General features: G+C 38.0%; 4 protein-coding genes across 9 annotated transcripts; 2 read left to right on the top strand and 2 right to left on the bottom strand.

Moving 5' to 3' along the window:
• Positions 1–2,623: 2,623 nt before the first annotated feature.
• On the top strand, positions 2,624–3,611 carry LOC138869650 (uncharacterized). Its single transcript, XM_070147282.1, has 2 exons — positions 2,624–2,816; positions 3,181–3,611. Exons 1-2 carry the CDS (start codon positions 2,624–2,626, stop codon positions 3,609–3,611), a joined length of 624 nt encoding a protein of 207 aa, XP_070003383.1.
• Positions 3,612–14,635: 11,024 nt separating this feature from the next.
• LOC104223782 (U11/U12 small nuclear ribonucleoprotein 25 kDa protein) lies at positions 14,636–27,399 on the top strand. 5 transcript variants are annotated; one of them, XM_070145647.1, is made up of 9 exons: positions 14,636–14,769; positions 15,988–16,281; positions 17,767–17,795; positions 22,309–22,375; positions 22,576–22,633; positions 23,952–24,164; positions 24,283–24,379; positions 25,249–25,348; positions 26,900–27,399. In XM_070145647.1, exons 2-9 carry the CDS (start codon positions 16,012–16,014, stop codon positions 27,005–27,007), a joined length of 942 nt encoding a protein of 313 aa, XP_070001748.1. In that variant the 5' UTR covers positions 14,636–14,769; positions 15,988–16,011; the 3' UTR covers positions 27,008–27,399. The 5 variants fall into 5 exon arrangements, with proteins under 5 accessions (XP_070001748.1, XP_070001747.1, XP_009773585.1 ...); XM_070145646.1 differs by having other exon boundaries at positions 14,639–14,769; positions 15,954–16,281; positions 24,274–24,379; XM_009775283.2 differs by having other exon boundaries at positions 14,639–14,769; positions 24,274–24,379.
• Positions 27,400–27,720: 321 nt separating this feature from the next.
• Positions 27,721–43,632, bottom strand: LOC104223783 (sister chromatid cohesion 1 protein 4). 2 transcript variants are annotated; one of them, XM_009775288.2, is made up of 16 exons: positions 43,414–43,632; positions 42,789–43,045; positions 39,824–40,085; positions 39,105–39,202; positions 38,981–39,024; positions 37,087–37,133; positions 36,203–36,290; positions 35,109–36,066; positions 34,570–34,995; positions 34,159–34,306; positions 32,001–32,137; positions 30,493–31,514; positions 29,757–29,790; positions 29,033–29,144; positions 28,230–28,359; positions 27,721–28,129 (listed from the first exon to the last, which is right to left on the bottom strand). In XM_009775288.2, exons 2-16 carry the CDS (start codon positions 42,910–42,912, stop codon positions 28,031–28,033), a joined length of 3,729 nt encoding a protein of 1,242 aa, XP_009773590.1. In that variant the 5' UTR covers positions 42,913–43,045; positions 43,414–43,632; the 3' UTR covers positions 27,721–28,030. The 2 variants fall into 2 exon arrangements, with proteins under 2 accessions (XP_009773590.1, XP_009773589.1); XM_009775287.2 differs by having other exon boundaries at positions 29,757–29,793.
• A 14,381-nt stretch (positions 43,633–58,013) lies between these two features.
• On the bottom strand, positions 58,014–62,937 carry LOC138869651 (uncharacterized). The gene is made up of 6 exons (XM_070147283.1): positions 62,437–62,937; positions 61,625–62,334; positions 60,439–60,823; positions 59,586–59,814; positions 59,273–59,434; positions 58,014–58,039 (listed from the first exon to the last, which is right to left on the bottom strand). Exons 1-6 carry the CDS (start codon positions 62,935–62,937, stop codon positions 58,014–58,016), a joined length of 2,013 nt encoding a protein of 670 aa, XP_070003384.1.
• Between the last annotated feature and the right edge of the window lie 9,152 nt (positions 62,938–72,089).

The raw sequence follows: 72,089 nt of genomic DNA on the forward strand, positions 1-72,089 counted from the left end.
TAAAAGCGGTTTAAAGTAAAAATGCACATAGGTTTAAAATATACTAAAATCAGATAATAGGTCATTTATAACAGTTGAGCGACCGTGCTAGAACCACGAAACTCGGGAATGCCTAACACCTTCTCCCGGGTTAACAGAGTTCCTTACCTGGATTTCTGTGTTCGGGGACTGTGAAATAGAGTCAATCTTTCCTCAATTCGGGATTTGAACCGGTGACTTGGGACACCATAAATTATCCCAAGTGGAGACTCTGAATTTTTAATAAAATAATCTCATTTCGATTGTCATTTTAAGTTGGAAAAAACTCCCATATATACTCTCTTATGGGGGTGTAGGTAAAAAGGAGGTGTGACACAACCCATTTTGTGCGGTCCGCAAAGATGGGGGTTTAGAGAGTTGGGAGTTTGGAGATTAAGGCCAATACGGTCCGCGGTCCTTTTTGTGCGGGCCGCATTTGAAGCCACTGCAGCCGCGGTGCATTTTATGCGGCCCGCGGTGGCCAGATTCAGAGAATGATCAATTAAACAAAGAAGCCTCATTGCGGTCCAAGGTGCATTTTATGCGGACCGCACTACCTTGTCAGGGGTATTTTTGTCCAGAAAACTCGGCCTAGTATAAATACTTTATTTTCACATTTTTAGGGTATCTTTTGTAATCTAACTTTCAGCTGAGCACGTGAACGGTGGTTATTGACTATTTTGAGTAATTTTATAGTGGGTTTATCATTGAATCTTCAATTATTAGCTTGTAATTAAATCTTATGGATTATTCTTCATCTATTTATCAGTTTTCTTTCATTATTATGAGTAGCTAGACTTATTAGATAGGGTTGTGACTCAACCCCAGTGTGGGTATTTCATGGGTCTTTTGATTTAAGGCTTAGATGTTTATGGGTAGTTGATATTTGGACTGATTTGTGTTTTCCATATTGAATTAGTGGTTGCAAACACTAATTTGTGCTTATTTGACTTGGGCTCTTCTTGAGAAAGAGAGCTTGAGTTTAGGAAAATCAGTCCAACAAGGAATTAGGGTGTAATCAAGAGATTGATAGCCCTAATTAAAGTATTAAACCTAGAGATAGTAATACCCGACTTGAGCCTATATTACTTGCACAACTTTGACACTCAATTGGTCTTGAGAAAATCAATTAGGGCAAAGTCACTCAAGCTACCGAGAGGTATAGAGTGAGTAATTTCGTGCATTGTCTATATCACAATCCCCAACATGACGTCTTTGCCTTAGGCTTTAGATATCGTCAAGTATTCACCTAGGAGAAAGTCACTTCCCTAGTGCCTCTTTAACTAATTAGAAAACCCTACAGGCAATCATTCGTAGTTTAATTTAGTTTATCATTAGCATAAATATTAGAAGTACTATCCAACCAAAAGATGATTGGAAGAGTAATTAAGAGCACTACGCATCTCTATTTTAGATAGGAATCCAATTCCCACTTCTAGCTCCCTGTGGATTTGATCCCGACCATATCAGGTAAAAGTTGTGGCCCATAATGGCTTTTTGTTGCTCCCTTAGGATCCTGATTGTATCAACGATGTGCTCTTCTTCGGCATCATTAGGAGTTGTCTCTCGAACATGTCGTGGATATCGCCCGCCATAGATCGGTATGGCCTCGTCACCCTTGTTGTGGGTATAACTGATGGATTCTTCATGCTGAGGCTGATTTCCTAGGGCCTCAACATTGTGTGCGATGTTAACATAGTTATCTGCCATTTTTATGATTTTTGCTAAGAACAGAGAATCAAACAAGTTAATAATAGATCCAAGGATTAACTCAACTACATAACTGTCTAAGCCCCTCGGTGGGCACCAAATTATTTACCCATAAAACAATATAGTTAAATCCATATATGGTTTATAGACAAGTGAATCGACTTGATCCCCAAAATGATAAATAAATTAAATAGGGATGTAAGACTTAACATTGAAATCAAGATAAGACAACAGAAATCCTAGTTTCAGGGGCAAAGCTTCCAGAGGCAGTAATCACAATATTAATAAGCAAGAAGGTATGGTATTATTGAACTTTGAACAGTATATAGTATAAGCTTCTCAGAAAATCCGTCCCCTCATAATGGTTGTTAAACTCACTATTTATAGTTATTCCTAGGGAACAAGGTCCTATGATCAAGCCCTCTTAAATATCAATTATGAGGGTCATTGAAGAAGGTGTAACAACAGGCTATGAATGTCATATTCTCTGCAATGGACTATGTATTTAATGCCATAGAATATTCTCCATTAAATGTTACCGGGCGGAAGGCATTTATTTTGTCTTTATGAGCAATATTCCCTTCGGGAACAAACGAGATTGTTGTCCTCAGACTTGACTGCTATTTGTCTCATTTTCCATCTACCTTTGGCTCCACGTGTTGCTTTATAATGGGAGTATTTAATACGAACATATTATACCCTATATATATTTGGTATTTTGAGATGATTGACATTCAGATATGCTTTCTACTGTGATAACTATGTGCAAACACTAATAATATGTTGGATTTATAGTGAAGCCCAAATAAAATATTCTTTACCTTGAGTTAACAGTGTAGAGTTGGATCCGAAGAAGGTGGAAACAGTGCAGAGTTGGCTCAGACCGTCCTCAGTTATGGAGATCCGGAGTTTTCTTGGGTTGGAGGCATATTACTGTCGATTTGTAGAGGGTTTCTCATCTATTGCAACACCTATGATCAGGCTGACCCAGAAGGGTGCTCCGTTTAGGTGGACAGAGGAGTGTGATGAGAGCTTTCAGAAGCTCAAGACAACTTTGACTATAGCCCTAGTATTGGTAGTACCTTCAGGTTTAGGGTTATACTGTATATTGTGGTACGTCACGGGTTGGTCTCGACGCAGTGTTGATGCAGGACTGTAGGGTGATTGCCTACGCATCCAGACAGTTGAAGGTGCATGAAAAGAACTATCCTATCCACAACCTTGAGTAAGCAGCTATTGTTCATGCCTTGAAGATTTGGCGGCACTATTTGTACGATATCCCTTGTGATATCTACACCGATTTTTAACTGGAGTTTACAGCATCTGTTCAATAGAAGGATCTTAACTTGCATCAGCGGAGGTAGTTGGAGCTGCTTAAGGATTATGATATCACTACCCTACACCATCCCGGGTAGGCTAATGTACTAGATGATGCCTTGAGTTGTTGGGTAGAGAGTTTGGGAAGCTTAGCATATTTACCAGTATCAGAGAGGCCATTGGCGTTGGATGTTCAGGCCTTGACCAACCAGTTTGTTAGATTGGATATTTCTGAGCCTAGTCGAATGTTAGCTTGTGTGGTCTCCCAATCTTCTCTTTATAATCGTATTAGGGAGCGCCAATATGATGACCCTCATTTGCTTGTCCTTAAGGACACTATTCATCATGGCCATGCTAAGGAGGTCACTATTGGAGATAATGGTGCATTGAGGATGCAGGGTAGGCTATGTGTGCCCAATGTAGATGGGTTGCATGAGTTAATTCTCCAAGAGGCTCACAATTTGACGTACTCCATTCATCCGGGTGTCGCAAAGATGTATCAGGACTTGAGGCAGCATTATTGGTGGAGGAGAATGAAGAAGGACATAGTAGAATATGTAGCTTAGTGCCTAAATTTCCAGCAGGTGAAGTATGAGCATCAACGGCCAAGTAGGTTGCTTCAGAAGTTAGAGATTCCGGAGTGGAAATGGTAGCAGATCACTATGGATTTTGTTGTTGGGCTTCCACAGGCTTAGCGAATGTCTAATACAGTTTGAGTGATTGTGGATAAGCTGACCAAGTCAGCTTATTTCATTCTTGTAGTGTACTTATTCTTCCGAGCAGCTGGCTCGAGTTTATATCCTCGAGATTGTCAGGCTTCATGGCGTGCCAGTATACATCATCTCTGACTGGGGTACGCAGTTCACATCACGGTTTTGGAGGGCCATACAACATGAGTTGGGTACTCAAGTGGAGCTGAGCACAACATTTCATCCTCATACAGACGGACAGTCTGAGTGCACTATTTAGATACTAGAGGATATGCTATGTGCGTGTGTGATAGAGCTTGGAAGTTCTTGTCATCAATTCTTTCCACTTGCGGAGTTTGCCTACAACAATAGTTATCAGTCGAGCATTCATATTGCACCATATAAGGCTCTGTATAGTAGGCGGTGTCGGTCTCCAGTGGGTTGGTTTGAGCCGAGCGAGGCTAGATTATTGGGTACATACTTGGTTTAGGATGACTTAGAAAAGGCTAAGGTGATTCAGGACCGACTTTACACAACCCAAACTAGATAGAAGAATTATACAGACCGGAAGGTTCACGATGTTTCATACATGGTTGGAGAGCGGGCCTTGCTCCGGATGTCACCCATGAAGGGTGTTATGAGGTTTGAGAAGAAGGGAAAGCTGAACCCAAGGTTTATTGGCCTGTTTGAGGTGTTGCGGCGTGTTGGGGAGGTTGCTTATGAGCTTTCCTCCCAGCCTCGCAGGAGTCCATCCGGTATTTCATGTTTTTATGCTCCGGAAGAATCATGGCAATCCGTCTTATGTGTTGGATTTCAGCTCGGTCCAGTTGGACAAGGATTTATCTTATGTTGAGGAGCCGGTGGCTATTTTGGATAGGTAGGTTCGAAAGTGAGGTCAAAGAACATTGCATCAATGGAGGTTTGGTGGAGGGGCAGCCAGTCGATTAGGCAACTTGGGAGACCGAGCATGATATGCACAACTATTATCCTCATTTTTTCACCACTTCAGCTATGCACAGAGGGGGAGAATATAACGATCCAACTGGTCATTTTGAGAGTATTAGCCCTGATCCTATATCTACTGTTTCCCCAATATCTTTGTCTACTTATGTGACTTGCCAGGAGGTTGTTGTTGTGGTTTGTGAGTGATTTGGGACATTTAGTCCCTAAAATGGAAGCTTAAGTTTTAGGATTTTGACAATAGTTGGAACTATGTGAAGACGACTCCAGAATGGAGTTTTGTCGGTTCTGTTAGCTCCGTTGGGTGATTTTGGACTTAAAAGCGTGTCTGGATTGTGAATTTGAGGTATGTAGCTGATTTAGGCTTGAAATGGCGAAAGTCGAATTTTTGGAGATTTTGACCAGAAGTTGACTTTTTGATCGGAGTCGGATTCCAATTTTGGAAGTTGGAATAGGTCCGTAATGTTGAATATGACTTGTGTGAAAAATTTAAGGTCAATCGGACGTGGTTTGATAGGCTCGGCATCGGTTGTAGAAATTTGAAGTTTCAAGTTCATTAAGTTTGAATTGAAGGGTGATTTGTTTAGTGTTGTTTGATGTGATTTGAGGGTCCGGATAAGTTTATATGGTGTTTTAGGACTAGTTGGTATGTTTGGTTGAGGTCCCGGGGGACTCGGGTGAGTTTTAGATGCTTAACGGATCGAAATTTGGACTTGGGTAACTGCTAAAGTTTTTCAATTTTTGGTGTCATCGCACCTGAGATGGGGTTGGCCGCAGGTGCGGACACGCATGTGCGAATCAAGAAGTGCAGAAGTGGAGTTGGGAAGTTTGGTGAGGGGTTGCAGGTGCAAGGAGAATGCCGCATCTGCGATTCCCGCAGATGCGCTAGAGGAACCGCATGCGCGAAGGAAGACCGCAGAAGCGGACCATTGTCTGTAAGTGCGCACATGAAGGTGCGGCCACTGGATCGCAGAAGTGGTCGCAGTTACCTTAAGTCATTTCCGCACCTGCAATGGAATTTCCACAGGTGTGACTGGAGGCTCGCAGATGCAAAATCGTTGGGCAGAAAAGGGCCAAGTTCGAGGGTTTCATCCCATTTTCAATTTTGGGACTTTGTGAGCTCGGTGTGAGGCCATTTTTCGAAGGTTCATCAAGGAAATTGTTGGGGTAAGTAAATCTAACCCAAATTGGACTATATTTCATGAATCAATTACTATTTTTTCATCATCTAATTAGGGATTTGAGTTGGAAATTTGGGGGAAAATGGTAAAAACTTCCTAGACTAAATTTTTGAGTTTTGAAAGGCGATTTGAGTTCGGATTCGAGTAATTCTTGTATTGTTGAACTCGTGAGTAAATGTGTGTTCATATTTTGTGACTTTTACCCGATTCCGAGATGGGGGCTCGGGGAGGATTTTAGGGCGATTTTCAAATTTCTTGTTAAAGTCTTGATTTCATTAGTTTGATTAGTTTATTATAGTTGTATTTATGATATGTAATTGTGTTTATCTAGATTTGGGCCATTCGGAGTTAGGTAATCGAGGAAAGGGCATTCTTACGGATTGCTTTGAGCTTGGTTCGAGGTAAGTGACTTGCCTAACCTTGTGTGGGGGAACTATTCTTAGGATTTGGTACGGTTGTGATATGTGAGTGCCATGTATGCAAGGTGACGAGTGCGTACACGAGCTATTCGTTGTAAAATTCGATTTTTACTGAAAAATAACATGTTTCACCTTAATTGAGTTATACTAGCATGTGTAGTTATCCTGTTTAGCCTAGAATAGCATGTCTATATGTCTTAAATGCTTATCTGAACTCTGTGCAACATGCTTAGTGGATTCATGTTTCTTCCTTAACTTGTACTTAGTCTAAATTGTAGGATTTCTTGTTGTAATTGTTGTTTCCATTGTTTTGAGCTTCATATTTACTTTGGGACTACGGGACGGTATCTCGGGAGATCCCCCTGCATATTTACTTTGGGGATACGGGATGGTATCCCGAGAGATCCCCCTGCACATTTACTTTTTAGACTATGAGGCGGTACCTCGGGAGCTCTCCCTGTACATTTACTTTTGGGACTACGAGACGGTATCTCGGGAGATCCTCCATTTTATCCTTGTGTGTTGTACTGTTACTTATCTGTGGATTTCCTTTTTGTTAAATTTCAGTCTTTATTTCGTTATAATATTTTCTTTGCCATAATTAATTTATATATATCAGTAGGCCCTGACTTGACCTCGTCATTACTCGGTCGAGGTTAGGTTTGGCACTTACTGGGTATCATTGTGGTGTACTCATGCTACTCTTCTGTACATGTTTTCGTGTGAAGATCCAGGTACCTCTTACCAGCCCCGCTATTAGTCGTGTACTTGCTGCTGCTCCGGAAACTTCAAGGTATATCTGCCCACATCCGCAGAGCTCGGAGTCCCCCTCTATCTCTTTTATGTTGTTTCTTCTTTGCTTCTTCTAGTTCTGATGTATAGAAACAATTAGTCAAATTCATAGAAGCTTGTGACTTATGATGTTCCAGGTCTTGAAAAAGTTCTTTGTATATTTCGAGAGTTGGTTATTGTATATGCCGAGTGGTATTTCCATTAGTTATTTAATTACTTGTTGCTATTAGCTGTTAAGATTTATGCTTTCATTTTTATTGTTTTCCGCAAATGTTAGGCTTACCTAATTGTAGAGACTAGGTGTCATCGCGACCTCTCGCAGTGGAAAGATTGGGTCGTGAATGTGCCAAATTCTGGTGCAATTTTGCATATGGTTTGACCAATGAATAGGACATAACATTGCTTTTCTTACCTTGGAATCGGAGATAATTGTTAAGCGTGACTTAAATAAACAACATGTCGTGAACATCACTGTCCCTACCAGATAATTTCATGATCAACTTCATTATCTCGTAATCTTCACAACAACAACAATAAACCCAATATAATCTACAAATGGTGTTGTGGTATTATCTCATAATCTTGAAACAATTGTATTGCATTGAAGCACATGAGCTATCAAAACAGACCTACCACATAAGGTTAATAAGTTACCTTGCCAAGCTTGAATCTTGTTTTGAACCTTAACCAAAAGATTATCACAAAAGCTAATTTTCCTTCAACTATAAAAGATTGGACACCTACATAAGCAAAAAGAAAATCGTTTTACTATGTTGATATGACCACTTACAACTTGATGATGCATATGAATTCACTACAAAAAAATGAAATTACATACAAAATTCGCTTCTAATCTTCCGCTAAATTGCTCGTAGCTAATAGAATTTTTGAATAATATGTCGCTAATATTAGTGATGAATTGTTTTTATATCCATCGCTAATTTACGTTTTTCTAGTAGTGATTGCACTTTTATCTCTATAATCATTTGACCCGAGGTCATTTCATACTCCTTCAAAAACCCCACGAGTAGATCCAAGTACCATCTATCCGATGAGATAAAGACGATTGTATTACTAACATAAGATTATGGAGCTTCAACTTCGCATAATAAAACCATAATAAGCTGAATTAAAAAAGCATTTACGCTACAGGACAAAGCTTCAGACGTTAAAATAAATAATGTCAGAGACAATCACCTTATTTAACCTCTCTAGAAGATTGAAAGAACCCAAATGCTTGGCCATTTAGTAACACTGAATACTTGCTACCAATCTCTGTCACACCTCCTTTTTACGCACCCGCTAGGGCGCAAGGGAGTTTTTTCCAATTAAAGGACAACCGAAACGGGATTTATTTATTTATTTCAGAGTCGCCACTTGGGAGGTTTAGGGTGTCCCAAGTCACCAATTTTGATCCCGAATCGAGGAAAAGAATGACTCCATGTTACAGTCTGCGTACCAGAAATCCGGGTAAGGAATTCTGTTAACCCGGGAGAAGGTGTTAGGCATTCCCGAGTTCCGTGGTTCTAGCACGGTCGCTCAACTGTTATATTCGGCTTGATTATCTGATTTTATACAAATATGAACTTATGTGCAAATTTTAACTTTTTACCGCTTTCATAATTATTATTATTAAGAATGTGAACATCGCTTAAAACATGTCTTTGGACTGCGTCACATGAAATGCACCCACAATCCGGTGACATATCTCGACTCGGTTGAGATTTGGATTTGGGTCACATAAATGTGCACCTGAGTTAAGGAAAATAAATTATTAAAGGCGCGCTTAAAGCAACTAGCGTATTGTTATTTTGGGAAAAGCCATGAAATTCGCTAAACGGCATGTCCCGAATTCTAAGTATTTTTATACATATACATTTAGAGGGCCCCGCACTTTGTACATCTTTGTTTGTCGAGGCTCGTCTCATTCCTTATGAAAAGAATTTGCAACGTTATGGAAATGCATCTCAGATCACGCCACAATCAATGTGCCCGTAGTTAGAGACACATTTCGATTCCGTTGAGATTTGGATTCGGGTCACATAAATGTGCACCCGAGTTTAAGGAGATAACATTATTAAGTACGCGCTTAAAGAGACTATCGCGTTATTATTCTGGGAGGGCCGTGAGATTTGCTAAACGACCCATCCTGGAAACTGAATGCTTCGATAATATACATTTAACGAGGGCCCCGCAGCCTGCGCGTTTTTGTTTATTTTTGTCGAGGCTCATCTCGTTCTTATTTTAAAAGGATATCCTATAGCAACTACGTTTCTTGTCGCGTTTGTCTCTACTAATTGAAAACAGTAGATAGTCCTAATTAATTACATGCTTGCAAGTTATCTATAACAGAATTCCGAGTGCTTGCGCAAAATCAGAAGCACGGCCACGTACACAGTCAGCCGAGCAAAAATTAAAGGCCCAAATCCAGCCCGTGCGTGATGGGCCAGACCTGGGCCATTGTTTGTCCGGTGCAGGCCTGCTTGGTCTGTTTTGACCTGGGCTCAACCTTCGTGGGGTTGAGATTGCAAGCCCTGTGTTCTTTGTCTTAAAACATGGTTTAACAGTTATATATGGCAATTTATCGGAAAGGAAAGAACTTAAATGGTAGTGTACGATTTTCATGCTTGGCATACATTACAGACTTATACTACACCATTGAACTAAATCTGAGATACAACCTACTGCCTTGGGCATACTCTTATCACCAACCTATATACACAGTCTAACATTCAACTACCATACATTGACATTTATTAGGCATGAAGACTATCTCCAGCATCCAAAACAAGAATGTAAACCATTATACATTACATGAATATTTAATGTAACAATCTATGTATAAAAGACATTCTTCAGGTCTTTTCATTTTGTATTCATGCTCAATTTTTCCAATTACATTTGACAGTGCATTGGTGGTGTACCTGGTATAGAGGACAAAGAAGAAAGGAATGATCAGCTGGGCAGTATGCAATAAACACAGTAACAGCAGATACACAGCAACCACACAGCAACAAACCAACAACCACAAGTGTTTTCCACAGTCCACAGACAACCAGCAACAATTTCCAGAACAAAGAAAACCAACAGATGGTCGAGCACCAAACAAGTGATCCCAGAAAAGAGTAATGAGATGCAGCCAAGAAAACCCAGAATGTTCAATGCAGTAACAGCAGAAAATCAATAACCACAAAAGCTGAGCCAACAGCCAACAACAATCAGCAAAGACAACTTGAACAACTTGAACTCTTACACAGTTTTCAAATGATACTCATTCACAGTATTCTGAAATCTCTTTCTATTTTTTTTCTGAAGACTAAAAGTCCAGCCCCTTTTAAGTTCTGAAATGGCCTATTTATAAGCCAAACGACCCAGTGCAGCTAAGCTGCCTGGATCCTCCCACTTGCAGACTGCCCATACTCTTTAAACCCATGCTTAAGCATCTTTTGGTGCCAGCCATTTGTTCCCCACGCCTGGCTTATTCTTTAATCAAGAGTTATGGGTTCATTTAAGTATTCATTTTAAACCCCATACTCTTGTGTCTTGTTCCCCATTGGTATTAGTTTAATCCCAAATTAGTACCCTACTTGTCAGCTCATTTAAACTAAGCCTTTTTGTTCTTTTCAAACCCCAGACTACCCCTGTTAAACCTTGATTATTACTGCCCTGCCCATTGCAGCATCAGGGCATTTTGAACTCATGAAAGTTCAAATTCAGGACTGCCCTGGACTGAACCTTTTCAGTCATTTTTGCAAAGCAAACAAACTCATTCTAGACGATGCCGGGCATTCAGTCAGTGACAAGGTTCAATTAGTCATGTGAAATTATTAGCTCATTTGATCCATTAGTTATAGAAAACTAATCGACGACGTTTATCGAGTCGACTATACTAAATATAACAGGTAATAATCAGTCGCTCATATAAACAACACGTACAGGGTCCCGAATGACTTAAAACATTTTTGTTCAATTACTGGGAACCTATATGAGTTAACTTATTTGACGATTAATCTAATTGACGAGCATGTATATCACAGAGTACATTCAGAACACACATAGAAAATCAACCGACCAAATAAAAGGTCTTTGCTAGAGATGGAAGAAATCAGGAAAAATAACAGATAATAACAAACAATCACAACAAATCATGCTGACAACTCAATCAAAACTAAAAGGAAAGAGAACACTTACTGGGGAAGTTTAAACCGAAATGACCCAAGTCCGACTTAGCTTTGACCATTTGAGGCCAAACAAACTTTAATCAGGGTGTTCTCACATGAGAACACCTTGATTAAGGTCTATTAGACCTCGAACCCTTGTTAAGGTCGGCTGGATTCCAAGGCTATCCGTGTTCTAGGTTTTGGATTTTCAGATCTGGTTTTTTAGGAGTTGTGGGTAGATTCGGACCAAACCAAGTTTGGTTTGGTCACGAGGAGGGTCAGGGGAGTGTCTGGTATGAAGATGGGGTGGTTTGGTATAGATCAGAGTTCGACTCAAATCTTCAAATGAAGATTCGAGACGAAGGAAGGTGATTCGAGGCAAATGGATAGCAGATCCATGTTTAGGACAGTGAGGTGGTCCTAGGGTGTTCAGGAGGTGGCCACCGGCGTCCATGCCGCTGGCTTTAATGGCGAGGGAGATGGGGCGGCTAGGGTTTCTAATGGGAGGTCTGGGTTTGAGCTTGGGGACGTCGGGATGGGGTGTTCGTATAGGGGGGCTGGGTAATGAATTACGTTTATATACGTAAAGTGTAATTAGATCCTGGTCGTTGGATGCATCGAGATTGATGGCCAGGATCTTTTACTTAGAACGGAACGACACTGTTTGGCCTCGGTTGGGGGGTTGGTTCGGATTGGTTCCTGGGTCGGGTTTTGAAACGGGTTACTGATAGTGATCCTGGACCGTTGGATTGGATTGGTTGGAACGGCTGAGATGAGCCGTCCTTGAAACGACGTAGTATTGGTATTGAACTACGTCGTTTTGATGACCGGTGAATGGGTCTTGGGCTGGCTGACTTGGGCTGCTTCTGGGCTTCCAAAATTTGAAATAAAATAGGCCCGATCCGATTTCTTAAATGATTTGCACTCTTTTATTTTGTTTTCTAATTTTAAAATACAACTAAATTAAAAAAATGAATTTGAAATACCCATTAATCAATACTTAACACAATTATTCACACACATATATAAAACAACTTTTTTAAAATGGTTAAATTACAACCTAGAAATGCATACATATTTTTTGTGAATTTTCTTTTAATGACACATACTTTTTGTATTTTGTTTTGATAAGATCAAATGCAAAATGGACAGACCCAGAGGTGATTAACAGCACATGTCGCGGAAAAACGACAAATTGTACAGCGAGGCCATTTGTCACTATTTTTTTTGTTTTCCTTTTGGAGTGATTGCTCGTAAAGCAAAAATCACGTGCTTACAATCTCCACACCATGTCAATGAGAATTTCACAAGATTTCATTTTCTTTAAAGATTAAGTGAAAAAGTTAAGAAAAGCGATCATATACTTTTGCCATGTCCAATTTTATCACCACTCATAATATATGGACCTCCAACTTTGCTTCAATGTTATCAAAACGATTTTAGAGTGAGACTCCAAATATGTAAGAAACTAAGGGTGTGTTTGATATAACGGAAAATGTTTTCCGTGGAAAATATTTTCCAAGAAAATATTTTTTTGGAAAATAAGTAGTAATCTTATTTATTTTCCGGTGTTTGGCGCGCAAATTAAGGAAAATGACTTCTCAAGAGTATTCATAAATAATTTAGATATAATAAACATGAAGCCATAAACTTTCAAACCAGCAACCTTCCGAACCCACAAATTTCATAAACTTTCGAATCACTAAACTTTCAAAACCGCGAAATTTCGAACACGTAAACTTTATAATTTCTAAACCCGTAAACTTCCAAACACATAAACCTCCGAACTCATAATTTTGGAATTTGTAAATTTTGAATCTTTAACCGATAAATAAAAAAATTAAAACTGAAAAATATATTTAAAATATGGAGGGGGGGCCAGTAAAACAAAAAAAAATAGAAATTTAAATTACAAAAAAAAAAATTGTACGGGGGAGGGGGAGGGTGGTGCAAAAAAAACGAAAAAATAGAAATTTGAAATAAGGTAAAAAAAAAATTGCGGTGGGAGGGAGTGGGGTTGGGAGAGGGGTAGTAAAGTGGGTGGTAATGGAAAAACTAAAATTTGAAAAAAAAAAGCCTTTTTTGGAGAGGGGGTGGGGTGGGTTGGTGAGGGTGGGGAAGGTTGAGAAGGAGTTTTGGAAAATGTTTTCCTTCTCTTGATAAGGAAAATGAGTTAATAAGAAAAATATTTTCCAAAACATTTAAGGCAACATGGGAAAATTGGAAAACATTTTCTGAAAAATATTTTCTTTCGTATCAAGCACACCCTAAGATCAAAATATATTCAAATATATGTTTTATGAGTCCATTATGTATGGTATAACGTAAAATATTTGCCATATTCTACCAAATGAAGAGAATTACTATACTTCTCACACTTATGATTCGATGTTATTTTCCTTTATTAAATCACCAAAACTTTATATTACTACTTTGCCCAACATCTATATATTGTTATTATGGGTGTTCATGGTTCGGTTTGGATCGATTTTTCCCTAAAAAAAACCAAACCAAGTAAGTCGGCTTTTCAAATATTAGAACCAAACCAAACCAATTAAGTCGGTTTTTCCTCGATTCGGTTTATGTTGGGTTTTCTATTTTTCGGTTATTTGTCGGTTTTTTCTTAAATATAAGACATACACTACCAAACACATATTTCGGCGACCACATTTTCAACGTAACATTATCAAATCAATTGCCCTTTGAGAAATCTATTATTTACCAAGATATATTGATGATAATTTAATCAAATAGTGATGAATAATTTAAGGACTCAATTAAAAATATATTAGTTTTAGCACGAAATGGATTCTTACACTTAACAAAAGAAAACTACCAATCAAATTAGAATGTAAAGGTAAAGAACTATACTAAAAGTGCAAACTATTAACATTTACCATAAATTTTTTGAAACTTTGTATAAAAATATACATATATATATATAAGTATAATAATAAATTTATATATATATAAGTGTAATAATAAATTTGAAATAGTTAATCCTATAATCGGTTTGGTTCGAGTTTTTTCGGTTTTTTTGTGATTAAAACCAAACCAAATTTGATCGATTTTTAAAATTAAAAACCAAACAAAAAAGTATCGATTTTTTTGGTCGGTTTGGTTTGGTTTTCGATTTGGTTCGGTTTTTCGGGTTTTTATGAACACCCCTTATTGTTATTATTCATTTTTAGTACTCAAATATTTCATCACCGTTTAATTGAAAATATTTTCACAAATCTTCTTCTTTGTTTTTTTTTTTTTTGTTCGTAAAAAACAAAAATTAATTCCCAAACTTCCCAATTTTTTATTTACCGCTTTTCCAGCTAAATATCTGAAAATTTTGCTTTTGAAAACTAGTTTTCGCTCCAAACTAAATATTACTAATAAAAATATTTGTCATAATGTAAGTCATTCTGCGGAAAAACATTTTGCACTTAGAAGTTTGAACCTAATTTAGCGGAGCATCGATTTTGTCCGGAGTATCGCGGAGCAACAGAGTCCCAATTATAATTTGCTGAAATAGGTGAGATTTATTTAATTCCTATCATATTGCGTTATTAATTCAATTCCCCAAAAGATAAATCTTTAAGCAAATGATAAATTGTCTACTTGTTTAATAATTGGCCTTTTTTTTTGTGTGCCTGTTGTGGTGTATTTGATGCGGCGCAGTCGCTGACTAATAACTGTTGGTGTTACTGCTCTCATTTTTCCCATTTATAGAAACCCGTGATTTTCAATTGCAGAAAATTTTCACCAGCCAACAAGCCTAATTATAATTGTTCAATGGTTTTAACTTTTAAGTTATGTGCACTGACAATGTAAAAATTGTGCTATCTGTGAATTTTGACTTGTGATAGGATGCTATTTACCATATTTACTTGATTACCAATTAATGTTTATCAAGATATTTGCCCAATAATTGACCTGATAGCATGAATTTTGACTGTGATAGAAGGTTAGTTACCATCTTGCGCCTATCTTAATTAATTCCACAGAATATCTACTAGCTACCGCTAGCAACAGAAAAGTTACCATCTTTACTTGATTAGCGGTTAATATACTTTATACTATCAATGAATTTTGACATGTCATAGGAGCTTAGTTATCATCCTTATCTGATTTCTAGTTAAAGTTTATCAAGTGATTTACATGTAATTATCCAATAATTGACTTGATAGACTGATGTGTAACATATTTATCCATCATTCCATTCTCTTGGAACAATGAGCCTAAATATCTGAATTGTTTGCATTTGAGCGCCTCAACCCCATCTAACCTCACCTTGATTTCGCTCTTTTTATGTTGGCTAAACTTGTAGTGCATATAGCAGTCCTACTGTTACTTATCCTAGGACCCTTACTCGCTAGAGTGCTTCTCCATGGTTCAAGCTTTGATTGCATTATCGATGATTTCGTTACTAAGTACAATATCGTCAGCAAGTAACATACCTCATGAAACCTCATTTTGTATTGTTTTTGTTATCTCACCTATCACAAGGGTAAACAAGTACGCGCTCAGTGTCGATCCCCAGTGTAAACCCATGGTTATTGGATATTCCTTTGTATCTTCTACTAGTGTTCTCATGCTAGTGACGGGACGGCTCCTTCATACATGCCCCACAAGATGAAATCTTTAAGCAAATTGTTTATATGCAAGTTTTAACTTTGATACTGTGATAAATTTGTCTACTTGTTTAATAATTGGCAGTTTTTCCCTTTTTGGTGTATTTGAGTTGCGATAGATATATACAAGGCGGTATAATTGCATGATTCTGATGGGGCATCATGAGACAAAGGCTTCCACTAGTAGGGATAGGTCTCCGTCACAACAGAGGCACAGGCATAAACCTAAGGACATGGATTTGGATAGAGAATTGTCATCTGAAAGAAGAGAACGAAGGTCAGGAAGAGATGTAATTGAGCATAGGTCTCCTAGGCTGAGACATGATTACTCCTATTCGGCTTCAGATCATCAAAGCATGGATCATCACAGATCCAGTTCAAATTTTAATGTTGACACAGAAAGACAAAATGAGGTGCTTTATTTATGAATACCCTTTTACGTTGGAGTATTCTGCTTCTTCTTTTGTTGTGCACTTGTTTACTATATTGCTATTGGACATTCTTAGGAGAATTGTTAAAAGATTGCTTAAACTAAATTCTGGCATAGACTGCCATTTGTGGAGTTTGAGAATTGAAATACGTGGGCATTGAATAATTAAGTGGAACGCGGAAATTATAAGAAACAGAATGTTAAGATAATGGAAAAGGGCCAAATCTGCCCGTGAACTATTGCCTTAGGGCAATAAATACCCTTTGGTCACCTATCAGTCCAAAAATGTTCCCGCCGTGACTTTTTGGGCTCATTTCTGCCCGTTTGACCAATGAACAACCCGGTATTTGCGAGACGATAACACCATAAATTTTCAATAAGGCCGTTGAAGTTGCATAAAGCCGGAAAAAATAGAGATCGCTGGATACTTTTTTGAAGGGTCCAAATTTTAGTTTTCTTCCTCTCTTTTCTGCCAGAAAAAGATGAAGCTGCTTATTCTTGTTCTTTAGATTCAATCATCTCACTACTTCTTGAAAAGAATTGTGGCTGGAAAAGTGGAGCTTTGCCGGAATCTTCTTTTTCTGTCAACTCCTTCTCTCTATCTTTATGTTTTTTGCTGAGATTTTATGTTTTCCGGGCTAGTGTTTGGGTTAGAAAACCAGGTATTGAGGTGGGTTTATTTAACTGGGGTCATTAGTTTTAATTTGGACCAGTAAAAATGCCACGTGAAATTTGAATAATTTTTTAGGTGCAGTATTGACCATTAGTCATAAGGGCAGAAATGAGCCCAAAAATAACAGTGGCCACATTTTTGGAGGGTATTTATAGCCCTAAGGCAATAGTTCAGGCCAGTTTTGGCCCTTTTCCAGTAAAAAAATGAAAGAAGATAACAGTGTGAATCTCATTTATATCTCATAAGACAACCTAATTTAACTTGGCCTCAGACACAGGCCAAAAGAAGAGGGTTTTTGGAGATTACATCTACAAAAAAGATAACAAGCACTAAGAAGGAATTGATGCATGTTGGAGGTTGCGTTGCCTTGAAATTTCTACCTTACAAACAAGAGAGTAGAGGGAATTTGACTAATGCTGTTTGGTGGGGGTTCTAGAAGAAAGTAAAAACTTGAGATATCTAAAATCTGAGTAAGATGAGAACGATGGGGCAAGGAGTAGTAGGCAGCGATATACAGCAGCAAAGACAAGCTGGAAAGGTATGATTGCCTTAATCAGTGATTGAATATCCATCTTCTTTTCCTTCAATAGGTGAATATCCATCTTTTCTTGAACCTTGTAACCAACAGTGGTTCGCTTCCTTTGTTTGTTCTAAAAATAAAATGAATGTTAGAATCCCTAGCATACTCTTCTTTCAACTTTAGTTGAAGATTCTGTACTTCCAGTTGCAATTTGCATATATGACCTCTCTCTCACGGGAAAACATAATTTAGTTACTATTCCATCTTCTTCTCAGGTCTTCAACTCAACTGGTCCCGAAAACTGGTAAGCCTCTGATGGAGCTTTGGTTCTTACTTTAACTCTTCTTCTCGGTACATGTCCATAAAATTCCTTGCCTTTTTTTAATACCTATTCAGGTTGAAAATCAGGAAATCTTTCTTGTCAAGAATACGTGAAGTGTTACCCATATTTAGAATATGGCATAAAGTTATCAAGGTTTTTAGTTCTTAATTTCCTTGTTCTTTTCTGGGGTGTTGGTAGCAGTGATATGGTGTGATGAAAAGAGCAATAAATAGCTGAAAATAATATGTATTGTGGTGAAATTAATATTTTATTGATTTGATGGATAAAAAAGTTCCACATACAAGGTGCATAAAAAAGTTGATGAATTTTTCAAAACAAGGTGTATACGGAAGTAGAAATCCTGTATCAAAACATTATCCTCCGAAAAAAAATACTTCAATCATCAACACTAACTGAAATATCAGTTTCGACTGTAGACAAAAGATAAAAGAGGTCCACTAATATGTGCTAGTGTGTTTTCAACTTTTTGAACGGTTTTCAGTTCCTCTACTTGTCTATTGTCCAGAGCGTCGAAGGACCTATTTCCTATGATTTCCTTCTCTGCCCAGTGTTAAAAATAGCGTGAAGTGAGGAAAAGCGACAACCCCCATTTCACAAGAAGCGAGAAGCGAGAAGCGAAGCGCCCGCTTTTTTGAAGTGAAGCAGAATTTTTAAAAAAAAATTAAAATAAATACAGCATAGACAACACATGTAATTGTAAGCAAATGTTCAATACTTGAATTAAAAAACTAAAGAGTAGCATCAATTAAAGCACAAAATGAGCATCCTATTCTTCTACAAGATTGTCAAATTCTTGTATTCCACTATCATTATTATATTGCTCGTCATCTTCTTCAACTTCATCTTCTTCATCAACTAGGGACAAAGTAGCTGTCTGTTTTCCCTTTCTCTGTGAACTTGAAGTTGAGGTACTCCCAGTCAAATCATAAATCCTCTCACCAATTCCACGCGTCTTCGCAACATCACCCCAAGTGATATCAGAAGTATCCTCAAATACTTCTTCATCTGAATGATCTTTCGGGACTCCAGTTAGCCATTCATTAGCATCATCGATGTTGTCCAAACTAATTGGATCAATTACATTGCGAGCGTTGTAACGACGCCTCAATGTTCTATTGTACTTAATGAAGACTAGATCATTGAGACGCTTCAAGGTTAGTTTGTTCCTCTTTTTGGTATGAATCTGCAAATAATAAGTAATTAGTAAGATTAGGACAATTGAGATATAATTTAATTAGCTCAATATACTAAATCTTTCTTATTAGTTCTTACATACTCTAACACCCTCCAATTCCTTTCACACCCGGATGAGCTACATGTTAGACTTAGAACCTTGATGGCAAACTTTTGTAAATCTGGAGTGGAATGACCATATTGCTTCCACCATTCAACTGTAGAAGTAGAACAAATTTTTCAAAACATAATATTAATAAAGAAATAACTTATTAACTATAAAACAACATATAAGCACTCGCTCACCTAGTGACTTCGTCTTTCTTTGTCTAATCGCCATGTTTTTTCCAAAAAATTGTTCAGCATTCCTATAAATACTCTGTGATTTTATCTTGCACGGATTCTTCAGGTATCAACTTCTCAATGCATTCATAGTATCCATTCCACAAAGGTTCATCTCCTAGAATCCTCTCTTCATTGTCATAAAACAGTTCCGGGTTCAAAACAAGTCCAGCTGCATGCAAAGGGCTATGAAGCTTACTATCCCACCTTTTATCTATGATCTCAAAAACTCTTTTGTATTTTCTTTGATCACTAAAAGAGGCTTGAATAGCCTCCTTTGCCCTATCAATTGCTTCGTCCAAGTATCCCATTGGTGGCCTTTGCTCCCCATCCACCAAACGAAGCACTTTAATTAAAGGACCATCAATCTTCAATGCATGAACCGCATTGTTCCAGAATGAAAGAGAAAGTATAATATCTGCAAATTCTCTCCCTCGAGCTTCCCTTCCATAGGCACTGCTAGTGTACTCATCTGAAACAAACAACTTCTTCAAATTGCTTTTTTGCTCATACATCCTAGCCAAAGTCAAGAATGCAATAGCAAATCTTGTCTTTGCAGGTTTCACCAAGCTTCTTTGTTTAGTGAATCTCTTCATCATGTTCAATAACAAAGGACTTTGAACAATATAGGAATGCACTCTAATTGCTTGATTGAAGACAGTACTGAAGGGTCTTTCCTTGAAAATATCACCAAAGATCAAATTAACAGAATGTGCTGCACACGGAGTCTAATAGATATGCCGGTAGCAAGCAGACATCATCTCACCAGCTTTAACATTTTCACTGTCGTTGTCCGTGACAACTTGAACAACATTTTCTGCTCCAATAGAGTCTATTGTACTCTTGAACAAGGAGTACATTTTGGTTGAATCAGTCGAAGAGTTGCTTGCATCAACGGACTCAAGAAACAGGCATCCCTTAGGAGAATTCACCAAGATATTGATGATCATTTTTCCATTTCTTGTTGTCCACTTATCCATCATAAGGGAACAACCAAACTTGTTCCATTCTACTTTGTGCTCCTCCACGATTTTGTTCACCTTTGCCACCTCTTTTTTTAGATATGGCCCACTAACTTCATAATAAGTTGGAGGCTTCATTCCTGGGCCATATTGGCCTACGGCCTCGATAAAAGCAGCAAAAGTGTCAGTATAATTAACACAATTAAAAGGAAGACCTGCAGCATACATCCACCGGGCAAAGCAGGTAACTGCACGGTCCCTCAAAATCGCTTTTGCATCAACTTGAGGATTACCACTTTTTCCTCCTTTATCTCCAGATTTTTGCGGGAAGTAACAATCCATAGGACCTTTGGTCTTGCCAGTAGATCCACAACTAGAAGACATTGGTGGAAGCATCCTTCCCCGCTTTTGTGATTTTGGTGGAAGCGACGAAGCATCGTCACCTTCTTCTGTTTCATCATCATCATCATCAAGATTATAAAGTTCTTGTTCATGCATCATTTGAGTCTTTAACTCTTTCTTTTTTTGAAGGTATGCTTTCAATTCTTCCTTCACATGCCCCGGAACTTTAGGACAAGATGCGACATTTGGATCACCACCGATTAGATGCGCTTTTTGACGATAGATTCCTCCATTTGTAATCTTATCACAAAAAAGACATCTAATGGCCATCTTGTTGATCTCGCTAACTCTTGCCGAGTAAGCCCAAGCCATGGTCTTTCCTATCTTCTTTTGGCGCCATTAAAATATCAACTACATAACACATAAGAAAGGCAATAAGAACTAAGAATAAAAAATATATAATTTGGCAGAATCTGGGCAGAATTTGGGCAGAATTTTTCTGAAAAAAATTTGCCAGCATTTCGGCGCTTTTTGGACGTTTAGAAAGAAGAACATACCTGTTGAAACTTGAAAGCTGTTGTTGACTTGTTGTAATGTTGAAGAAGACGACGAAGAACCCTAGTTTGCTTGAACAAATCGTTGCTTCATGTGAGGAAGAAATCGCTGGTCTTTTGAGGAAGAAAAGGCTAGTTTATAAACCTAGGTTGCTACTGAAGAATGACTAAAACAGAAGACTCACTCGATTTGGGTCTTTTAATTGAAAAAGACTCGTTTGGGCTTTTATTTCCAGAAGCGATCGCTTCTTCCGCTCCCTACCGCTTCACCGCTTCTCGCTTTTTTGGGAGAAGCGATCGCTTTTTACCACCTGAGCCGCTTTTAGTTGGGGTAGCAACCCACCCAGCGCTCCGCTTCGCTTCTCGCTTAAAGCGAGGAAGCGGTCGCTTTTTTTAACACTGTCTCTGCCTCTTCTAAACTTCCTAGATTCTCTCTGCTGTTCCTAGCATCACAAAATCAACTCTGAATATAAGTTCCTAAAGCCCCGTTTGGCTGGGCTATGGTGAAACTTGAGAGGCTCTCGCTTCTCTACACATTTCATAATTTTCACAATCTTGAATGATGAAATTAAAACACTGAATGACCGAATTGCTTATCATCAAATCTAAAATAAAAAGGGAGAGCTTCTCTCTTCTTAACATGAGAAGAAGAGGAAGAAAACATGAACAACTCCACTGCAGCTATTGTGTCAAGAAGGGAGTGTAATGGTCAATTATCTCATGTGACTATTTCTTAGTGCATAGTAGTTTTCATTATTGCTGATCGGCTACTGTATCATAATGTTATGAGGAATAAAGGAGTACATGCCCTTCAAATAAGAAAAGAAAGGAAAGGGCTGCTGAGTAGACTTGTAGTCATGCAAAACAGTCGGGTTTTATCTTTCTTTGCAATGTCCAAAAGTTGTGGCATCTCTTGGAGAATACTTATCCTTTTCTTGACGCCTGAGTGGCATACTGGTGTCACCCATTGCTTTCTTACTCATTAAGTGAGCATGAGCGTAGCTATATCAACCTTTTGAAAGTGCAATCGCTAACCCTGTTTGATCAGCATATATAACTGCCATTACCTTTCTTTTGAGTCAATCATTGCTTGCTGAGCAGGAAGGAAAGCAATGATCCCGTGACTAAAACGAAAGCAAATGAAGAGTACCTGGAAGCTAAAGAGGAGGTAAATGATTCTGCCATTGTTATTATTTTATTTTTAGTCTAAACTTACCTTCTGTTGGGCCTAGAAAACTGCAGCACAATTTGATTTTTTTCCATTTCAACTGTTTAGATTTTGGGTATTGCAAAATGGAATATTTGCCTCTACATTGTCGATTGTCCTTTAACTTCATATACTAAGTAGCTTCAACCACTGTTATGCAGCAAATGACATTGTTAGAGCTGTCCGGAGATCTTACTACAGAATCTGAACAACACACAGGTGGTAATTGTGTTTCGTTTTAGCTTCATATCCCAAAGAATTCTTCTTCACTCTCTCATCCTCAAGGAGACTTTTGTCAGAGATTCTGATCCACATTATACTCAAACCTTTAGGTTGAATATATATATTTCTTCATGGTCTCCTCTGTAATCCTCTTGTACAGTTCTTTTTCTTTAAAAAAAAATGTTTACAGACACACACACACACATGCATCTTGCCAACATGCAAGTCCAAGTATCTATTATGACAAAGAAGTAGAAATTACTATTCATTTCTTAGAGAATTTCTGAAATGCTTGGTTTTTCAAATACTGGCCCTAAAATCAAGTAGATTCTTATTGATATCAGGGTTTTCCGGATGTTTCCCCATAGATGTAACATGTCCATTTTAATGGTCACATAGGTTTTGCTACGAAATTATGAGACTAAGGTCTTTGGTTATGGCTTTGCCCCATCACTACGTTAGCTCATCATATTTTACTTTCTTTTATGTTCTGAACGATTTCCAATTATAAGAAAGGGAATGAATTTTGATGAAGGTGTCATAAGATGCACTTTTGGTGAGCTATCAATGTTTTACTTCATATACCTATTCCGTTAACTTGCTTAACTGAAGCTTAACCAATGTCTGTTTTGTTTCTTTTCTTTTTGTTTTGGGAGGTGTCTGGATGGACTAGTACACTTTCCCAGTTCTTTGTGAAACCAATTTCACATGAGAACTCTCTTTTCTCTATCTTCAATAAATAGGAAAAAGGGTCAAATTTGTACCTTGAACTTTGCGAAATGGTCCGGATTTCGCCTTCGTTAATAGTTGGGGTTAGATCTAGCCTTGACGTTATGAAATTCGGGTAGATTTACCTTATTGACTAACGACATAAGCTTTCTGACACATGCTTTTTTACAATCGAAAAGGGGTCAAATTTGCCCTTGAACTATTCAAAATGGTCCAGATTTGCCACTTCTGTAACTCTACTCTCTCCCACAAGGGTAAGTCTAGCCCACTAAACATGTGTCAGTGCACAGAACAAAATGGTTTCTCTATAGTTGATATAATGCTAACCATAATTTAAGCCTATGTATAGATACCTGGGTTATATTCTGTATAATGCTTGGAAGATGTTTAGGAGAGAATATGAGGTTGAAGTACAAGGGAAGTACTAGGTAAGGTATATGGACTTTTTCTGCCTTCTCTTAGCTCCCAAATTAGCTTGCATAAAAGTTACTGGACGTATTTGCATTATCTATTTTTCTGTGTATTTTGTGTAAGCCTATTAATTCTTATTGGATACAGACTGATTTTAAGATATATTAACCAACAGAGGGGAGGAAGGAGGAAACCAAGATTTCACTGGAATACAACAGCGACATGAAGAAGGCAAGACTCCATTCAACACTGGTTGCTCTCCTCAACGATCCTGTGCTATCTGATGTACCCAAAAAACCAACTCTGATGGATGTGGACACCCTTATCAGCTTGGAGCTTGGGAGTGCCATGCGCATCTCTATCCTCAAATTGGATGGCAGCTGCTTTGGTACCTCATCTCACTGCTATTAGTTGTGAACTTTTTTTGTTGTTGTTGAATTAGACAAGAATAAGCAGTTACAACTTACATGTATTAATTTTCTACTTTTGCCGTGAAGATGTAACAGTGATGAATTCCGCGACAGTTAAAGACTTGAAACAAGCTGTTCGGCAAAGGATTGATGACAATGAGCAATCTAAGATGGGCCATCGACATATTTCTTGGTATGTTGCTTGAAATGTTATAGGGACTCATAACTTAGTGTTCTTAGAGTTGGCTCATGATTTCCTCATAGCCGTCTTATGGATACATGCTCCTTTTCCTCTTTGTAACGGGAATAAAAGTGCTACAAACTCAAAGACGGAAAAAAAAAAATCGTACACGTGCTGTTAGAGGTTAAATATGTTTCGGTTCTCAGAAGCAAAAAGAAGAGAGTAAACTGGAGACAGAAAAAAAATAAGGTAAAGGGTCGAAGTTTGCTAAATCAGAAATTTGCCAAGAGGAACTGAATTTGAAGGTAGCCTCAGAACGATGATATGGTGCTGGACCTGCTGGTACCTATTCATAGAGGATTTATAGCTATCTTTTGGGGAGTAACCTAGAAAGAGCGAGTGGCCAGGTATTCACCAAGCTGAATTGCTGCCAGCCATTGTAGGTGCCTCTGAAGACATTGTAACATAACTCACCAACACTTTTGACAAACTACAATTGGTTGATTCATTAGATGTTTCTGTCTACTTTAATGGAGAATATTTGATACACATAAATCCTTCTGGAACCCTGGCTCGTATAAGTGCTAGTACTTTCATTTCCATGCTAAAGAAAACAGATCTGTTGGCGCACTGATTCGTCATTGCATCACTTTGGCTCACTTGATGTTCTGGGTTATACTAGCCGGAACTTTGATTGAACTTTTAGCTTCTATACTTTACTACAGTTTTAACATCAATTACCTTGTTCGAGATTTTATTTTAATGGTCAAGCATAGATCAGTTGAGCTACAGCTTGATCATACTCGTTTTGAGCTACTTGAAATGCTAACATTTATTTTCTCTCCCTTTTACTAACTTGAATATTTATTGTTGATACACAGGAGGCATGTCTGGTCAAATTTTTGCCTTTTATTTCACAATGAGAAGTTACTTGATGATACTGCTAAACTTCAGGACTACGGCATTAGGAACAATGCTCAGGTATTCTACTTTGATGCTCACATTCATGTTGCAATTACATTACCCAATGTCAGTATTTGTTTTACAGAAGATTACCCATAATGATCTCCAGAAGTTGTAAATATACCTGATATCAAACTGCAATCTAATTGTAGAAAACACTCATGAAACATTTTTTTGACCAGAGTAGAGTTTCAAAAACCTAATTTCCCATGAGTCACAATTTCAGATGTTGATATCAGATTGCAATTGTCACTCACCTTCGGCTTATTGGTATTAAAATCCCTAATGAACGGAATCAGCTTCGCAGATTGCAATAGAACCATTCTTATCGTGTGCCTATGGGTTCGCTATATCGTAGAATAAACAGGTGTTTAAAGCCATAAACAAATTCTGTTAGACAGATAAAGCCAATGCTTCAAATAGCCTCATCTCTAGTCAAGTCAAATTAGTATTATTAATAGTTCCCAAAGAACAGTGGTTTCACAACATTGTAGTCACTTGAATTACCCACTAATTAAAACTATTATGTAATGTTGTTACAAAGTCTTCTGATATTCCATGTGGTAGAGGCCAAATGTACGGAGTTGAGCTTCTTGTAATCCAGGGTTAATGCAGATTTGTAACCCATGCCATGTCCATATCCCTCGAAAATGCTTGATTTGAGTTTCATGCTGATTAGACCTTAAGTTTCATGAAGTGCTTCATTGGAAACTGGAAAAGATACATTAGCTTAATACGTGCAACTTAGCTAGTACACACGTCAGAAGCATGGGTAGTACTATTTACAGTTAGCCCTGCTGAAGCTCTGCAGTTGCAGCGTTAGTATCATATAAGTAAATAGCAACTGCTAGATGTCTGACTCAATCTCTCCAGAATACAACTATATTGCAAAGACTAATGCAAGCTTCAACATGGATCAGTAATGCATTGATGCATTGGGTATTACTATATTAGGCCGCAGCTCTGTAGTGACCACTTCCATAATTTTGAATTATCCTCAGGAGCTCAGAACAAATCAAATCATCAGGAGAGCCAATTCTGGCAATTTCCAAATATTAGTAATCTGATCATAACAATATCGTGCTTAATATTCTTGAATGGTCAAGTTAATAAAAGAACTCCTATTTATTGAAAACTACAGTAATTCTAAAACCTAGCAGAGGAACTGGATTAGGATTTCTCGTTGCCTTCAGAAGAATTTGAATTTCAAGGGTGATGTCTTATTTGTTTGTCCTGCAAATCATTGTGATCTCTTGTCCCGCAGATTGATTATGGAAAATGGAAATCGACCTTTTCGTCTATATTGTACTGTCTTTACCTTTAAGCTCCATAATTGCTGGTATTTTCTATGCTTTAAGGGTCTTCCTTTTCTGTTTTGAGAAATAGAACGAAACTATATCAAACGGTTAGGATGGAGATGTGAATCGTCCTCTAAAAGAGGACTACGTTTTATATTCCAAATATTGGCTCTCTTAAAATAGTGAAAGTAGGAATCCATTTTTTGTTTGCCTCTTGTAAGATCTTGTGTGATTCTCGATTCGTTCTTGTCTAACTTGAGAAGTTTGGCAGGTGCAATTCATTCCCTATGTCATCTCGAGGGCCTCAAAGAAGCATTCGAAGAGGAGAAAACACCGATTTTTTCATGGCCTAAGCAAAAGAGGACGAACAACTGATTGAATCAGGGGTTAGATTACTGCATACAGAAGCCATAGAATGCTTCTATCTAGCTTCTAACCACTCGGATATAATAGCAGCGCTGGTGTAAAACCGAGGAAAAAACAATCTAGCCTAGGCGCCTTCTCAATTGCCTAGTTTTGAGATGAGCTTAAATGGAGTGAGATGGCCAACGAGTATTCAAATAGCTGAGCTCTACTTTTTCGGATTGAGGTCTAGCTGTTGCTATTGTACAACTGCCTAGCTTTATAAAATATAGCTACAGGAGGTACCAAAGAAATTTTATGTTAGATTTTTCCCTCTGTAGAAAGCCTATTTGGTTAATATTGTTACTTTCTAAAACGTTTTCTGGTTTGGAAGTAAATGTTGCAATTCACGAAAAGATTACTTCCTAACGAACACTTAGTCTTAACATTTATAACCAATATTTGTGTACAAATCATTGGATGTAAATTTATTCCTAGTGATCAGTTTAATTGATCTTCAAATTGGTGCTAGAAGCGTTAGCTCATCTGCTTTTGGTTTAACTTGATTTTGGGTGAGGTGCACAAATAGCCCCTTTTAGGACTGCTATTTAGAACATGGCCAAAATTTAAAAAACATTTAAGATTTACATTATACAAACTGGCTATATTTTAAATAGCGTATCTAAAAGCCATCCTACCTTGACTTTTACTCAAAAAGACACTAAACTGACCATATCACAAGGCTAAACATAAAAGCAGATATTTTTTCTTTATTAGGATAAATAAGGATAGGGCATTAGAACAGAACCGTGGCCAAATATTATACAGGATATTTACATATAAATAAGATCTATATTGTACAGAGTGCAACAAACACCCGTGTCAAATGATCTACTCTACCAGCCAAGTAAAAACCTAACTACATTGACCATCAAAACATGACTTTAAAGAATGAAATCTAGCAAGAGTAGACCACAAACAGACCCAATTGACTAACTACTAGAAATACATATTTCTGTTTACCGACTTTTCATGTTATACCCTACCAAACGTATCAGATTCAAAAGTCCGATTTCATAAGCTGCATTCGTGGCTTTATCGCGACATCGTCAAAGGGTATCACCTGCTCTACATGGATGTAATCTCTTGTTTTAAGAACCTGCAATAAACACAGGTGATTTAAATGCCATTTGCGCGAAGGAGAGGAAAAAAGGTGCAACGAGAATGTAGAAAAATGATAAGCAGTATTAATTACATACCAAAGTTTCAAAAAACATCCTTGATGCCTCCTTTCGTGTTTTACCAACTAAAAGACCGTCCATGGAGAGAGATTTTCTCCCACGCTCAGATTCCTTAATAAACAAGGTCTGGAGGTACTTGGAAACAGCCCTAAGTAAACAAACATCATTGTGAAAAGACGTTGAAATATTAGTTCATAAACAATAGCATCTAGCTATAAGCATGTCAAGGAAAATACTAAGATAAAATCAGAATAAATAACAGACCCTATCTAGAGGTAAAAGAAAGGAAGCCAAAGCCGTGCTGGTTCAACTACTGCTTATCAGGCCGAGCTTTACTGATCGACTATCTTAATATACCACATTTGTTAGTTGGTAAAAAAGACTAACTAGACCTTTCTGCAGACACTATAAGAGGGGTAGCTGAATCAGAGCAAGAAGGCAAGGGGGCAAGATATGGGGTAGTTCATCCGGTACTCTAGACGGGAATTACTTCCTTCAATGCCAATACTTGTCAAGGAAAAAGAAAAGACGAGATGCACCTTTTAAGACATAAAAGAACGATCACAAGTTTCGTCAAAATATAAGGTGAGAGCCACAAGGAAGAGAAAAAGAACGCAAAACAAGCGAGTAGCAGGAATTTAAAAAGGTCCTTCCCCGAACGCATTTCTGTTGTGTAAATATTGAGCTTCGCGGGTTACTTGACAATTTTGTACCCTTACAGATCAATGAGCGAAAAGGCAGGGAAGGAGGGTAAATTTGCCTAAAATGTCACGCCTGTTAGTGCAGCAGAATAACAGGAAACAAAAGGACAAGGTACACACCTAGTACGAGAAGACCATCCACTGTTGTCGGTGATACGGGTGACATCAGCATCAGGTACATAATCATCAGCTGCTTCTTCATCATCATCATCATCATCGAAGTTCAAAAACCCTAGATACCAACGACAATGCACCAGAGCTAAGAGCATGGAATCACAAACACCTTTGAGAAATCTTGCAAAAAACTCCCAAATAATCTTACATTAATGAGGTTGGCACCATGGTCGGTTTTTGTTAGTTAAGTATAAATAGTTATCTTAGGTGAAATATAGCATTGGTCTCCCATCTCCCATAAATACAGCTATATACATTGTAAATTGTTCCTATAAATGGATTCTGGGTTAAGACATTAGTCATCAGACATTCTCTCAAACTCTTCGAAGTGTGTCACTTATTTCTTCACATGTTTAAATGCAACAGGGACAAAGAGAAGAGTCACAACATTCGTCAATGTTTACGTTAAGGAAGACCTTCAAAACAATTATACAACAAATCACATCAAATCAAATGCAGATTTTGGTAAGCCATCATCGAATTTACATTACCGTTAGAAAATTCAGATAACAAAGTTCCGAAATCTATTAAGTAACCAAACATGCCTACTGCCATTGCAAATTCAAAACTGTTTTCATCCTAATCCAGTTTGACATTGTTTGATTTTCTTTCTTTTGAGGCAATTGGAAGTTTTTAGGTCTTACAAAGTTGCAGATGAGGGAAAACAAACCTGTATCATCTCCAGCAGCTGAATAATCCAGATCCTGCTGAAAATACAACAAATGAGAAAAGCACAATTCAGCAGAGAGAAGATATCAAAGAAAATCTCTTCATTAAAGCAAAGAAAAACAGCATCATTTCACGCCCATTTCAACAAAAGCAACTAGCTGACAAAAAATCTATTAGTTTGGAAAAGCAAAACAGCGCAAGACTAAAGGGAACATCCAGCGTACATGTTCATCTACATGATGACAAAGTTTCTCTTACATATTGCTACCCAAAAAGGTTTACCAATCACTTATAGCCAAGACTATAAATTATCCAACTTCCAGATTCTTTACAGAAGCTCTAATTAGTTCCTTGTCAGCACAAATTTGTGATGCCCTACAGTTTGTAATAGGTTATTTAGCAAAATTAGTTAAGATGAGCATATTGACGTTTTCTGTACTCAACTCACTTTCTTACAAAATTCAATAGAAGCTATATTTTAAGAGTACTCCAGTTTTGCTGTTCATAATTGTCTTTTTAAGGCCTAAATAAAATCTGCTTTCAGCAGTCGCGTTTTACTATCTTGACATCTCACACTATCTATAACGATCTAGAAGTAATCCTGGGCACTTCTATCAAGTACATCAAAACAAAACAAATAATGTTTGTCATACATGTGTGTGTGTGTGTATAGAGAGAGAGTACTGAAACTCCAGAAAACAAGAGCACATGGAAACTCGAAATTTAGCAGAACTTACATCAAGGTCCCCCCGATTGGCATCAGAGAAATCTGCAGCCACCGTATTGTAGGAGAAATCTTCTTCTTTACATGGATATTGTCCAGCTCCTATGGAATGATCCAGCATATAATCCATTTCTTCATATACAATATCCCTGTTAGGTGGGTCAGTTCCTGTAACATTATCAGCAAAGCTCTGGTTGTCATTCTCTGCAACAATATTTTCTACATTAGTTGCATCTTTAACTGTAGCACTGTCTTGGGCAGCCTCCAGTAAAACTGCATCGCCTATCATATTTTCAGTTCCAGTTCCAGCTTCAGATGTAAAGCAGTTGTTTTCTTGCCACTCACTACCATCCACTAGGTTTTCATCGTTCAAATTTTCCAGAGCCTTATCAACTTGAGCAGCCAGTGTATGATTAGGTGGTCCACAAGATACTTCCGCTAAAATAAAAGCATCTTCCTTTCCGGACTCATTAAACGAATCGGCCAGAGGTAGACCTGCTATTACATCACCATCGCCACCTAACCCACCATTATTATGACATGACAATAATTCTTCAGCAGCAGAGGCGATATCTGTTGCTTCAGCTGCCTGAGAACCTGAAAGGCAAGTTCCATGTGGTCCTACTTCTGCTGCATTGTCGGAAGGTTCAAGGTTAAAGTCATTGGGCACCGCAGCATCAGTGATGGCGTCCGGCCGCAGTTGAGAGGCATCGCTATTTAAACATTGGCCATGCTCATCAACATCCCTGTTCTCAGTTGGAACAGTAGCCTCAACAGCTCCTAATATGCTATCATCTCTAGCTACATACCGTTCATTGCTTCCTTCTATTCCACTCTCTCTTTCAACATGTGGTTCATTGAACACCATGGCACGCTGTTCGTCCAAATTTGAGATGGAATTTTCAGTATACACAGCAGTTTGCTGTGGGTCAACCGCCATCCCAGTATGAGAACAGCTAACATCAATAGAAGAGACCTTCACCGTACTCAAGTCAAATTTTTGCTTATGTAAAGAAGCCAATTCCACTGACATATCTGCATCAAAATCAAATTCAGTCAATATGATGAACTAGTATCCATTACAGGAAAGACCATTGGTATTATGCAGCACCGGAAACAAAGTTAAGAGGAAGGCAATAATGTAACTTCTCCTAACATGAAACAATTAGCAAATGAACTTAAACACTTTAAAACATGTGCTTGTACTTTGAGGATGTCTTCAGAAAAGCTATCTGACAGCACTTGACATAAAGTCCAACTATACTTGTTTGCCAAACACATCAGTTTAACAGCTCCACAGTGTACATCCGAGTAGAGAGAAGTTAAATTAATCAATGGAAACGAATCTCCAAGGAACTTGAGGTGTAACTAGCTCATATAAGCACTTCGACGAATTAAAAACGGACAATATGTCATCTTTTATAATGTTCTCAGTTATTGATCCACAACAAAAACAATTGCATGATTCAACAAAGGAGATAATCAAATAGCAGAATGTGTAGAGTTGTATGTTGAACCCACCAGTTAATACCGCTTCTCTGAAAATTTCATCTTCCAACAACTTTTTCCGGATTGCTGCGATTTCAACATGTGTGCAAGGAGCTTTCTTCCTTATGCGGCGTATGTCCTCAGCATGTATCAACTGTTGTCTTATCATACTATCACAAATGCAAATATGCTTTGTCAGTCAGTTAAAGGGTGAGGCGAGTCAAGCTATTTAAACAAAAACCAATTTTTCAGTTCATCGAGGAATAACTTATCAGGAAAAAAGTATTTCACTGGGAAATAAGGCAGAATTGACAAAATAAAAACTAACTATTTGGAGTGAGAGCAACTGAGAGGGAACCTAACTGAATTGGCCATCATTCAGATCCCACATCAATTCACTACTAGATAGCAAACACTGGAATAGCCACTAGAAGGGTCAGCTATTGGCATGCCGAAAACGAACAAAAGACAGTCAGTTTTTTTTCTGTTTTAAACGTAAAAGATAATTAATTCTTTAGTGGACTACAAACAGGTGAAGATGTATTATGGTAGCAAGGCAGCAGTAAGGGTTTATTCAAAGTTAATGCAGCTTACAAGAGGATGAATTATTCCAACCGGCAGATAGCCAACTGGCCTTGGAAACACATCTGGAAAACAAAAATTCCTCACAAAGTCGCATGTTTTGTGTGGCTACTGGCTAAAGAAGCAGCCCTTACACAAGATAATTTGATGAAAAGAGGTTTCATTTTATGTTCCAGAAGCCTTTTGTGTGGGGAAACAGCAGAGACAGTTAACCATCTCTTCCTTCACTGTAAGGTAACAGCTCATCCTTGGAGAATTATTCTTAATCTCAAGGGCATTTCCTGGACCATGCCTGGGAAGGTTACAGATGCTCTTAATAGTTGGGAGGAAACAGGCCTACAAGCAAAGGATAGGACCAGATGGAGAATTATCCCTGCTTGCATTTGGTAGACAATTTGGAAGGAGACAAACTCCGGGTGTTTTGAGAATGCAGAGAAGGGGGTGCAGAAGATCAAGTTATGCGTTATTTTGCTGTTGTGTTTTTGGTGTAATCAGATCTACACAAATGATACTGTCACTATTATTGATGTTTTAGATTCAATATAGAGAAAGGACAGTAATAGTTAGAGCCTCTTTTAGATATGGTTTCAGTACTATCTAAGTACTGTTTTGCCACATAAGAATTATGAAATATAGAAAAAGTTACCAGTTTCAAAAAGATAATCAATTCTCTTTCCACTTTTTTGGGGGGGTAACTGTGGTTCGAGCCAGCTTGCGAGCTCGACTATTCTACAGTGTACCTACATCCTCCCACCAACAAGCACCGGATAACTCTGCCCACCAATACATAGGCATAGATGGGAATAAATCACTTAGCTTTTTTGTCTCTGCTGGGATTCGAACCCTGGTCTCCCATGGTCTTTATTCCAGCTTCATCGACCGCTAAGCCACAACCTTGGTTGCACAATTGGAAATGATGGAAAAATGTGTTAAGGTATCTCCGATCCAACCAAGAACCAACTTGATTATAAGAGGATCTGTTCAGGATCATTAGGAAGTATTAGGTTGTTCTATTTGTCATCGACATTATATTTTTTAACAGCACTGATCTAGTATAACACGAGAACCAGAGTGCTAGACTATAAGTCATGATAACAGTTGCCAGATCGCTGAAGCACTAAGGAATAGGTTATCCCAATAACAAGGGTTGTACACTGAAAGTTGACTGGGAAAAACACAAAGCAACAAGACGAGGCGACCACAACAAATGTGCAACGTCGAAGCAAAGCCTATAAAAGAAATGCCTTTGACCATTGGATCGGAGCAAGACCAGCACCTAAACTCTGGCACACACTAAAGAATTCAGTAATGCAAGAGCAGCTAGACCAAGATTTTATTACGCTACAGATGCAGATCTTATTTAATAGTAGACCGAAAAGCAGAGCCAAGAAAATGCTAGCTCCTATTTTCAGTCTGCTTGATGATATGGATCCATTTATAATTGTTTAAAGCCCGAGATACACTTTTATTCCTTTCATATATTTAATTCTGCTATATTTTGACCACAAGACAGGAAATACAAATCACCCGGCAGAGTGATATAAACTGATGAAAAACCAATATGTATTTGCAGGAAATGAAACAAAAAAATACAGATGATGGAACATACTCTCCATGCAAGACCATGATATCATCCATAAGAACATTCCTCCTTTTCCTGGCACTCATTCGGGCAGCAGAACGGGGACGCTTGCTTGATGTTATCTCAGAAGGTGGAGGAGTAGGCTTAAGCTTCAGTGCTGAAGATCTTCTTCCAACTGAAATGGTAATGAAGATTGTAAGCTGGTCGTAGGTTCAATCCTTGCATGCGACATAATATTATCCTTACTTTGACAGGCCTATTATAAACATTACTCTTTGCAGAATTGTGGCAAATAATTTGGAAAGTGGGAATGCTTCACGGGAATCAGAAAAGAGGATATATGCCATATTCTAAAGAAGAAGAGCCAGAAATTTTCATTAAGATGAAAAATAGTCTCCCTTTCATTTTATAAAGTCCGAGAGGAGAATTCTAATGTACCTAGGATAGAAGAAAGCAAATCATCATCATCAGGAATAAATCCTGCAGTCATTTTGGAATGGACCATCCTTAAAGATTCAGCTGAGTAGAGACTCTGCTCTGTTAGTGTGCTTTCAGCGTAACTGCGCTTCCTTCCTGAAATGAATTTACCACTAGCATCAGCTTCATTGATCCCAGCCAAGTAATCTGGTGTAGCCTCTGGAAAAATACTCCGAGGTAAATCAACAAGCCCTCCTGGCATCGATAGAATCTTTTCAGGAGGTGGCAAGGCAGAAGCAGCTGAACCGCTCATAATTTCCACGTGGCGATCTTCTAGAACGACAGTATCCGTTTGATTAGTTGATTTGTTAGATTCTTTTGGAATGTCTTCACATGAAACAGGTTCTTTCACGGGATTCTCTTTTGAAATTTGTTCTAAATCACTTGCTGCATGACATGTTTCAACTGGAAGTGTAAGAGTACATTCGCATTTCGCAAACAACATTACAATAAAGCACACAGATTTATACCCAAGAAACCTAGAACTCTAGCAGAAATACCTGAAGCATGTGATTCCTCCTCTTTAGAAGTTTCTGGTGGGTGGAAACCCGAAAAAGTAGATGGTGGCTCATGATTAATAACATGCTCAGACCTAGACATTGATGCGTCAAGTTGAGCAGCATTACATCGACTCAGAACATGAACCTGGGCACCATTGGCGTCTTCAGTAAAAACACTTTGTTCCAGACAATCAACGGTCTTTGGTGTCTCTAAGCAAGTTATATCTTGGGATTCACCAGCTTCCAAGTTTCCTGGACTTGCAACGTTATTTGAGACTGCCTCAGGTGATCTCTGATTACTTGGCGAAATATCTTCAGGAACAGGCTGGCCAATGCTACTTAAAGCAGAAACATCATGGTCAACTTTTGCGGAACTAATTCCATTTGGAAGTGGAGCCTCGTTGTGGAAGCCACCCGGGGTAGATACATCAACCTTGTCTACGCCAGAAAGCATGCACTGCGTGTTCCTCTCATTTGTTTGACTATCAGATGCAGCAATAATCTCATCTGCACATTCTAGTGCAGATGATTTTGAATTATCCTGATGAACAGCAGCAAAGGATGGTCCAGATGCTACAGCGGGATCACTTGATTTCACAGGATCGATTGCAACTTCACTTGGAGGCAGCTGACCATCCGGCACCAGTTGTTTGTCACACGTGTTGCCTAAATGGTAACCATTCTCCTCAGGAATCACGAAGTGAACAGTATCAGCATTCGAGCCATCAGTTAGTGCTTGATTTTCTAGAAGTTCACTCCCGTTATTCACGTTATTTTCACAAGAGAGATTCTCTGTATTTCTTTTTACAGCATATTCCATTAAATGACGATCTTCCAGTCCTATATGGTCCTCACATGCTGATGTTTCCTGAATGTTAGACAAGTTCGGTTCTTCCGCCAACCCAGGAGTGCATGGAGCATGATCCATGAAATCAGCATCGCCATCAACTCCATCAATCTGCGCAGAAAGAAAAGGCCTTGATCATTCTAGCAAGTATGCTAAGGTACATAAAATGAGATGTTTGACACAAAAAACAACAAATAGTCGATAACCAGCTATTATATATGGAATAAAGGACAGATAGACTAGTTACCATGCTCTCGGAATTTGCAGCCATCTCTTCATTGTGCTCTTCTTGTTTGAGTGGTGTCATTGGTTCAACGGACGCTAGAGGATCAGCACTAGAATCAGCAAATTTTTGTGTCAGATAGTCATATGATTTAAACTGTAATAATACAGTATTGCAGCCTGATGGATTAACAATCAAACTCCTTTTAAAGATGTTTGATCTGCTCCAACAGAACCCCAAGAATAGAAGTCAAGAGAGTCAGAAAAAATTTCAAAAGAAAAAAAGAACATCAAGCTGCAATGTTTTTGGCTCATTTCATGCCAAGAATCCAACCTGACGTATTAGCCCTGGTATTCAATAACCCTATTTAGCACTAGATGGATTCTGCATCAATTACTTAGTAAACCATGCGTATATAAGTTTTTGGCAAAATTCATCTTGGCAGTAGGGTACTCATACACTTGAAAGAATCTTAACTGCAGAGAGAAATGCGAATATAATAAATTTAAGGTACAGTGAGCCTCTAGCGGATAAGATCACAGAGCTTTGTAAACTAGATTGGACAAGTTTCACCACAGTAATATCAACAAAATCACACTCCTCCCTACTTACCGGTAAATCCAAGGGATTTTAGAAACTTAACTAGGTAAATGGCATGCAGTTATAATCAGGTATGAAATGGCTTAAATCTGTCACACAAAATGAGGGCATAACGGGAGGTAAAGAAAACCATATCATAGTTTTAAATTAGATGAAGCTCCTAAGAAACTTGTTACTGGGAACATTCTGCAGAAATATGTCCGATGTGTATATATATATATATATATATATGGCTTTAATCAGAAATATCCTTATGAACATGGAGGTAGGGGAATATTGTAACAGGCAGTGTATAATTTGAGATCAACCTCACACTAGCATCTCCAGCAGCAGCAACCTTGTCCAAAAATAATTCCTGTTTGCAATTAGAAGTCCAAAATCAGAATGGAAGATAGATAAAATGACATAGCACTGTAATACACATTTCATCCTTTATCAAAAGGAAATACACATTTCTTCGTAAAAGGAGCACATGTCCTGCATCAATGGAGGACTACAGATTAACAGCTATCGGACGTAATTCATGTAGAAAATATGCCATTAGCAACCATGACGCTCGAACAAGATTTTTTCAGTTAGGAAGTTTCTCTTTCTCATGACAGGATAAATAAAACAATGTACACCATGACCGATTATTCTTCCCTAGAGATCCTCTAGAAAGAATTTTGTATATCCTCATAAACATATACTCCCTCCGTTTCAATTTATGTGAACCTATTTTCTTTTTAGTCCGTGCCAAAAAGAATGACCTCTTTCCCTATTTAGAAACAATTTACTTTTATGCAATGATTTATAGCCACACAAAATATATGTCTTTCATTTTACACCACAAGTTCAAAAGTCTTTCTCTCTTTTCTTAAACTTCGTGCCCAGTCAAATAGGTTCACATAAATTGAAACGGAGGGAGTACTTTTTAGGTGTCTATTTCTGTCCTGTAAGGCGAAGTGCTCAAGACAAATAAATACTTCACACTGGAAAATTAATTTAAAACATTGAACCAATAAAAAGAAAGGGGAAGGTAAAAGAAGGTAAAGAAAGGAAAAAACAATAAAAAGAAAAGGGAAGGGGAAAAAAGGTAAAACAAGAAAAAGGGAAAAAATAAAACATTGAGACACATACACATACATGGAGAAAACACTAAATTGAGACACATGCACATACGTGGAGATTGAACCAATAAAAAGAAAGGGGAAGCGGAAAGAAGGTAAAAAAGGGAAAAAACAAAACATTGAGACACATGAACATACATGGAGAAAACATTAAATTGGAGAAGCTGCAGTATATCTATCCAATATTCCACAAAGCTCGACTGTTCTAGCACCATAGATATAAATAAACAATTGAGAAACTTTCATTTAGAAGTAATACGCTCTTGAGAAACTTACGGGTGCTTAACTAGAAACAAAAGACGGGCTTTTATTTTTATAAAAAATCATTTCCCATGAAAAGCAACCACGTTCCTTTTCCCCAATGCACCCACAACATAGCAAAAGCGGTGACATTCAGTGCTTTGGAAAAAATCATTTTCCAACCTTCAATTGTTCTGCTCCTTATTCCTTTGGGGGTTTGGAGCTTGTAGGTCCTCCACTTCCTAGAATGCACCTTCTACTTTCCATAGATTTCGTTATTCTATAATACCATTTTATCTCTAGCACTAGACTCTAAAAAGAAATTTCAAGGAACTCAACAAAACAAGACAAAGAGGTTGCATCAGAACATCAGTAGTTTCAGCACAGACAAACATGGAGGTAAAGAAAAAGAAGCAGCAGAACTTGGAAGCATCCCATTTCCAAAGGAAAGAAAAAGGAAAGAAAACACTATATCATGTTCAGTGAAGAGGTGCTTCCAATTGACCAAGTTTGGATTGTAAAACTGGATGAAGAAGTCTTGTCTAAGTGGATATAAATCAATCACGTTCCTGCTTCCTAGTAGCATCCAGGACTACAGAATATGGTCAAAATTTAAGCAACTTCGATAATCATATTGCTGAAAGGCTAAGATCTCAATTCCAGACCAGCTCATGAACACACTCACCCACCCACCCCCACCCCCACCCCAAAAAAAAAGAGCTGCCGAATGCTTCCCGGCTTCCATCAAGAAGGCAAGAATAACAAGGAAAGGGAAGGCATTGGAATTAAGGTAAATGAAATAAAGCAACAAGATAACGCGAAGCTAAGAGGTGAAATAATAATATGACCTTACCTCATCGAGGTATAAACCAGAAGTGTCACCATCCCCAAATCTCTCTGAGCAAAAATCACCATGTAACATATGAGTATCAGTGAAATAACAAATCTAGAAATCAGTTATCCAAAGTAATAATTACCATCCAACCCAAACTTTGAAGTTGAGTAAACCACGCCCTCCATGTTATCTTGTAGTGTAATCTGCTCCCTTGAACTAACATGATGGTCCACATAGTTACTGCAGAATTGACATTGACTTTAGTAGAAAAAATTGAGGCACAGTGAGCTCTAAGTGGACCATAACACAATCTTCCACCAAAATAGATTAATTGATGAACAGGACGAGAAGAAAAAGATAAGTACTTCAGACACAACTCCCACAGCCAGCAACTATAGTACTCCCTCCATTCCAATTTATGTGAACCAATTTGACTGGACACGGAGTTTAAGAAAGAAATAAAGACTTTTAAAACTTGTGGTCCTAAACAAGCCATAACATTTGTATGGCTATTATTCTTTTTGAAACTTGTTTAAACATGCCAGAGTATTTGTGTGGCTATAAAAGCTTCTCATTTAGGGTAGAAGTGGAAGTGGAAGTGGAAGTTTAATTATTTTCAAATTCAGAAAGAGACCATTCTTTTTAGAACGGACCAAAAAGGAAATACCTCCAAATAACTGGGAAACAGAGGGAGTATGTTGTATTCTCGTAAAAGCCATGACATGCAGCAAGCTAGTAATATAATAAACAACAACAACACCAACAAAAACCAGTTTGTCTGGGGAGGGTAGTCTGTACGCAGACCTTACCCCTACCTATAATATAAATAAAGAGACAACAAAAAGATAGACTGGAACTGACCCCTGAAAAATCTCATTGTCTGGCAACTCAAAATCATCAAGTTCAAAAGTCTCTGGCAAGGTGATTGAGTGATATGGAGCCTTAGATTCTTCAGGTGGTAAATCCACAGCGGTGGAGCGAAAAGCTTGCTTGACTTTTAGCAAAGCCTCACTGCAATCGTCAAATAGGTAACCCACCTTTCGAGAATATATCCTCACAACTCCAAGAAGAAGATGGCTAGATAACCGCAATGCAATTGGCGCTTCAGGAAAAAGGATTGAGTCTGTTGAAGAAGAACAAGACAAGTTAAAAACAAAGGGAAGAATACCTTTCGTGATTAAGCAACAAAAGAAAAATTAGTATTCAGAAGAAAAGGATGGAGATAAGATGACCTCGGGCTCTCAACCCAACAATTAGAAACATTGTTGAAAAAGCACATTCATCCTATTTAAGCACGACCTACATTTCCTGTATTTATTTATTTTTTTAACCAAAAGTTTCTTCAACAAGTTCAATGCAAAGTAGCTGTTCTCTTCAAAATATCATAGGCACAAAAGTCGATTGGAACCAAAAGTACCAGACTATTCATATATTCAGATATATATGGTAATAAGCAAGAACTTGCTGAAACTTGTATTGGTTGAGCCTTACAGAAGGACGCTATTTTACTGTTAACTAGAGTTAATGAGCAGGCTGTCACTTCTTATACCATAGGTTAAAAACGGGCATGCGCTTTACTGCAGAAGCCCTGGTTTACTAGGTGTAGACTCTTGGTGCTTTCTAATATAACTACTTTACTTATCAGACGCCAAAATAACTAATTAAAAAAGTGCAATACCAATGGTGGTACAAGTTCACAGGGCACACAAATTTTGACCAACGTTCAAGAAACTTAGCTTTCCACATGCTTAAAAGTTAAAACCCTTAGAAAGAGGGTTTATAAGCTGCAAAATATTCTCTTCTTAAATAATAGGTATAAACAGGTAAATCAAACGTAGAATTGGAAAGTTCAAATTTCTTTTAAGCATTGCATAACGTAACTCCAATCGCCTATATTTTCTTCAGATTTTGCAGCCTAAGGAGCACAAATAAACTACTTTTTCATTTATTTTACATGTATTTTCAACTTGCCTCTTTGTGCAATATACTAAAAAGGAAAAAGTAATTCACTAAAAGAAACTGGAAAGTATTTCTGCAAAGAAACCCAGAAAGAGCCAGAAGTAGAGCTTTCAATCTTTTTTGTGGTGAACTTTGTCACATCTTCATTGCTTCTTTGATATTTAAAGGTAAGTATCTTTATAACATCCAATGGGAATGCGAGGCCAACACAAAGACCCAGAAAGATTCAAAGATCTCTTTTTCACACCTCATAGTTGTATTTACTCCCCAAATCACTCCCTGGGTCCAAAGCATGACTGATTTTCTTTAATGACACATTTTCCTCCCTCCAACAATTCAAAAAATTATAAACTAAGTAGTAATTCATATTATTCCAAACTTTATGCAGCATCTTTTTAGGTAACTATTCCATTATGACATTTCTAATCATTACTCAAAATAGCTCTCAAACTGTCTAAAAACATTTTATTCATAATCTCCAATAAGCCAATGTGATTCGTGCATCCAGGTACAGAAAAAGTATAATTCAAGTTCTCTTGATACAACCGACATAATTAGAACTTTATACATTTGAAAAGTTAAAATACTCATATTTCTCAGATACGGATAAATATTGGGTCTTTTTTTAATAACCAGATATATATTGAAGTCATTAAAGGTTGTATTCAGTGAAGTTTATATTCATATTTCTCTTCTCATCCTTTTTCATTGCCTCTTCTTTTTTAATGAGTTCATTAACTCTCTCTTTTGTCATAAAGAGGGATGGAAGCATCCATGGACGAAGAGTTCCAATGAAAATATTTTTACACCATTGCAGCATGCAGATAGCTCACAAAGTCGAACAAGGAGAGTTTAACATCCTGGTACTAAGCCCTTCAAACTTAAAAACATAATGAAACAACACAGAACAACAGTTTGAACGCTATCAAATAATCAATTGCTAAAATTTCACTAAAATGAAAAAAATGAGAGCAAGCCCATTAGTCCACATTTAACAGAAGCATTGTGACTGCCTATACACTTGAGATGTTAAAAAATGACAGTCAAGGGCATTAAATGGCAGATCTTTCTTTACAAATGTGATGTCAGGACCAACTTAAACGCACCTCAGCTAATTCCACATGGTATCTACTAGCTCCGACTAGCAAAGGTACCGGGTAATTCTGCCCTTCAAGGTTTGGGCATATGGGAAGAAATCACCTAGTTTATTCTTGTTTACGCTAGGATTTGAACCTAAGACGCATTAAATGGCAAATTTCCTTCTAGGTTAACCAATCAGGTAATCTAACCATCAAAATCCTATGAACTAGGATCAAATTCAGTTAACCCCTAGAAAACCACTTGGTTATAAAGTAGCTTTATGTGTTTTTTTTTTTTTTTTTTTGGGGGGGGGGGGTAAGTGGTCTTAAAGTTTTCCAAATGAAAGACGAAACGTAAAGATTGTAACTATAGACGGGAGAAAGTATCCTGACTACCAACAAGCAACAAACATTGATGAACACCATTAATCGATCCAGGATAATCTATCCGAACAAACTCTAGCACTTACTTCTACCATAAAAAAGAATCTCCACACTTAGCACCAACATGAACACAAGAAGATCATCTTGTCCCACATATTGGAAGGCATTATATGCTAGTTATTCAATTAACTATGAGATTTTGAGAGCATTAATGCAAGTGAGCCACATTGCTCCTGTATATTTTGTTATTACTTTGTTATGTAAATGTATATTTTACCATGAAATTCATCTAGAAAGCAAGAATTTTAAATACAGCTAAATAATTAGGCAGCTAGTCACAGTAAACAATTGAACAGGAAAATGAAAACAAGGAGAAAGTAACCAATCACATATGGAGAACTGACCTACGGAGACACCAATATCTGTATCAGCAACTTGATTCTTCCTAAGTTTCCTCTCCAGATGTGCTGCAATCCATATAGTTCCCAAAGGCCCCTTTTTGGCCAATATGAACTGTGAGTAAAACATTTCTCCAAAAGAACTTCAAATTCTTCTTGTACACATACACAAATAGAATCCACAAACACCCTATTATAAAACCCTAACTCCAAATCCAAAAACCCTAACTTTTTCCCCAAATTTCAATCAGGACCTGAAAAACCTACAACCAAAGAAACCAAAGAAAACCCCATCTTTACTATAAACAACATAACAAAAACTTCAATAACACACAACAATTAGCTTCAATCTACAAGAACCAATAAAATTTCCCAAACCCACAACTCAAATTACTGGGTTGCACTAAAAAGCTAGGGCTATTCCAATAAAATTCACCAAATTCAAACTAAAAAGCCCATCTTTACAATAAACAGCATAGCAAAAAATTCAATAACACAGCAATTAGCTTCAAATCTTCAATAATCCGTAAAATCTCCCAAAACCCACAACTCAAATTACTAGCTTGAACTAATAGGCTAGGGTTTTTCCAAGAAAAGACCCGAAATTTGAGAAACCCTAACTTTCCCTTACTTGGAAAAATTCAAGAATTCAGCTCAACCAATAATGAAATAGCAACTCCCAAAGCTAAGATCCAACTCCAAATCAGACTAAAAGTGGAATAATTAGCAGATAATTGATGTAATTAAAAGTTAAATTTTTTTGTGGGGGTGATTTGAACTGAAAGTGGGAAGCTGAGAATTTTGTCAATTTTTTGAACTAACTCGTAGTTTTTGGACCAAAGCGCCTTCGAACTGAGAATAGTTGTTTTATTATTCATGTGTGCTTCTGATGGTTTGACATAACCGTACGATCAGAGAGATCGGAAATGGACGGTTTAGATTAGAACTGAAAGTCATCGTTACGTCTGTTGGAAGTGTACCACGTACGCTTTTTGTGTGCTAATTAAGTGGGCAAGAATTGTAAAAATTCCGAAAAAAGTTTTTTAAAAAATGGTATTTGAAAATTAAAATTGTGTTTGGACATGAATATAATTTTGAGTTATTTTTAAATTTTTTTGAGTGATCTGAATGCTTGAAAAATAGTTTTTTAGAATTTTTCAAATTTTTAAAAAATTCTAAAATTTATTTTCAAGTGAAAATTGAAAAATGTTGTTTTCGAAAAAAAATGAAAAATTTTTGAAAAAAAGTAAAATAAATTTCATGTCGAAACGGACTCTAAACTACTAGTATAAGTTTTTAGGGGTTGTTTGGTTTGCATTATAGAAAATAATTATTTTTTGTATAGAATTTTATACTATTATTTATTTCTTAAAACTAATATAATATTTGATTTTTTAATACAAAACCCACATGAATTGTCCTATGCGGAGTTTAATAATAAAAATAAAGTAGTTGTATAAATTCTGATAACTCTATATGAAAGTCTTTTTATCTATTGTAATACATATATACATGTATTTAGAGACAAAAAATATACTTAAATTAGGAAATTCTTTCGTAACAATCCATGTATTATTATTCGCCACATAACAATTTATAGTTATTACACCACATAAACACTCTGTGCATTATAATTATGCATAAATACACTATAAACTCATGCGACCTCTAATTTTTCTTATTTTAGAATTTTCAACGTATTATGCTCTTAACACCATAATTTGTTTTTAACTCAAAAAAAAGGACTCGGCCTTTAATGTGTTTAGCGCATACTATATTACTTTAAGGAGACCTATTCGAAATATTAAAACTATTGTGTTCAGCAATTATAATGATATCAAATTGGTTATGTTTGCCTCTGTAGGTCCTTTTGGGTCTTTTCCTAATTAAGTCCTATTTTTTTCTCTTTTTTTTTGTTTGGAACATCTTACGTATGTTGGATCATGCACCACTTTCGATATTGTAATGACCACAAGTTCATAAATCATATTATGTCCAATTTGGGGTCGTTTGAACTTAATATTTTACTTTATTTTTGCATCACTATGTAAAAACTATAAATATATGAGCCTTCCTTTTTCTCAAATTCGAGAATCAGTTTAATGTATATGAAATCAAAGAGTCATACTAACCTCTTTAACATGTCTTGAGAAAATGATATAGGAATTATTTGTGCATACACGGCCTAACAATACCTCAGAATTTGTTGGTGGTACTATGTTTGTTGATTTTTAAAACTGGTTATTAAATGATGGTGCCCAAAAAATTATCAATTGATGTAGGAATTTTTTTAATAATAATATATTGATGCTGGAATTTTGAAATTGTTAAACCTCTTTTTGACTTTCTTCATTGTGTATGCTAAAGCTATAATTTTTCATGGAGGCAGGATTTGAGAGAGAATAATCAAGAGAAGCTTGCAAATTCAAAAGGTTGAGGACTCAACATAATAATTGTAAATTCAATTTTATTTAGTGTAAAGTAAACATATTTTTAAAAAAAAAGACCTTCCATTTATTAATTAGTACTGACAAAATTGATAAATATTTTAAATATTCGTCCAACTCGCTCAATAAAAATGAATTAGATAATCAATCTGTTAAAAGCGGGCTATATGACTAGTATATTAAGAAAAGGATCAAGTATGAATCGATTTCATGTCATCTATTTTTTTTAATGGACAATTGAGGAGTCACATAGATGGAATTTAGAATTTCTATCCAAATTGCGCAATTTTGGTTGAGAAATTTCACTATGCAACATTTGCGAGAATTCCAAAAATATGCAACAGTCATATTTGAAATGCGATTTACATGTGCTCTATGTTGGGTTCGGCTCTGCTCCATTACTTTTGGCTCCAATAAACATCAATACACCTGCAGGTGAATGACACGTGTCCATATAACTATAAAGGATTGTTGTTTTTGCTTTTTAAATTATTCTTGTATTTTTTGTTATTCTCCATCTTTTGCGGACGGGGACAGGAATAGTAATAGTTCCAACTTACTATTACTTTGAGTACGACAAACATGTACCTAGTGCACTGATTTTTTATTTTATTAATTAATAGAATTAATTACTGATTTTCTACATATAAAAAGCTAACCACATTTTATTCTATTAAACAATTAATTCATATATTTTTTTTTATAAGAATACAATACACTCGATAACTTTTTGCCTTGTGGCACTCTTTGTTATGTCTATATGCTTTCATGGAAGGGAATGATTGATTTTGGTATTAACATGAGATAAGTACACTAGAAGGATAAAAAATTTGACGTCAACAAATTTCTTCTTGTTCCGTCCGCAAAAGATGGAGAATAACCAAAAATACAAGAATAAATTAAAAAGCAATCGTAGCCCTTCGTAGTTATATGGATACGTATCATCCATCTGCAAGTGTATCATACTATATTATAAATGTGAAGACTTTTAGATAATATTATTTTACTAAAATATCCTTCAAAACTTGAATGACCAGATTACCCTATAGCTAAAGTAAAATTACTTTCCATTAAATATATATATAATTGATCATTTAATTGAGGTCCTAATAAATGGTAGTATTCACTTATCCTTCCCATCTTTTTTTCGTTTTTTGTCAGTTTGCTCTCCTTTAAGCTTCCACTATTAAAATCATCCGGTCAGAACCTTTTTATATGCTTGATATTTTTTCGAATAAAAATGCACACAATATATTGTCACTTAATTTCTTTTACAGTGCATTCTTCATGCCAAAGTCGTATCTATGTACAAATTTTTCTTTTCCTTTATTATTTTGTTTCAGAACTTCACGAAATTTAGTTTGTCTTTTAGACTTTTGAATTTCTATGCTATTCAAGCAAGATTATGCCGGATATTACCCATAAATAAAAATCATGTATCAAGCATCATCATCTGATATGTACTGAATTACTTCATTAATCCCAATTTAAAAAATGAAAATGAAGAAAATATCTCCTTTCACAGTGCTAAGTTTTCCTTCATTACTATTACTTTTAGATCCTACAACTCATTTTTTTTTTTCAAAAGTAATTTTTTTTTGCCCATGTTGTTGTCCTAGTATATTAAAGCCTGATTAATAGGAGTATTGGATTATGTTGTCACTGAAAGAAAAAAAGATTGAGAAAACAAAAGCATAATTGCTACTCATATTCACATGTAAATTATATTATTGAAGTATAAAAGAACAAAAACAATTGTCAAGCTTAATGTTTGATATGTTAGACAAACTGCATAATTAAAGTTGTTTAAACATACTTTTCAAATTTTATTATATAACTTTTATAAAAAAAATTATACTATTTTATACTTATTATATGGAGTATACGCACAGCGTGCGTATATAAAACTAGTGGAGCCAAAAGTAATAGAGCAGAGTCAAGAGTCAAACCTCTCTAAGTTATACAAGAGAACATACGGTTTGGAGATGTTTCATTTACTTAAATTGCATTTTAAAATACAATTTATAAACCCCACTTCTAAAATGCAACTTATAAATTTCATTTCAGACATTTAATTAATCGCCAACAATCTCAAGTGTTATGCCAAATTACATTTCTAATGTAAACAATACGATCAGCATAAATCGACTAAATATAATGGGCAAATATAAGAATGACTTCTTTTTTTAGTTTATATTTTGAGGTTAGTATCATCGCCATATATAATAAAGTGTATTCAGTTGAACACCATTAACCGAAAAATTATACTATTTATATAAGTCAAAAAATACTTTTTATAAATAGCAACATACCTAGTATTATCTCATATTGTGGGGTCTGAGGAAGGTAGTCTGTACGCAGACCTTACGCATACTTTGATGAAGGTAGAGAGGTTGTTTTCAATAAACTCTCGGCTTAGAAAAGTATAAGCACCACATTAATGAAAAGATAGATAAGAAGAGACAACACCAAAAAGCTATGTAAAAAGCAACATAAAAATAACACGATAATAAGATGATCAAAATGAAAGAAAATAACGGGTAGTCATAGAAACCCACTACCAATAAAATACGAGAGTGTGTACTCATACTACTGGTATGGACAATATAGACCACCTACCCAACTGCCATAATTCTCGACCTCCACACCTTCCTATCAAAAGTCACGTTCTTGGTAAGCTAAAGTTGCACCATGTCTTGCCTTATCACCTTTTCCCACTTCTTTTCACGACCCAATTTCCCCTCCGTTGGATTTCGTGACGGCACATAGTCTTAAGGACTAGGTAAGCCTAATATTTACGGAGGAACAATAATAGTAAATATATCTTAAAATTCTTCTGGAATAAATCCTTTATACAATGAACACATTCCAAAAATCTGGTAGTACAAATCATAAGCTCTACAAAGTTAACTACCACTTTTAAATATAACTGTTCGGAAAAGAGTGAAAATAGTTGAATACAAGTAAAAAGGTGACTCCGAAGCCTGCGAACGCAACAGCAGGTTACCTTGATTCTCCTCAACAATGATCCACACAGCTACTAACGATCAATACCTGGATCTGCACAACAAAAATGTGCAGAAGAGTAGCATGAGCACACCACAGCAGTGCCCAGTAAGTATCAAGACTAACCTCGGTAGAGTAGTAATGAGGAACAGTCAAGACATCTATCAATCCAATAAACGGTACAAATATAAGCATAGGAATGGCGGAACATGATGTGTATATATAAAGACTATACGAAATGACTAACAATACTACAATCACAATAAGGAAAGAAAACAGTAAGTAACAACGGAAATACCAAAATAATGACATAGAAGAACGAGTGAAAACACAAACCCAAAACCCTAAATCACAATCCAATAAAGGTAACTCAGATCCTACGACAGTGTTCACATCAGGTCTAATCCAACAAACTCCACGAAGTACCGAATCACGGACAAACTTACAGCTCACGGGTCCTAGTACCTGAAATCTAACACTTGGCATTATGTGCCCCCACCATACTTCATGGTTATGCTGACAACTCACTTGCTAACTAGAGCCACTCTCACATATATGACAAGTAAATGAGGGTGTGCATCAATACTCAGCAAAGTCAGGAGAACTTCATATCCAATGGGAGTGTTCAACTACATGTATGCTTGTGCAAGTGCTCTAACATAGTTCTTACCAGCTAATAAACATAAGGAAAATAACGGACAACACGTAAGATGTTTTCTCACAACTTCCACAAGATAAAAACTCATACAGGTAAACGTACCACAACACAATAACAAACAGCAAGAATGCCCCCAGGCCATCACAAATCATCAAAATCAATCTCTGATATAGCACACCTTGTCTCACCACATGTGCAATAATAATATAGTGAATGCCCGCCTTGTTTCGCCGCACGTGCATCATAATGTTCCCACCTTGTCTCACCACATGTGCAACCCACATATAAGCATATATACATATACCGCCTTGTCACGCTGCATGTGCAATATAGCAATAGTAGCAATAGCATGGCAGAAACCTTGTGCAACCCCACAACAACAACCGCACAGCAAAAACCTCGTGCATCACAATATCAACAACCGCACGACAAAAACCTTGTGCACCACCACAGCAAGTACAACATCAACAATGACAATATATATAAGAACATCACAAGTAAATCAACTCGAGAACTTTCGATCACAAGGAGACGGTAAAACTAGCTCACAAGGAATAACCACAATAGAGAATAATAAGCATAGTAAGAACAGCTCAACAAAGGAAAAAATAATATGAAACAACGATCCCACAATATGTAGTTCAACAACAAGGAAGTTAACACGAATAAAATAATTACAAATAAGAAAATGTCAACTAAATATATGATATCTAAACTTCTTTGAAGGTTGGGCCAGCGGGAAGATAATCATAACTTTAATTAAGACTAAACAATTACATGAGAGATAATAATGATTTCCAACAAAGACAAGCATTTATGAAAGATAGCATGACAATAGAAGAGGTAAAAATCTTCAATTAAGCAAAATAAGAGTCAAATAGGCAATAAGAGTGAATTATAAAGCAATTAATTCAAATTAAAGCATGAAGAAGTAAAACTAGTAAATGGGGAATTCAATCATATCAAGAACAACTTCATACTCAGTGAATATAAGGACCTAATAACCCTAAATGGCCAAATTTTCCGCAAATAAGTTCGAGCACGCACTCGTCACCTCACGTACACAAACTACAATCAACATAGCAGACTCAAATCCTAAGGGGAAGTCTCCCACACAAGGTTAGGCAAGATATTTACCTCAAAGACGACAAATCGATACTCTAAAATGCACTTCTCAGGTGAAAAGACCTCCGGACGGCTCAAATCTAACCAAATTAACTTCAAAGCACAAATAAAACACATAAGAAACTATTCCGGATCATAAAGTCTCAATCTTTAACAAAATCTAAAAATCGGTCCAAAAGTCGACCCCGGGGCCCGCACCTCGAAACTCGACAAATTTTATAAAAACCGAATACCCATTCCGATATGAGTTCAACCATACAAAAATTATCAAATCCCGATACTCTTTGGTCCCTCAAATCACGACTTTTCATTTTAAAATTTTTCTTCAAAAATCAACTTTTTCCCCAACCCAAAACACAATTTAAATGATAAAAATGAAAATAAAATCATGGAATATGTTAGATTCTAGGTGAAGAGCACTTAACCATTCGATTTGTGTGAAAACCCCTCAAAGAATCGCTCAAAACCGAGCTCCACAAGTCAAGTTATGATGAAAATAGTGTAACTCTCGATTTTGGGATATACTCTGCCCGCCCAGATATTTGTGCATCGAGAATGTGGAGGAAGTATCGCATTCGCGAAGAAGAAAAAATGAAGGTGCCAAGGTTGCTCATCGCGAACGCGACAATGCGTCCGCGAACGCGAAGAAGAAAAGTCGGATGACCCAAAGACTGCTCTTCGCGAATGCGTGAACTAGTACGCGAACACGAAGAGTAGAATGGCATAACTACACGAACGCGATGAAGGAAGAGACATAGCTTCGCGAATGCGAGGAGTGTTACGCGAATACGAAGAAGGAAAATTGAGGCGACCGGCAGAGACTCTTCGCGAACGCGGAAGGGGCTTCGCAAATGCGAAGAAGGATATTAGACACCAGAAAACAGTAGTTCAAAAACAAGGAAAAATGACCTGTAGCCCACTCGGAACACACCCGAGGCCCCAGGACCCCGTCTAAATACACAAACAAGTCATATAACCTAACACGGACTCGCTCGAGGTCTCAAATCATATCAAACAACGCCGAGATGATGAATCACACCATGAATCGAACTTAGGAACTTTCAAATCTTCCAACTTCCAAAACTCGTGCCGAAACCTATCAAATCAACCCGAAATGATGCCAAATTTTGCAGAAAAGTCGAAAATGACATAACGGAGCTGCTCCAACTCTCAAAATTGCATTCTGACTCCGATATCAGATATCACAAAAGTCAACTATGGGTCAAACTTCTCCATTTTCCAACTTCCACCGAAACACCTCAAATTACCCTACAAACTTCCAAATCTGAACCCGGGCGGACGCCTAAGTCCAAAATCACCATCCAAAGCTGTTGAGACCACCCAAAACCCATTCTGGGGCCGTTTACTCAAAAGTCTAATTCCGATCAACTCCTCACCGTTTAAACTTCCAAGCTAGTTTCCTTCTTCCAATTTGACTTTGAATCATTTGTTAACTGAATTTAACCATGCACGCAAGTCGATACATATATTATGAAACTGTTCAAGACCTTATGCTGCCGAATGTAGCTTAAATTCTCAAAATGATCGACTGGGTCGTTACATCCCCCCTCTTAAAACCAACGTTCATCCTCGAACGTGCCAAGATTCACCTCGAAGTCCTCAAGTCACTGAATGCACACTTCCAACATACACCCGCGGGTGATCCCACGTCACCCCAATCCACATAAACCTGACGACATCATCTCAACTGAAATTTAGCCTTTCTAACCATACCAATAAGCCTTAGAGCCAAAATTCTCACCTTTCATCCATTTCCAAAAACCTGATTCTAAATCCATACCCGGTATCAGTGCCAACCAGATACATCAATTCATGCCAACACCCATATATGACACAACCTTACAACATGACACATCGCACGTAGGCCCACAATAATATTTCTGATCACAATATTCGCCCGAAAGCAAATTCAATACCGTCCATAAGCCTTATATTCAATAGGGACCTGTTTCGAACCTCCATAACACTAGCGATGATACAATAACCACTAAATCCACATAACTAAACACCCGAATCACCAAATCACAGCTAATACCAATGGGCACACACCCCACAATCTAAAACTCAAGAAGCACAAAACGAAAATGACTGAATATGGAAAGGGAAACACATAAGGAAACTATCAAACAAGCCCGACGAGCACAAATTTTTTATAATACTAATCTACAAAACAATCTGACAAGAAAGAATTAAAGCATATAAAAGAATCACAAGGATCTCATACTGATATAACTCCTGCCAAGGTACACAACCCGGTCTCAACACATCAAATCACATGAAATCACGAGGGTTCAGCCCTCAACTCTGAATCACAAGTAGGGTACACATCAAACCAGCTGGATACTCTCACTAGATCAGTTCCATCAACAAAATTACAATACGTTTTGGCTCCCACACCAGTGGAGCATAAACATCATGGCTCGTAGCCAAAAATACTCATAAATCACATCAAGCCTACCGAAAAGGACACAAGAATTTACTACTAGTCTCATAACTCTCAACAAGGCATAGAAACAGACGATAGGCACGACTATCACTCTTAGAACCTCCCAACAGGGTAATTGATCGGGTCTAACCCTACACCACTACAGAGTGGCAAGAGCGGTCGATGCAGCTTTTACCCGAGAAGGTTGGGATCGAATCCACAGGGAGCTAATATAATGTTTGGAGTTGGATTCCTATCTAATCTAGCAGTGTGTAGTGCTCTTGATTACACTTTCAATCATTCTTGTTTGTTTTTTACTTCTAATTTTATACTATTGATGCACGAAATTAAGCTAAGTAGATATTTTTGTAGGGTTTTCTAAATGGGTAAAGAGGCACTAGGGAAGTGACTTACTCCTAGGGGAGTATCTAACGGGATATAGAACTTAGGGCAATAATATTATAGTTGGGATTGTGATATAGCCAATGCACGAAGCTACTCACTCTACACATCTCGGTAGTAAGAGTGACGTTGCCCTAATTGGCTTTCTCAAGCTCAATTGGGTGTTCAATTTGTGCAAGCAATATTGGCTCAAATCAGATATTATTATCTCTAGGTTTAGCCCTTTAATAAGGGCTATCAATCTTTTGAATACACCCCAATTTCTTGTTGGCCTGAATTTCCTAGACTTAAACTTTCTTTCTCAAGAAGAGCCTAAGTAAAAAAGGTACAAATTAGTATTTGCAACCACTAATTCAACATAGAAAGCATAAATCAGGCCAAATATCAATCACCCATAAATATCTAAGCCCTAAACTAAAAGACCCATTAAATACCCATACTAGGGTTGAGCCACAACCCTGGCTAATGGGTTTAGCTACCCATAATTGAAGAAGAAATCATAGATTGAGATGAAGAATAATCTATAAATTGTAATTACAAGATCTAAGATTAATTGCTAAATAAGCTACAAAATTACTCAAAATCGACAAAAGTCGGCGTTTATGTGCTCAGTTAACATAAGATGACCTAAAAATTTGAAAAAGTAGTATTTATACACAGCTAAATTTTTTGGACAAAAATAGCCCTGACAGAGGTACCGCTGACAGCGGAAAATGGACCGTTCTAGCGATGAGGCTACCGCAACCGCGTAAAATCAACCGCGAACTGCGGTCTTCTAGTTTTAGCTTCAACTTTGGCTCTCTGAATCTCTTCTCCGCGGACCGCGGTAAAAAGACCGATGTCGCGGTAGAAGTACCGCAGTCGCATAAAATCACCGCGGACCACGGTAACTTGCAATCCCAGAAAATGCATCTCTCTGAACCTTGCCACCGCGGACCGTGATAAAAGGACCGCAGTCGCGGTGGGTCTTCTGCGTCTGCAGTTGATTTTCCGCTGTAGCGTTGCTTTGACTTGGCTTTGAACTTGTGCATGTTTCACTCCTTTTTGAGTTGGTTATGATATCCTTGTCTCTTCTTGACCAAACACTGCAAACAAGCACACCACGTTAGCTTTTGGGAATACTTGTATATATTTTTAATCCAAAATTCAAGCAAAAAGGAGCATAAAATAGACTAGAATCCCTAGTTATCAACTTCCCCAAACTTAAGTTTTTGCTTGTCCTCAAGCAAACAAAGTAATTCCCACATCCTCGAGATAAAAGAAAGAAAAATTCAGTTGTCCTAAAGTAACCTCATCAAGAATCAATTTGGACTAACAATTACTTTTAACTCAAATGCATTATCAACAATACACAACCTTTTAGCACCATGGCTATAGTGAGACACAAAAGCATCAAGAGTTGACTCAACTCATCAAGAAAACTCTTTTTGTTACATTGGTCGTTGTGGAACCCAAACTCATACTTCTTAACTCTCCATAAGCAAAACTCACTTTTAGATTGTAGCACTCAGAACGAGGATTGTGGAAAACACGCCCATCTCTCTCAAAGGAAGGTCACCAGTATGGCTCTAAGTACCATAAGCTTGCCCCTTATGTGAGTCACCACTAATGTAATCTCACTCAACTCAAGATCATATAGGGCTTTTTGTGAGAATGTAATGAAGGCTTTTAGTTTAGGGTAGGATATATTGGTCTAAGAAGGTTTCATCTTCCCTTAAGCACTTCTTTTGCTTCATTTTGGCACACATTTTCTAGACTCTTTAAGTCATTTACCTCTTCTTTAGGGTCTAGAGAGACACACTGTCACTCTTTGTTGTTCATTTCAATCCTTTTTCTCCTTTCTAATCTTTCTATGCCTCCCATCTTTTGCTTTTATTGAATCCCTTCATTTCCTCTACATTGTTCACTTTCTTTTTGACTTATTGGCTTTTCTTTCTTTTTCTTTTTGCCTTTCTTTTTATTCATTTTGTACATTTTATCACTTTTTCATTCCTTGTCTCTCCACCCAAACTTATGCTTTTGCCTTGTGCTAAGGAAGGATAGGGTGCTAAGAGAGGATCATTTCAGAACGGATAAAGGTTTGTATCATGGTTATTGAAAGAATAAGGGATATGACTCAACGGGGGGTTAACTAGGGATATCATTATTGGTAGTCTATGGATGTTTTCAAGTCTCAATTAGGATTAATAAGAGCCTATAATCACTTCTCAAGTCGAGCTTCACTTAGTATTTCGCCTAGAAAAACATTCAGGGCAAGTTCTAGACTCATTGGCACAAGACTTGAACTTGCAAATTAATACCTCATGACACAAGCTATAGGATTGCTAAAGAAACAGAGTCGGGGGCCCACAATAACCTTAGCTAAGATTTTAGCAACACAAATGGTTCCGAGAAACCACTCGATGATTGTTTAGCCAACACAAGAGTTTCAAGGTCATAACTATCACCATCCTATACACACCAATTTGTTTTTAACCATAAGATCAAAGCTAAATGTGTTAGGCCCAAGTGAAGCTTTGACTGAGGTGCCATTGCTCACTAACTACTATTTAAAAAAAATGAAAAGAAAAAAAATAGACTTAAACCCTTAAGAAGGTTGTCATGCCATCCATCATCGGGAAGAGCCACCCGGTTCATACAAACTCCACCTTTGGAAAGAACCGTGGCATTAAGAAAACTAAAGGCTTACTGATCATTGAAACTTGTAAAATAAGAAGTTATGAACCGAAAAAGAAGCTATTAAATGAAATAAGAAGCTATACTATTAAGGGATATTGCAAAAGAAGCTATGAAGTAAAATGCGGAAAGTAAACTGAATATGTACAAAAGGGGGTTTAGATGAATATACATAAGAGGGAATGAATATATACATGAGAGAGAGTAACTTTATATACATACCAAGATCAAAAAATAACAAAAAGTGAAATAAAAGGTAAAGTTATATACATACCAAAAATGAAAAATAAGCAGAAAGAAAGAAAATAGTGTCATAATTACAAACCAAATCATCAAAGTATCAAAGTAGGGCCACCCCCGCAAATGAAAGCTAGCATTGTCCCCAATGCTAACTAACTAAAAATAAACTCAAAAAGAAAGATAGAGAGTGAAGAAAACTCCATATGGATACTCCGTCTGCATGGGGTCCAGTGGTAGCATGGGTCCTATGACTGGATGGGGTCCTGTGGCTGGGCATCTGGATCATCTGTCTCGGGGGCCTGTGGCTAGCCAGAAGCAACACCCTCCATCTTCTCAAGCTCAATCTCTACATCATCCACCTGGGGAATCAATCTCCTCCTCTTTAGAGCTCTCTCAATCCCCTGCTCCGGAACCTGCTCTGTGTGAGCTGCTGGAGGCTGATCATGCAATAGTAGCTCCAAAGGCAAGTGGTCAGCTACCTTCATCTTCTCCACTTCACCCCTCAATTCCTTAACCGACTCCTTCGAGGCCCACATATTCTTCAACTTCTTTGTGTACTTGCTCAGCTCCTTAAGTGTTTTTCCTTGATCAACAAGAGCATCCATGATTTTGGTTCTCCAGGAGCTTTTTCTAGTTGTCTAGAAGCTCCTTGAGAGACTCCCTCTACTGAAGCTGGCACCTGTGGATGTGGGGGCACTAACTGGGTTGCCACTGAACTAGATAGCACAGACATCTTAGAAGTTGTTTCCTACATCCAGTTATTGATACTGAAGAGTGTTTGGCTCAATCGGTGGGCAGTCAATGGGTTTGATGAGGAGGATGGAATATCTGGAGGAGTGGAAGTAGCCCCTTCCGGAGGTAGGCTCTGGTATGGCAGTGGGAGGCTCAGAAGAAGTGACTACTACTACTGGCTCTTCAGACTGGCCAGCAGAAGTAGTGGCTTTGCCCTTAGATTCCTTGGCTTTGGGGTTGTACGGACCCTTGAGGCTGTACCATGAAAAGGGCATCTTGTGTTTCACCTTCACGTCAAAGTTTCTTTTCTCCACTTACTGATCTTCCAAGTACATGGTAAGGAAGTTTGGGAAGGGGTATGATTGTCACCCTTATTGACCACCCTGGTGATCGCCCTAGACATGATATTCCCGACATTGATCGGGAACCCTGCTATAATAGCTGCCGCTAATATCACCCGGGAGACCGGCAAGGTGTTTTCATGTGTAGTAGGGTCTAGCCTGCTGCATACAAAAGTCTCCCACCCCTTCGCCTCAAAGTTTAGGGTTTTCCTCAAGATAGGAACCCCTGTTTTCAACCATGCTGGGGTGGTGTCCGGGATAGCCAGGTATGATGCTAACCACGGGCGGGATGCCTCATCAAGCGCCACATTCTCCAAGTACAATGTTTCATCTTCCTCATTGAAGCCCAGGTATTCATTGATTGTCTTCCCATCAAACTTCACTTTCAAGTTTCGCACTTTAGTCACTTTGGTATCCTTCTTGATGTGGGAGACATTGGCGTAGAACTCCTTGACTAAGTGCTCATTTGCATCTGACACCCTACTAGTGAAGTAATCCCACCCCACTCGTGCATTGAATTGTTACTTCACGTTGGGGTTATGAGGTAGAAGGTCCCGCTCTATGAACTAGAACTCATGAATAAGTGACCTTAGAGGCCACCACTCCCGGAATTTGTGATATTCCAGCTCACTGACAAACCTTTTTTTGCCACACTCGGGGTTTCTAGTTCTTTCCACACTCGGGGTTTCTAGTTCTTTCCACACCCCCGATTTGGGTCACACCCCCTCCCTCTTCATCCGGTACGCCAACATCTACATCCTGTCCAGGTGACCAAGGTGTAGGTGAGGTTGAAGCTAAACTATCACTACTCTCTAATGATCCCTCAAACGACTCAGAAGAAATATGAGCTAAAGGACGAGCAGTAGGAGAGTCTGGAGGTGTAGGCTCATCTCTCAATCTATGCATCTCCGGGAAGTCGGGTACATAGGCTGGAACAGAATTAGACTCTAAGGCCTCTCGGGAGGGCAAGTACTCACTTCCCTCAAAATGGGAAGCAGCTCTATCTGCAGCTTTGATGATTTTTCTGGTTTCCGCGATTGTTTTTCGAACCGCTGGGGTCAATTTAATCTGTCCTCGTCTCCTACCCCCGGAGGACTCTGCTCTACCCTTTTGTTTGTCACCACATCCTCTAGATTTAACCATTGTTTGCAAGTGTAATCAGTTGAAAATTATTAGTGCCAATACTAGAAAAAGCAATGCAGAATATCAGTGATAGTGCAAGAACAAAACAGCATACCGCGTAAAATATATCGCGGTCGCGAAGGCTAAACCGTGGACCGTGGAAAATGCATCGCAGTCGCGGAAGTGTGGGATTTATACTACCCACTCTCTAATCCAGCAGCATCGCGGACCACGGAAAAAGGATCATGGCAGCAGTAAGTGCACCGCGAACCATGGAAAATCAACCACGACCGCAAACCCTCAAATGTACCTCTCTGAACTTTATCACCGCGGACCACAAAAAATCCATCGCTGCCACAGAGAGGCACATCTGCTAGCGGAAGTTGCTACCACTGACCGTGGTTATCAGGAGATTGGTCGTAGGTTCGAATCCTACTTGGGGAGATTTTTTAGTTATCACTTTTCTGACCTAGCGACCCCTATCCTTCTTTCTCCTTGCTGGAAAGCTGTTTATGAGCGGAAGGGAAGTAGAGGTAGAGGGTCCGAAGGAGATAAGAGATCTGCCGAATCACTCATGTTATGATCTTCTACATCCTGGGTCTTCCCGTTCCGTCATTTGGCTTATGTTCTTCATGTAGCATTCAGACCGAACGACTCTATGAAATTACGTCGATAGATCAAACAAATGACTGCGGACCGCGGAAAATCAACTCCGGTCGCGGTAGTCAAATTAGGGCTCATCGGACCTAGGGTTTCTAGTATTCATGCATTTTAGCATTAACAACACATTATCAATCCCACTTGGTAGTTAATAACCATTTCTAACTAATTGAAACCTAATCTAATTAACACTATGGAACCTTAAGTCAAAATTAAAAGAAAAAGGAAGAAGAAGTAAGAACTATCAATTTAAAAGAAAATAAGAACAAAATTAAAGACTAAGGATTGATTGGAATTACCAGATGTGAAATGTGAGACAAATGAAGTTCAGTTCTTGTGTTTGTGCAAATTAGGGCGTGGATGAACAATGTTCTATATTGCTTGAGAGTAAAATGATCGAAAAGTGTAAAAGGCTTAATGACCGCCTATTTATAGAAATTACCCAAGGGCCCACATAGTCTTACCTACCGCGGACCGCGGTTGTGAAGTTCAGAAGGGCTGCAGTTTTGAGACCACCGCAGACCACAAAAATGTTTCGCGACAGTGGTAAGTCACTGTTGATCGCGAAAAAATACACCGTGACAACGGTTGAAACTTCAAAGAACCTCCATTTTGGACCTTTTAGCACCGCTGACCTTGATCAATTTCAGCCTCCGCAGTAAGGCCATCGTGACCACAAAAAATGGAGCACGACAGCAGTCCAAACTTCAGAGAGTGCCAAATTTTCCAAGTTGAGTCTTGTACTGCATCAAACATCCCTATACATATCTCACAACCAGTTAGTCCAAAAACAAATCCTACACTAAGAAGAAAATCAAAGAAAAACAAAAAGAAAAACACATAGGTTGCCTCCCAAGAAGCGTCTGATTTAACGTCGCGACACAATGCAAGTTACCATCAATCACTTGAGATGGATCATTGCCACCACGTGGTTGTTATCAAACTTACCAAGATAGTGCTTGACTTTGTTCCCATTAACTCTGAAGATCTCACCATTTTTGTTTTTCAAATCAAGAGCACCAAATGGAGTCACAAGCACCACCTCAAAAGGTCCATTCCATTTTGACTTAAGCTTTCCCATAAACAGTCGTAACCGGGAATTGAACAAGAGAACAAAATCACCCAATTCGAACTCTTTGCCACAAGCATACTTGTCATGTAAGTACTTCATCTTGTCCTTATACAAGGACGAATTGGAGTAGGCATGAAACCGGAACTCATAAAGCTCATTAAGCTGCTCCACCGGAAGATTTGCTGCCACATCCCATTCAAGATTTAACTTCCTCAAAGCCCACATAGCCTTATGCTATAACTCAATCGGTAGATGGCAAGCTTTCCCAAACACCAACCGGTACAGAGACATACCAATCGGAGACTTGTAAGCAGTCCTATAAGCCCATAGAGCATCATCCAATTTCTTTGATCAATCGGTCCTATTTGCATTGACCGTCTTTGACAATATGCTTTTGATCTCCCTGTTGGAGACCTCAACTTGCCCAATAGCTTGAGGATGGTAAGGGGTAGAAACCTTGTGATTGACACCATACTTTGCAAGCAAAGTGTCAAATGCTTTATTGCAAAAATGAGACCCTCCATCACTAATGATTGCTCTATGAGTGCCAAACCGAGTAAATATACTCTTCTTAAGAAAAGCCACAACACTCCGGGACTCATTGTTGGATAAAGTCATAGCCTCAACCCACTTTGAAACATAATCAATGGCCACCAGAATGTACGTGTTGCCACAAGAACTTACAAAGGGACCCATGAAATCAATGCCCCACACATCAAATATGTCAACCTCAAGAATGGTGGTGAGAGGCATCTCATCCTTCTTTAAAATACCACCTGCTCTTTGATATTCATCACACTTCTTCACAAGGTCACTCACATATTTGTACAATGTAGGCCAATAAAAACCACAACTAGGCACCTTTGAAGCTGTCTTCGCCCCACCATGATGACCACCGTAGGGAGAGGAATGACAAGCATCCAGAATACTCATTTGCTCTTCTTCCGAAACACATCTCCGGATCATACCATCATTACAGATTTTGAACATATAGGGCTCATCCCAGTAGTAGTCCAATCTATCCTGTTTAAGCTTCTTCCTTTGGTTAGAAGAGAGCTCACACGGAACAATGCTGGTCACAAGAAAGTTAGCAACATCCGCAAACCAAGGCATGCTATTCACATATACAAAGAGAAGTTGCTCAATAGGGAATGAATCATTAATTTCGAGGCCATCACAAGACCTCCCCTCCTCTTACAAGCGGGATAAGTGGACCACCACTTGGTTTTCACACCCTTTTCGATCCACAATCTCGAGATCAAACTCTTGAAGCAATAAAACTCATCTCATCAACCGAGCTTTGGAATCCTTCCTTGTCATCATGTAGTGGAGTGTTGCATGGTCGGTATGAACTATCACCTTGGCACCCATGAGATAATGCCTAAACTTCTCCATTACGAACACAATTACTAACAACTCTTTTTCCGTCACCGTGTAATTCACTTGAGCATCATTCATTGTATTGCTTGCATAATACACCAGGTGAAACATCTTGTTGACTCTTTGACCCAAGACCGCTCCTATCGTAATATCGCTCGCGTCACACATGAGCTCAAAAGGTAAGCTCCAATTGGGTGCGGTAATAATGGGAGTGGTTGTCAGTTTGTGCTTGAGAAGTTCGAAAGCTTGCATACATCCCTCATTAAACACGAACTTGGCATCCTTTTCCAATAACTTGCACAAAGGATTCACTACCTTAGAAAAGTCTTTGATAAATCTTCGGTAGAACCTTGCATGCCCAAGAAAACTCCTAACCCCCTTGACTGAAGTAGGAGGAGGAAACTTTGAGATCATTTCAATTTTAGCCTTGTCCACCTCTATGCCGTGCTTTGAGATCTTATGGCCGAGGACAATGCCCTCCTCGAACATAAAGTAACATATTTCCCAATTAAGCACAAGATTGGTCTCTTCACACCGGGTCAACACCTTGTCAAGATTCTTCAAACATTCATCAAATAAGTCACCCACAACACTGAAGTCGTCCATGAACACCTCCAAAATGTCCTCCACCATGGTAGTAAATATGGTCATCATACACCGCTGGAATGTAGCCGGTGCATTACACAAACCAAATGGCATCTTAGAAAAGGCAAAGGTGCCATACAGACACGTGAAGGTGGCTTTCTCCTGATATTCCGGAGTAATCAATGTTTGGTTGTAACCTGAGTACCCATCCAAAAAACAGTAGAAGGCATGCCCAACAAGTCTATCTAGCATCTGGTCAAGGAAGGGCAATGAAAAGGGATCCTTGCAGGTCACTTTATTCAACTTGCGGTAGTCCATGCACACCCTCCATCCAGTGACAATCCTGGTGGGAATCAACTTATTTTGAGCATTGGCAACCACAGTCATACCACCCTTATTCGGCACACATTGCGCTGACGAAGTCCAAGAACTATCTGAGATGGGGTACATAACCCATGCATCCAACCACTTGATCAACTCCTTTTTGACAACCTCTTGCATAGCTTCATTCAACTTCCTTCGATGTTCCACGGAGGGCTTGGCATCATCTTCAAGAATAATCTTGTGCATACAAAAGGCCGGGCTTATTCCCCAAATATCGGTAAGAGTCCATCTAATTGCCTTCTTTCTCTTTTGGAGCACCGCCAATGTGGCATCTACCTGCATGTTAGTAAGACAAGAGGAAAGAATAACTGGCAAAGTTGAACTAGGGCCTAAGAATTCATACATGAGGTGTGGAGGCAATAGCTTCAACTCCAACACGGGAGGTTCCTCGATTGAGGGCTTTGTTGGTAGAGTCTTTCTATTCTCAAGATCCAAAGAGAGCTTCTGAGGCTCATAATAGTAAGAGCCCATTCCATGTAAAGTAACACACTTCACCCGACCTTCATCCTCATTGACATCAAGGTTCAACAACATTGCTTCTATAGGATCCTCCACATTGATCATTGCACTAGTATCATCAACTATCACTTCTGTGACAAGATCCACAAAAGAGCACACCACAATACTATTTGGCTGACTCATTGATTTGCACACATGAAAGACCACTTTTTCATCACCCACCTTGAAGGTGAGCTCCCCGGCTTCAACATCAACTAAGGCCTTCCCGGTTGCAAGGAAAAGTCTTCCCAATATGATCGGAACCTCATAATCGACCTCGCAATCCAAAATCACAAAGTTAGCAGGTAGAATAAACTTGTCCACCCGAACAAGGACACCATCAATAATACCAAGCGGCATCTTCATTGTTTTATCCGCCATTTGTAACCTCATTGAAGTAGCACTCGATTGACTAATACCCAAATTTTTGAACACGGAGTAAGGCATCAAATTGATACTTGCACCCAAATCGCATAATGCATTTGCAAAATTTGCACTCCCAATGGTACATGGTATGGTGAAAGCACCGGAGATCTTCAAGCTTTGGAGCCATCAAGTGCACAATTGCACTTACTTGGTGAGTCATTTTGATGGTCTCACAATCCATGGATCTTTTTTTAGTCGCCAAGTCTTTCATGAACTTGGCGTAACTCGGCATTTGCTCAAGAGCTTCCACTAAAGGAACATTGATTGATAAGCTCTTCATCGTGTCAATAAATTTTTTAAATTGGTTCTCATTCTTTTACTTCACAAGCCTTTGAGGGTGAGGTGGAGGAGGCCTTGACAAGGGAGCCTTAGCCTTGGGCACTACCATTTTCAGTATATCTATTACGTGTTCCCTAGACGGGTTCAAGTCATCTTGAGTCTCCACCTCATTATCGTTAATATTAATTCTCACTTCTGCATTCACATTCTCTTCACTCACTTGCTCATCAACCATAGGACATCATCATCTTGTACTTCAACCTCATCACTCACAATTTCCCTTTGTTTAGAGGTATTCACATCACTACCTCGACCGCTTCTAGTAATCATCGACATTGCATGCCCGGTGTTGTTCCCTCCTTTCGGGTTTACTACTGTATCACTAGGTACAACCCCTTAGGACGAGAATTCAAAGATTGCGAAATCTGGACAAGTTGAACCTCCAAATTCCGAATTGAAGTATTGTGGGATGCCAACTGGGCATTAGAGTCGGCGTTCTTCTTCATCATTTGTTCAAACATCATCTTAATCCTTCCCATCTCATTGTTCGACGAGCTAGGACCTTGAGAAGGAAATGGGGGTGGGTTGTTTGGTTGTTGAAACATCGGATGTCTTTGAAAGCCTTGCCCCTGATTCCCTTGGTTGCCATTATTCCAACCCCTTTGGTTGTTGTTTCCTCCCCAATTGTTGTTGTTACCACTCTAGTTGCCCTAGTTGTTCTGGTTGCCCCAATTCTGATTGTTGTTCCCACAACAAGTACAAGAGAATGACAATATATACAAGAACACGATAAGTAAATCAACTCAAGAACTTTCGATCACAAGGAGACGGTAAAACTAGCTCACAAGGAATAACCACAATAGAGAATACTAAGCGTAATAAGAACAACTCAACAAGGGAGAAAATAATATGAAGCAACGATCCCACAATATGTAGTTCAACAACACGGAAGCTAACACGAATCAAATAATTACAAATAAGGAAATGTCAACTAAATACATGATATCTAAACTTCTTTTAAGGTTGGGCAAATTATGAAGAATATACAACAATTTCAATTAAGGATGAGCAGTAGGAAGATAATCATAACCTCAATTAAGACTAAACAATTACATGAGAGATAATAATGATTTCCAACAAAGACAAGCAGTTATAAAAGATAGCATGACAATAGAAGAGGCAAAAATCTTCAATTAAGCAAAATAAGAGTCAAATAGGTTGTGAGTTCGATGGTAAGCAACCTCCACTTCCAACCAAGAGGTTGTGAGTTTGAGTCTCCCCAAGAGCGGTGGGAAGTTCTTGGAGGGAAGGATACCGGGGGTCTATCTGGAAACAACCTCTCTACCCCAGGGTAGAGGTAAGGTCTGCGTACACACTACCCTCCCCAAACCCCACTAACTGGGATTATACTGGGTTGTTGTTGTTGTTGTTGTAATAGTCAAATAGGCAATAAGAGTGAATCATAAAGCAATTAATTCAAATTAAAGCATGAAGAGGTGAAACTAGTAAATGGGGAATTCAATCATATCAAGAACAACTTCATACTCAGTGAATATAAGGACCTAAGAACCCTAAAAGGCCAATTTTTTCACAAATAAATCCGAGCACGCACTTGTCACCTTACGTACACGAACTACAATCAACATAGCAGACTCAAATCCTAAGGGGAAGTCCCCCACACAAGGTTAGATAAGATACTTACCTCAAAGATGACAAAACGATACTCTAAAATGCATTTCTCAGGTGAAAAGACTTCCGGACGGCTCAAATCTAACCAAATTAACTTTAAAGCACAAATAAAACACATAAGAAACTATTTCGGATCATAAAGTCTCAATCTTTAACAAAATCCAAAAATCGGTCCAAAAGTCAACCCCTGAGCCCGCACCTCGGAACCCGACAAAATTTTACAAAAACCGAATACCCGTTCCGATATGAGTTCAACCATACGAAAATTATCAAATTCCGATACTATTTGGTCCCTCAAATCACGATTTTTCATTTTAGAAATTTTCTTCAAAAACCAACTCTATTCCCAACCCAAAACATAATTTAAATGATAAAAATGATGATAAAATCATGGAATATATTAGATTCTAGGTGAAGAACACTTACCCAATCGATTTGTGTGAAAACCCCTCAAAGAATCGCTCAAAACCGAGCTCCACAAGTCAAGTTATGATGAGAATGGTGTACCTCGATTTTGGGATACATTCTGCCCGCCTAGATATTTGTGCATCGCAAACGCGGAGGAAGTATCGCATTCACGAAGAAGAAAAAATAAAGGTGCCTAGGTTGCTCATCGCGAACGCGACAATGCGTCCGCGAACGCGAAGAGTGGAATGGCATAACTATGCGAACGCGATGAAGGAAGAGACAGAGCTTAACGAATGCGATGCGTGTTACGCAAACGCGAAGAAGGAAAATTGACATGACCAGCAGAGACTCTTCGCGAACACGGAAAGGGCTTCGCGAACGCGAAGGAGGATATCAGATACCAGAAAACAACAGTTGAGAAACAAGGGAAAATGACCCGTAGCCCACCCAAAACACACCCGAGCCCCCCGAGATCCTCTCTAAACACACAAACAAGTCATATAACCTAACACAGACTCGCTTAAGGTCTCAAATCATAACAAACAACGCCGAGACGGCGAATCACACCATGAATAGAATTTGGGAACTTTCAAATCTTCCAACTTCCAAAATCGCATTCTGACCCCGATATCACAAAATTCAACTATGGGTCAAACTTCTCCATTTTCAAACTTCCGCCGAAAAACCTCAAATTACCTTACGGACCTCCAAATCCGAATCCGGACGCACACCTAAGTCCAAAAGCACCATCTGAAGTTGTTGAAATCACCCAAAATCCATTTCGGGGCCGTTTACTCAAAAGTCCAATTCCGGTCAAATTCTCACCGTTTAAACTTCCAAACTAGCTTCCTTCTTCCAATTTGACTCTGAATCAGCCGTTAACTGAATTTAACAATGCACACAAGTCTATACACATAGTGTAGATATGTGATTTTTGACCCTCCCCAAGATTTTTTATATTTTAGCATGTAAATATGTAGTTTAGGCCTAATATCTTTATTTCAACTAATTTTGACTCTTTTACGTTATTTCGTCACAAAATAAAAATTACAAAAATATTTCTTCTTTTTAGTTGTTTTTAGTTTATATACCTTTCGTAAAACTAAAAAAAATATAATACAAAAAGTAGTACCTTATTTTTATTTTAATATGATATTTAAAAATACCAAAAAAGGGGTTTGTTTTAACGATTAGTCTTATCTTACTAGTTATTTTACTTAAGTAGGATTAATCAGTAAATGAGGTCGTATTTTTAGTCTCGTTCGCGGAGAAAGAATAAAATTTGGGTTTAAACAACCCATTTTAAAACCTAATTTTCAGACCTAGCCCATAATTTTCAAGACCATAATTCCTAGGCCCATACCCCCTAATCTAAAAAACTCTATAAAACAAACAAGACTCTAAGACCCTAGACCCTGGAGCCGTTTTTAGAAGGACCCCCCCCATCAGATTTTGGTCTCCTTCTTCATAAGATACAAAAACAAAAAAGGAACCCTAGGAGACCTTAAGCATCAACTGTTACACCCAAACACCACCCCTCAGCGTAGCTTCTTCAGCTTCTTCAACACTAGAAAACCAGAACCCCCGCCCAGCCGCCAGACCCCAGCAACGACCACCTTTGACCCCATCGCCGGTGAACCAAACAACACCCTTCATCTTTTCCTTATTCAACCTAGAACGACCTCACACCAGCTCACCATCGCCGTTGTTTCTTTCCCTTCCTCCGCCCTCTACTGTCTTTTTATTATCAGAGTCGCATCATCGACAATGAACGAGTAGAAAACAGTAGACTGTTTCATCACCATTATTCCCATGTGCTTTACTTCTATGTTAGATAGGTGTAGATCTAACAGGTTCTGGATTTTTGTGACGTTTTTGTGCTGAGTTTGGCCAGAATCAGTTCTCTGGCGATTCCTTCGCGTGTGTTGTTTGGCTGTGGCTCTAGTATCGCCATCGTTATGGTGGTAGTGTCATTGATTCTGGCGAGTTTCGAGGTCTGGATCGTAGTTCCGTTCAAGGTTTCCAGCTTTGGTCCATTATTAATTCCGTTCTTGTGTGAGGGTTCAAATGCACTTCTAACTAATCCAGAAATATACAGACAGAATCATTTTGCATTGTTGTGAAGAGTTGTGTTTAAGTCATTGCTGTGTAAGCTTGTTTGGATTGTTCTTTAGGAAAGCTAATTAAAGGTTCAATTCTTCCTATCTCTTTTAAATTTCATATTCATGGTTGTAATAACATGAGCTTGGAATTTTGCATTATATGTTGTTGATTGCTTGAATATCTTCTTGCTTTGAGTTTGATCAAATTAATTTTAGTTATTCTACTCGTTACTATTGGAAGGAAATTTACAAACAACAAGAAATCATTAAGGAGCAAATGGGCCAACAAGTTAATTGGGCGTGAGTGGTGTTGCTCAAGCTTGAGGAAGGGAATTAGTTTGGGTTTGACATAAGAATGAAGTGGAAATTGGGCATAAATGGGTCTATGTTATTTTGATGCTGATTTTATTATTCGGGTGGTTAGGAGCATGCTTAGGCCATTAATATTCATAAACATCGATAGTATATACTTTAGGCATGTTCTTAATAAATCAATCATCGTGAACGTGTACACGTTCGCGTGACATAATTACGATTCTAAAAACAAAACCGGAGTATGCATTCGCGCAACTTCAACCGAAATTTCTTAATAATAATAAAACGTTATCGGTTGTGGACACGTTCGCGTGACATGATTTTTGACGTGTCAAACAAATGGGTACACGTGCGCGTGACCTATTTTAAGATAATTTCTTATTTAAAAGCGGTGAATGCACATAGGTTCTAAAATGAGTAATTAGAATTTAATAAGCCAAGTATGATCAAAGCGACCGTGCTAAAACCACGAAACTCGGGAATGCGTAACACTTTCTCCCGGGTTAACAGAATTCCTTACCCGGATTTCTGTATTCGCAGACCATAATTAAGAGTCCAAGCCTTCCTCGATTCGGAATTTTAAACCGGTGACTTGGGACACAATAATTATCCCAAGTGGCGACTCTGAATTTTAAATAAATAATCCCGCTTCGATTGTCAGTTAAATTGAAAAAAACTCCCTTATACCCCTTACGGGGGTGTATTAAAAAGGAGGTGTGACAGCTCTGGTGACTCTGCTGGAGAGAAGAACCCAGAATCTCTGGTTCGGGGTTCAAGAATTCAAGCTTGTTAAAATGATTTATACTTGGCTTCATTTATTGTTAATATTACTGTATTCTGTGAACCTTTTGTGCTAACTGCTATCTGTTTACCGCTTTGATATTATTTGAATTGTATATAACTGTCTTCTTACGCCATCCCTCTGAGTCTTCTGAAAATGGTGCACACATTCGCGTGGCCCGCATTTTCTGTAGAAGTATACCAAATAGAATGAGGTTAGGCCAGCAACAAGGCCGGGTAGACTTTAGTATTCCCGGTACATTGCCCCCTCTTCGGCTCGAGTTGTCCGCTCGGGTAAGCCAGGTCAAGAACACAACCCTAGGTTTAAACTTAGAATAACATAACCTCATGCCAGATCCCTAGTAGGAACGTTTGTTTGCATCACGTGCATTTGACTTTGGGGACTCAACACAGGGGTTGGGTCCGTCTAGGACAGGTGTACCCAAAATAACAGACCATCTTGATGCATCATATGTGCTACATGTTGCATTTCTTCAAGGGTAAAAGGGTCATTTGGTGGACCAATGATAGTTGAGGACAAAGAAAAAAAAAGAAAAAAAGAAAAAAAGGGTGAAGTGCGAAAATAAAGCAAGTAGGGCCTAGTTATGTTTTCTTTCACATTTTTGTTAACAAAAAGACAAAACAAAAAAATGGAAAATTCAAACAAAATTTGCACTTTTTCATCATTTTCCGAAAATCTAAAAAAGAGGAAAAGGAAATCCAAAAAAAGTTTACATGTTTCATCATTTTTCAAAAAAAAAAAATATATATATTTTTCTCTAAATTAATTGTTGTTTTTTTAATTCTCGCCCGTATCCAATCTACCCGAACTACGCATACCTGATTCTCGTCTCTCGGGGCGGGATATGTAGGCAACCCACATAGGCTCCGGTCTTCCTAGTGAATCTTAGATTCTTGGCTTTGCGGGGTCTTAGCCAAATCTTGCATTTTTAGCCACTTTTAGCCACATAGGTTAATTTTAGAAAAATAGTTACAATCATGTCTTGTATGTGTCAAACAGGAAGTCTTTTTGTCTCACATAGTGTTCTAGATCTTTAACTTTATTTGGTCTAATTTTCTCATACAGGTGTGGGTCTACTTACCGGAGTTTGAACATGACAGACACCCCGGGATCATCTAGTCAGGATCACTTATTCAAGAGTTGCTTAAGGAGATTTTTTATTTTTTGAGTCTGTTTTTTTTATGTCGTTTTTACCTTCTAGTTTTGTATTGTAATGTCGAGTCTTTTGTTATTGTACTCTTTATTTTGTATTTGAAAAAGTTGTTATAACTCAAAAATTCAAAAAAAAAAGGTTTTGCGTTTTATATTTCTGTTAGAAATTTTAGAAAAAAAATTCTTTTGAGGAGGTTGTCCTTTAGGAAATTAATATCTAGAACTCAAAATAAAAAATTGCTTTTATATTTCCTTTAGTATATTAAGACTAAAAATTTTAAAAAAAAGAAGATAATTTTCTTTTAGTACCTCTTTAAAAGTTTTCTTTAAGGTATTAAGTCCAAAAATCCAAAAAGATTTTCTATTAAGGTTCCTCATTGGGAAATATATAAAAAACAAAAAAATGTATTCTTTTTATTTTCACTAGAACTTTAGGATATTGTACATAGAAGTAAAAAAACAACATAATTTATCTTTGGTTTATCTTCATAGTTTCTCCCTTAGGTAATCAAACTGAAATCCAAAAATATTTTTTTATCTTTTTCATTTCTTAGTTCGAAATTTTTCTTTCAGGATATCAAACGAAAATTCAAAATATTTTTCTTTGGTTCATCCTTTAAATTTTCTTCCTAAAAAAAGAATCAATTTTTTTCTCTTCTAGGGGTTTTTCCTTAATAATTTCTCATCAGAGTATTCATTAAAGTAAAAAAAAAAAAGAAAAAAAAAGGAAAAAAAATGAGAACGTTAGTTTGTTTACTTTATTCTCGATCTTCCCGAACTACGCAAAGATTTGATTCATGCGGTGTCATGATACGTAGGCAACCTACATAGGGTTCGATCGAATTATTCTTTTATTAAAAGGAAAAAAAATAATAAAGAAACAAAAAAAAGAGAAAAGGAAAAAAAGAGGGTGAAGTCATGGGACGCGAGAAATAAGAGGAAAGAAAAGAGCGATAATCATAATGAAAAAAGGAAGGAAAATGAGCAAGCCAAGAAGTGTTAGAAAAGAAAAGAAAAGAAAAGAGAAGATTGAAATGAACAAAATTGGGATGATGCCAAGTGACCTTGTGACCCTCGAAGTCATTCTAGAACCGTTAATTGTTGTTAGGTACATTGCACGCAATGTGATATTTTTAGTTGTTAAATGCCCTAACGCTAACATGATGACCTCATTTTGTTTCGTTTTTGTTATCTCCATTGAGCAGAAGGGTGGTTGGTTTGTGGTTCTTAAGGTAACTCATCCATACAACATAAGGTCAAAGAGCAAGGTAGCCATGGCTAGTAAAGACTTGGACACAAGGGTTATTGATCCGTCTAAGGGAATTGCTGAATCAGAATCTGAGTTGAAAGAAGAGGTCTTAAAGTTGAAAGGACAGATGGCCAAAATATACTGAGCCTGGATTAGTGGGCATCCTCCACCATCAATTCATCAGTTCCCACTAACTACACTGAAAGTCGTGTCACCATTCTACCACCGTCGCAAGTCCATGATATCTCCCTACAACCTTTTCACACTCCAGCACCCAGAACTACCTCATACCCCGCTCCTTTGACTAATCATGGTTTTGTAGCTCCTCCACCAGTTACCTTTCCTCAATCATCTAGCGAGACTGTGTTCGAAATCCTCGATGCCCAACACTGTGCTCCAGAACCAACTTTCAAGGTCTCGAATCCACACTCTTACACTCCTCATTTTAAGCCTCCCGGTGAAACTGAAAATCCTGCTAAGACAGTGGAGCAAGATGAGATATCCAGGAAGGTGAAAATCTTAGAGCAGTCTTTAAGAAACATGCAAGGGATAGGGAGCCAGATGAGCATGTCTTACAAAGACTTGTGCTTGTTTCCTGACATCCAACTGCCTGTTGGGTTTAATATGCCAAAGTTTGATTTGTATGATGGACGTGGAGATCCCGTGGCCCATCTGAGGGGTTATTGCAGCAAAATGAGAGATGTTGGCGGGAAAGATGAGCTGCTGATGGCGCATTTCAGTGAGAGCCTGACTGGGGCAGCTTTGGAATGGCATACTCATCAAGATGTCGGTAAATGACATACATGTGACGACATGGTTCAAGATTTTGTGCGACACTTTCAGTACAATATAGACAAAGTCCTAGACCGCTACTCCCTATCTCAGAACAAAAAGGAAACTCAAGGGAAGTTTTAGGGAGTTTTGGCTAAGATGGAACGAGCAAGTTGCTTGGGTCAGTTCTCCGATTGATAGAAAAGATGTTGTTGGGTCCTACCAATGACAGGATCTAGTAGGCATTCCTGCTAAATGCTTTCAGCCTCAATACCGACCCCATGAATGTCCTCGTACTCCAGATAATCCTTTCCAGTGCTACTTTCCTCCATAAAATCCC

Source organism: Nicotiana sylvestris, chromosome 5 (assembly GCF_000393655.2).
Source record: "Nicotiana sylvestris chromosome 5, ASM39365v2, whole genome shotgun sequence".
NCBI classification, from domain to species: Eukaryota; Viridiplantae; Streptophyta; class Magnoliopsida; order Solanales; family Solanaceae; genus Nicotiana; species Nicotiana sylvestris.

What these genes read in the sequence shown, in the direction of transcription:
- LOC138869650 (XM_070147282.1), top strand. Translation starts at nt 2,624, where the DNA reads ATGGAGATCCGGAGTTTTCTTGGGTTGGAGGCATATTACTGTCGATTT. An exon ending in AGTATTGGTAGTACCTTCAG is followed by an intron (nt 2,817 to 3,180) that starts GTTTAGGGTTAT and finishes GTTGTTGGGTAG; the next exon opens with AGAGTTTGGGAAGCTTAGCA.
- LOC104223782 (XM_070145646.1), top strand. Translation starts at nt 16,012, where the DNA reads ATGATTCTGATGGGGCATCATGAGACAAAGGCTTCCACTAGTAGGGAT. An exon ending in ACCTGGAAGCTAAAGAGGAG is followed by an intron (nt 22,376 to 22,575) that starts GTAAATGATTCT and finishes ACTGTTATGCAG; the next exon opens with CAAATGACATTGTTAGAGCT. An exon ending in GCATTAGGAACAATGCTCAG is followed by an intron (nt 25,349 to 26,899) that starts GTATTCTACTTT and finishes GAAGTTTGGCAG; the next exon opens with GTGCAATTCATTCCCTATGT.
- LOC104223783 (XM_009775287.2), bottom strand. Translation starts at nt 42,912, where the DNA reads ATGTTTTACTCACAGTTCATATTGGCCAAAAAGGGGCCTTTGGGAACT. An exon ending in GACAATGAGATTTTTCAGGG is followed by an intron (nt 39,203 to 39,823) that starts GTCAGTTCCAGT and finishes TCAATTCTGCAG; the next exon opens with TAACTATGTGGACCATCATG. An exon ending in TTTGCTTTCTTCTATCCTAG is followed by an intron (nt 34,307 to 34,569) that starts GTACATTAGAAT and finishes TTACCATTTCAG; the next exon opens with TTGGAAGAAGATCTTCAGCA.
- LOC138869651 (XM_070147283.1), bottom strand. Translation starts at nt 62,937, where the DNA reads ATGGCGGATAAAACAATGAAGATGCCGCTTGGTATTATTGATGGTGTC. An exon ending in CCTCAATCGAGGAACCTCCC is followed by an intron (nt 62,335 to 62,436) that starts GTGTTGGAGTTG and finishes ACTAACATGCAG; the next exon opens with GTAGATGCCACATTGGCGGT. An exon ending in GGAGGCTGAAATTGATCAAG is followed by an intron (nt 58,040 to 59,272) that starts GTCAGCGGTGCT and finishes TGCTTTTTCTAG; the next exon opens with TATTGGCACTAATAATTTTC.